We start from the raw sequence: 60,484 nt of genomic DNA, 5'->3' as shown, positions 1-60,484 counted from the left end.
ATGAGAATATTCATCAATCGAGTATGTGACCCAATAGCAGATTAGGAAAATTTGTTGTTGATTAGGATGAGTGCAAAGAATATCTTAAGTTGTAGGGATGAGATGTTGGGTTGTGAACTACTTTGGTAAACTTCGTAAACTGGTAAAGTGACGTAACCATATATAATCCAATTTACATGCATGGTTAGGGAACTTCGGATTCCATTTAATCTTATTAAATTAATCCATGTGATCTAGGCTAATCGACGTGATTGTGTTCATGTAAAACAATTTTAAGAACAAGCGCATACACTTAAATTAAGTTTAGTATTTTAACAATTAGATTTCATATGAAGATGAATTCGTTGTTGAGGCTCCCAAGTGTTAGCTCTCTATTAGTATCCAAATGAATGAATCCTTGGTTGGTGAAGCAAGAGCTTTTAGAGATCTGATTCTTCACTGCTTTATTTGCCTTCGTCTGAAAATCACGATCCCACATATAAAATTACAATTTTGCTCACATCTTTTTCACGTGTTGTCTACCTAATTAAGGAGAGAATTTTCGGTGCACCAGGGAGTAGGGGTGGTTCGGTATGGAATCCCAAATAGAAAATGGAATCCCGAATCCCAAACCGAAAATTTTCAAGGCGAGAATTTGAAGACCAATCCTGAACCAAAATTTCGGTATTCCCAATTTACAGGATTCTCGAAATATTTTTTGTATTCCGGGATGGTTCAGTATTCCCGAATTTCATACAAATTGAAGTACCAATCATTCATACCAAGTCAAATTAACATGCAACCAAAATAAAATAAGTTTAGTAACAAACCCAAAAGGAAAAAGATAAGTTACAAACCTAATATGTTCGAAAACTAGCAATACAATTTTTGGATTTCGTGTTGAAGAGATAGACACATTTGGTTGAGAAGCAGCAGTGCAAGGTGAGCGTGTGGGAGGTTCGTACATGCAGTTGTGGCGATAAAGGGCTATGGTTACTACTTTTAAACTAAATGGCAAAGTTAAAATTATGAAAATCCAAGAGTTGAATGGCAACGTTGAACAAATGGAGTAAAGGGCTATGGTTACTACCTGTAGACCACACCAATTATATTGCTACTAGTGGTTTGCAACAATTCAAATGTCCTCTTTTCAATACTTGAATTCAACATTCAACTTCAACATGCATGCAACCAAAATAAAAAAAGTTAAGTAACAAAACCAAAAGCAAAAAAATAAGTTACAAACTATAGTTCCAAACCAAACGAAAAAAAAAGCTTGAATATAATATATATATATATATATATAATATTTATTTTTGATTTGGTATGGAATTACCGAAACATTAAGAAGACAATACCGATTATCGTACCAAAATTTGAGGATTGGTTTGGTAAACCATCCTAAAAATGTCGGGTGTGGTTTGAGATTGAAAATTTTTTTGATTTGGTTTGGGATTTTCGGGATTTTTTTCCAACCCTACCAAGGAGCATTGAAAATTTAATTTTCTCCTGACCAAAATGGATGAAAAATTGGAAAATTTGATGGCAATAGAGAATTTAACTGATATAAAAGTTCAAGGATTGCTACGTATTACATTTTAGTAATATTCCTTTTTACTTATAAATAACATTTTAAATTTGAATCTTGAAAATGATGAGTTTGCAACTAATATATTCATCACCCCTCAATATAAAATATTTCATTGTATAAAAATATACACAAATTGGCTAAAACAATTGAAGAGAAATTAGAAATCGGCGAATGCCTCTTTTGTCTAGCTCCTCTCACAAAGATAGGACCAAGTGTGTTAGTCGACCATACCTCTATTAGAAAGATAATACAAAATAATAGTATAATAGATAGTAAGTGTAGCAGTAAAAATATATCGGCCGTAAAATACCTAAAAGGGAAAGAAAAAAAAAACAAAAAACTTAAATGGTATCATGGTGGTGGGGCACTACTTCTGACAAAGTCACAATCTCATGCTAGAACAAAGCAAGAAATCAAATGAGAAGGGCATCCAACAGTTCCAACTGTATTTACAGAACTCGAAACTCAAAGGATCAAACCTTTAACAGGTTCAGGCTTGGAGGGATCGTGCTGGGTTGCTGCAGAAGCTTTAGGAGAATCCGATAGAACTTGAGCATAGTCGTCCTCTATTTTTCTATGTTTCTCTTCTTCAACCATTCCAACTTTCTCTTGTGTTTTCTGACCAACCTCTTCAGCTGCTTTTGCAACCTTATTAAAAGCACCTGTAACCCATGCAGCGCTGGTAAACACATACCGGTTCTTCATTATAGCAGATCCAGCGCTACTGACTGTCTGCTCAGCAGCTGCAAAAGCTGATTTGGTTTTCTCTGAGACCTGAAATTTCTGATCCACTTCACGAACTTTGCCACTGACCGCAGAAGTACCAGCACTTATTTTCTCGCTGAGACCAATCTTTTGGTCAAAAGACGCAACTTTTTCTGAAGCCGTTGAGGTCAACTGGTGTTTCTCATCAAAGCCCTTTGCCTTGTTGACTGCATCTTTGCCTAAGAGAAAGCCCTTAGCAAGCATGCCACTAACAACATCCTCTGCCTTGCGGAATGCAGATTCACCCCCACCAGGAGTTTTATTCTCTGTTACCTGCAAAGAACAGAGCAATCCAAAGGTCATTGAAATTGCATGGGTAAAATTTGATGCAGAAGCTCTGTGCAAGACTCTTACATTTGGTGTTATAGCATCAGGTGGCAACTCATAATCTGGAGCCAGAGTTATGGTGACAGACATATCCACTATTGTAGCTCCCTGACATAACAAAAAAGATTTTAAAGAGCAACATACTCAAATTTTGCAAGTTACATCACCAATTAAAATCACACTAATGTTATTGCTCAGCCTGTAGACCATAGTGGCTGTTATTCCCATTTTACTTTCGATTATAGTTACATTAGGGCGTGGTGTCATTGACCAGTTTGAGTCAAGACTATCCCAGCATGCCTGCAATTGAAATCTTTATCACCAGACATTATACAACATTACAATCTCTTCGGACATGCCTAGTAAGTAAAAATCAAGAATGAACTCTAACTCAAGCTGGGAGATAAACATGTACTTGACGGACTTTAATATAAGTACACCTCCAGCATTAAAGCTTCCTTCCATTATCTACTGAACTCTAACATACTAACGCACTACTATCCTATGTTTAAAAACACCAGAAAGCAAGGAAAGAGATGCAATCCTAGGTCGCCTGTTGGCACTTGGCATCATAACTATGAGGAGTACGTATACTCCAATAAAACCTAAAGCACCAACTACTTAAAGCTTAAAAAATGACTTCTATTTTGACCTGTTAGCTCAACAAAGGGCCATATTCCCCCTGTAGAACTGGCCTGTAGTCTGTAGTCAACACCACAACCCACTCTAGTCTCCCCATAAAAATTCTACACTGAATCTTGGGCAGTATTAGAAGTCCTATAGAGCCAAGCAAAAGGGTGAAATAAATCAAGCAGTGCATAGCCCTGTGCAAACCTACTACGGTTCTTTATTCTTTGAGAAAAATATTTCTGAGAGAATCATCCAAAATCCTATCTCGTCCAGCAAGCGACATCCAGATCCTATAATATGAATATGTTACTAATCCAGTACAATTTTTTTTTACTCATCAGCACCAACTACAAATTGGCTACAACAATCCCAAATGCATTTTGTACCTTTTCTGCCCCTATTTTTGCAACAAAACATAACTAATATACATGGCATATAAAGTGAAGTTGCACATTGAATGAGTATTAGGACACTAAATCACAGAGTTTTGGAGGACTACATTTATCTTTTATTATATAAACTCCCAGTAAAAATGGTTATTACAAGATCATGAGAGTAAGAAAATAAATGGACAGAGGTGATACATTATGGTCAAAGAAATTGTATTACCGAAAGGAGAACTGCAGTCTCAGCTCCTTGTACATCCTTGAAGGTAACATATGCAATTTGGGACCGCTCAGTATCACTACATGAGCATTCAATAAGAGAGATTCAGACAAAGATAATGGAAGACTATAAGTCCATTAAACTAAATCAATCAGCAAACCTCATCATTTCGACATAAGCAATATCACCAGAAAAAGAAAAGAACTCCTTTATGTCTCTCTCACTTGCACCCAACGAAAGATTGCTGACCTTGATGGTTGTTACCTGCAAGAGAATGGCCACCATAGATAATACGATTACTGGCAAGATACAAAAAAAAAAATAATAAAATAGCAATACAACATAAACTATTTGGATAGAACCAGATATCAGAAAATATGGCACTCCTTGGAAAAGAAAGTATAGGGTTCCTCCAGCCTAAAATAAGCATCAGATCTATGACAAATTTCTCAAGCAGAGGCGGAACTATATTTACAAGACTGCAACTTAAACATAGCTATAACAAAACTAGCACATCAAGAATCCTGAACCGCTTTTCCTTAATGAGAAGCCGGTTTAATGTAGAAAACAAGCCTACGAATCCAAAAATAAAATTTCGCCTCTCCGCCTCGAAAAGAACCCAAACCCAGCAGATCATTTTGCAAACAAACCAAACAGAGGAGATTATTTTGCAGTTCTTTGCCTGTAAATACTAAACAGTCAAACAAACAGTACATCTGAGAGATATATATACATTTGCAGTTCTTTGCCTGTAAATACCAATCTTTTACAATCAATAGAACATAATCTTCTCCTCATATAAACCTCAAAACAGATCTAATTAGGGTGTCCCAAATCTCTGATTTAGTCAATGAGCACACTTATTCACTAAGCAACCACCCCAAATCCACACAAGAACGACTTAACTCTCTCAAATAAACGCTTCAAGAACCTAGAACTCAATTCAATTTGTAATCTAAACAATAAATTCATACATACATACATAATTACATGCAAGAACAGAGAAAGAAATCGAGAGGGACAGAGAGAGAGCACTGACCGACATGACTAGGCGCTGCTGAAGGAGATCGAGGTGAGATGGTGAAGATCAACGGCGACGGAGGCGGAGGCGGAGGCGGAGGCGGAGGCGGAGGCGGAGGCGGAGGCGGAGACGGACCGGAGAGTTGCCGGAGAAACTGAGAGACTTGTAACTAAGTCTTCTTCGTGTTCAAAGAGAAAGAAATTCGAGCAATTTTTGGGTAAGAGCGAAGGAATGAAGATATTTTTTTCTCAATTTTATGCCGGCGCAAGCCCGAAGGATGGGTTTCGGGGGCACGTGTCTGGAGCCTGGCACGTGGGGTAGCGTCAGTTCATCGTTGTTGACAACTTTGAAACGTGCGAGGGTGTTATTTGCTACTTTATGGACTGGTGGGCCCTTTAAGACATGTTCCTATACGCGGTTTGAAATTTGGATTCCATTCCCATTTTCTTTGTGATCCTCATATTTTATCTATTCATTATACATTGTGCGACCAGAAATCATTTTGAATATTTTTATTTTAAAATTAAACACAAACAGTAATTCACAAAAGTTGATCATACAATATACAATAAATGTATAGCATGTAAGGATTCCTAGGATCCTCATAAAGAGGATCTGAAGAGAATCCTCATCCTGCAATTAGAGTAGGGCGGAAAGAAACGTTAAGGAGGGTCTCTTAAAAGTAGGATTATCCGTGAACTTTCCGTCTCCTTATGTTTTTGTTTATATAAAAAAACATAAGATGACAATAGTACATAAAAAAATTCACTTTTAAAAGAGTTTTCATAGAACCTCTCAAAAAACTCGAAATTGGATGTTTGGTAATTGATACATAAAAAATCCCGATAATTTGGTACGTGGATTGTACGGGCGAAGCCAAGAACATGGTTGTGGTGAGCTATAGGCTATAGCATTAATTAAGAGGGTTTGAGCACTTTTGTTGGACTACTATATAATTTTCTTTGTCCTAACTCATCCAACTAATGAAAAGGTTGAATCCTATGTTTGCTTTTATACGATGTAAAATAATAAAAATATTTTAAATTCTAAAAGACCGATCTTTTTTTTTCACCACAACCACCGCCATCACCATCATTATCACCATTGTTACACCATTACCGCCATCGCCACCACCATCACCACCATTACCACAACCACCTCCATTGCCACCATAACCACAATTGCCACTATCGCCATCATTGCCGCCACCGCCACTACCAAGATAATTGCAACTAATACCACTACCATCATAACCACAATTGCCACTATCGGTGCTACCACTACCCTACCACCATTGTTACATCTCCACCCCAACCAACACATCCCACTATTAGCATCACCACCACACCTCCATCGCAACCACCACCACCATTACTACCATTATTGTCCTCACCTCCACTCCAACTACTATGTCTATTTGTTAGTGTATACAATTATATCACTATTACATTAAATTTTACCAAACGCTTTTACGCTGCTTTTTATACTCACAACACTTTTAAAATTCAGTTGACCAATATCAGCTTTATTTTACAGCTGATTATTCTTAAAGCATAGTAGAAGCAGTTTTTTTTTAAAAAGCACATCAACCCCAAACTAACCCTAAATGGCAGAAGACTGATCACTTTAACCAACACTAAACACTAAAAATTTATAGTATTAAATTAGTGTGACATCCCACATCACCCAGGGGAGTGATCCTTATATGTATATTCTCATCCCTACCTAGGACGAGGCCTTTTGGGAGCTCACTGGCTTCGGGTTCCATGGGAACTCCGAAGTTAAGCGAGTAGCGCTCAAGAGCACTCCCAAGATGGGTGACCCATCGGGAAGTTCTCGTGTGAGTTCTCAGAAACAAAATCGTGAGGGTGTGGTCGGGGCCCAAAGCGGACAATATCGTGCTACGGTGGTGGAGCGGGGCCGGGAAGTGATCCTTATATGTATATTCTCATCTCTACCTAGCACGAGGCCTTTTGGGAGCTCACTGGCTTCGGGTTCCATGGGAACTCCGAAGTTAAGTGAGTAGCGCGCGAGAGCATTCCCAGGATGGGTGACCCATCAGGAAGTTCTCGTGTGAGTTCCCATAAACAAAACCGTGAGGGAATGGTAAGCCCAAAGCGGACAATATCGTGCTACGGTGGTGGAGCGGGCTCGGGAAGTGATCTGCCCCGGGCTGGGATGTGACAATTTGGTATCAGAGCCTAACCCTGGCCGTGGGGGTGGATTGTAACATCCCACATCACCCAGGGGAGTGATCCTTATATGTATATTCTCATCCCTACCTAGCACGAGGCCTTTTGGGAGCTCACTGGTTTCGGGTTCCATGGGAACTCCGAAGTTAAGCGAGTAGTGCGCGAGAGCACTCCCAGGATGGGTGACCCATCGGGAAGTTCTCGTGTGAGTTCCTAGAAACAAAACCGTGAGGGCGTGGTCGGGGCCCAAAGCGGATAATATCGTGCTACGGTGGTAGAGCAGGCCTGGGAAGTGGTTCCCCCCAGGCTGGGATGTGACAATTAGAAACTTCAATTTAATTACCATACACGACTCTTAGTAAAATGTGGCATTTCACCACTCAATGCAGTTAATCATAACTCATGAAAGTTGCTTGTCAATCCCATATAGAATTACAGACCAAACTAGACATTTTTTAAGCCTAAAAAATAGTAGCCTACGTATCATCTAAGAACCTCAATCAAAGTTAAAAAATACCAGCAACATAAGTTCGCTTCAAAATTATCTCCCATTAAAGTTTGCCCAAAAATCCTTTAACTTCTTCAATACGATCTCCCAATGTAAATGTCAAAACTTCTTCCAACTGCTATCAAGTTCAAATTTATCCTGTGTTTCATTGGTCCTAAATATAAGGAGATACAAACGTATAAATAAGTATAAATAAAGATTATATAATATACAAATTTATTCAACCTAAAAACAACACAAACAAATTTAAAAAAAAAAAGATTAAACGTAAAAAATAGAAAGCTAAAATAAATAAAAGAAAATAACTGAATATCAATTGCAACGCCAATCGTCCTTTGCGAGCCTCCGCCACCGATAACTCCCAATATCAATGGCAAATTTATTCTTTAAAAAAAAAATTGTAAATTCTGAGAATTGATTCAGTACTAATTTGGTACTGAGATGGTTTTATAAAAATTTGGTATAAAAAAAAAAAACTGAGTTGAAAAAGGTGTTTGGTAAACACTTTAAAATAGCTTATTTTCACAGTTTTGAGTAAAAAAAAAAAAAAACTGAAAACGTTAAGCAGCAAAAATAAGCTTATTCTCACAGCACAACAGAAGCAGTTTTTTTTTCTTCTTCAAAGCAAAGCAATACCAAATCAACCATCAATCATGCTGTTAACACGGGGTGCTTTTAAATTCATTAAAACTGTTTTTGGGCCCAATAGATGGGCCTGGAGAGAGAGCCCAAAGAAAAATGAGAAGATTAAGACATTGGGCTTATCGCTAGCTTAAGGAATCCGGATGACAAAATTGTTGAAGTATACCGAAAATCAATTGACGTGATAACATATAATTGGTTATTCGTGGCAACCTAATGTCGAGTCACCGACAACGAGGGTAAATAAGAATATTCGTCAATCGAATGTGACCTAATAGCGGATTAGGAAAATTTGTTGTTGACTGTGATGAGTGCAAAGAATATCTTAAGTTGTAGGGACGAGATGTTGGGTTGTGAACTACATTAGTCCATGTGTCCATAAATTGGCAAGGTGACAAATGCATAGATAATCCAATTTAAATGGTTAGCGGAACTTTGGATTCCATTTAAGCTTATTGAATTAATCCATGTGATCTAAGTTAATCGACCTGCTTGTGTTCATGTAAAACAATTTTAAGAACAAGCTCAAAATTTAAATTAAGTTTAGTATTCCAACCTTTAGATTTCATATGAAGATGAATTTGTTGTTGAGGCTCCCAAGTGTCAGCTCTGTATTAAAATCCACATGAATGAATATGCGGCTGGTGAAGCAGGAGGACAAAGAACTGCTAGGTCCTTCTCCTCCAATAAGTCATTTTGACTTTGTCATCAGAGCTTTTAGAACTTGAGGTCCAGGACTTTATCCAAGTTGATCCACCACTCCTTGATTGGAGATTTGATCCTTTGCTACTTCATTTGCCTCTGTCTAGAGGTCTAAAAATCAAGTTCCCATAGATAAAATTATTTTTTTGCTCACACCTTTTTCACCTGTTGTCTACCTGATTAAAGAGGGAATTTCAGTGTGTCAGGGAGCATTGAAAATGTTCTCCTAACCAAGATGGATGAAGGATTGCAAAATTTGATGGCAATATAGAATTTAACAAATATAAAAGTTCAAGGGCATTTTGACTGTCATTAGAGCGTTTAGATCTTGGGGTTTGAGACTTTACCTAAGTTGATCCACCACTCCTTGATTGGAGATTTGATTCTTCGCTACTTCATTTGCCTCCGTCTAGAGGTCTAAAAATCAAGTTCCCATAGATAATTTTTTTTTTCTCACACCTTTTTCACGTGTTGTCTACCTGATTAAGGAGGGAATTTCAGTGTGTCAGGGAGCATTGAAAATGTTCTCCTAATCAAGATGGATGAAAGATTGCAAAATTTGATGGCAATATAGAATTCAACTAATATAAAAGTTCAAGGGTTGCTACTTAATACTACATTCTAGTAATATTCTTTTTTACTTATAAATGCGATTTTTTTTGACAAATGATAATATTTACACTAAGGGGGATACAGAGTGGGCAAGTCTTACAATGAGCTTGCCATACTAATGTGATTTAACTTTGCCTATGACAAGTATTAAACCTAAGACATCCCACTTACAAGTGAAGAAGAATACTACTAGACTGCAGTACTAAGTAGTACTTATAATTTAGCTTTTAGGTTTGAATCTTAAAAATGACGAGTTTGCAACTAATTTATTCATGACCCCTCAACATAAATATATCGTTTGTGTATAAAAATACACAAAATAATTGACTAAAACAATTGAAGAAAAATTGGAGAAAAATCGGTGAATGCCTCATTTGTCTAGCTCCTCGTACAAAGAAGGTAAAAACAAAAATGTTATTCTTACTATCTATTTGTTGGCCGGCCGTACCTCTATGAAAAGATAGTATAAATAATGATATAATAGATAGTAAATGTAACAATACTCAAGTAAAAATCTATCGGTGAAAAACAAAAATAATAAATGGTATCATGGTGGTGGGGCAACAAAAATGTTATTTTTACCATCTATTTGTAACATATCTCTACTAGAGATAGGATCTACATATATTGGTCGGCCATAACTCTATGAAAAAATAGTAAAAATGATAATGTAATAGATAGTAAATGTAGCAGTACTCAAGTGAAAATATATCAGTGAAAAACAAAAATAATAAATGGTATCATGGTGGTGGGGCGCTAATTCTCACTAAGTTACTATCTGGCCTGCACGGCGCGTGAGAGATCAGAAAGCCATCCACTCCCCACGAGCCAAACTGTGTTCTCGTTCGTCATTACTGGTAGAGAGAGAGGAAAATGCTGGAGGCATACAACTGTGGGTCCCTTTCTCTCCCATCTTCTTCTTCAAAACCTGCATCTCTCTCATAAGTCATAACTCCTCTCTCTCTCTCTCTCCCCGGTGCGGCTTGGTGGATTTGCGGAAGAAGCTTTACCCTTTAGCTAAAGCTCAGACCTTCCTCCCTTACCAGGTATCTCTCTCTCTCTCTCTAAAAGCTTGGCATTTTTTGTAATTTTTTCTTCTTTTTCTTAAACTTTTCCTCCAAAGTAGAATATTTACTTTGTGGTAAGCAAAAGGTAGAACATTTTACTCAAAGGGAAATTATCATTTTTACTTTCTGATTCCTTTTCCTATTTTTTTATTGTTTGGTGAGTGAACAATTTTACTTTATTCTTTGAAATCTGAATCAGTCTTTGTTGTATGCTGTGGACTTTTTCCTCATATGCAGTTTGTTTGACTCTGAATTTTTCAAGTATTTGGACCGCCTGGGAGATAAATTGTTTGTCTATGGTTCCTACCTCCTGTTTTTATTAAATTTCTATATTTTGGGTTCTTGATTTTGACTGTGAACTGTGTTTTTGACTCTGGAAAATGTTGAATTTTCGTGTTATTTAATATTGCATTTGGTTCAAATCTTTGATTAGTTGTTGGTTTGGAAGGATGATGGCTGGATTGCGGCCGCACGGAGACTTTTACTGGTTCTGAAGGCGATCTCACATCACCGGAACTTCATACAAGTTGGCATTTCAACTTGGTTTTTGCTGATACTGTTGGCTGATCATCTTTTAATGTTTGTAGCAATATGGTATTATTGTATTAAGTTTGAAGGAAATTGAGGCTCTTTATTCGAAAAAAGAAATGTTTTAGAGTAGAGTTGTATGGTGTTCTTTATATCAAGTTTGTTAGAGTCTTAGAGTGTAGTCGATAAAAGGAATCCGGTACTAGAGAGAAGTCGATGGAGCAAAAGGAGGGAGAAAACTGGAGGGAACTGGTGAGAAAGATGCTTCCACCAGGTTCTTCAATCCCTGAAGATGCTGTTGATCTTGATTACTCCATAGCCATAGAGTATGAGGGCCCTCCTGTCCCTTATGATGTACCTAGGGTCGAACCCCTTGATGTTAATTCACATGGAATCCCAACTGCAGAAACGCTATCTGAATCACAAAGATCGGTTACCAGTACTGGTCCACCAGTTATTGAACCAATTCCTCTGCCAGTGTCTCGTATTGCTGGTGTCACAAGTTCCCCTACTCAAAGTCCAAGGGTATCAGGAAGCTCAGAGTCTGTAGTGTCTGTCTTGCAAAACCATGATTTTTCTTCAGCCTCGCCTTCAGCTTCTCCAGGTTCAGTTCATAATCCTCCAAGTACCCGTCCCAAACAGGTTGTCAATGAAGTAAAGCGAGCTCCCGTTGTCACTTTTAATACTGTAGATAGGTCAGAGAGGAAAGAGGTTGATGCTGAGAAGCCAGCTTTTCCAGCTTATGTTGCGGTTTCTAAGGAGAAGAAGAAAAAAAAGAGTAGGGTTTGTTATCGTTGCCAAAAAGGAAAATGGGAAACTAAGGAATCATGCCTGGTTTGTGATGCTAAGTACTGCAGCAATTGTGTGCTTAGGGCAATGGGTTCCATGCCCGAAGGGCGTAAGTGTGTGACATGCATTGGTCAGCCGATTGATGAATCAAAGCGGTTAAAACTGGGTAAACAGTCAAGGGTATTGTCCAGATTGCTTAGCCCATTGGAAGTCAAGCAGATAATGAAAGCAGAAAAAGAATGTTCTGCTAATCAGCTTCGCCCGGAGCAGCTTATTGTGAATGGATTCCCTCTAAAGCCAGAAGAGATGGCTGAATTACTTGGATGTCCTTTACCTCCGAGGAAGTTGAAGCCCGGTAGATATTGGTATGATAAAGAATCTGGTCTCTGGGGAAAGGTGAGTTCAAACTTAACAATGCTTTAGTCCAATTTCTGATAAAAGAAAATACTGCCATGAATTCCATTGAACAACTCAACTTCTTGATTTGGCAGGAGGGAGAAAGACCTGATAGAATCATAAGTTCAAACCTAAATTTTAACGGGAAACTTAGCTCCAATGCAAGCAATGGAAACACTGAGGTCTACATCAATGGCCGAGAAATTACAAAGCTTGAACTCAGGGTCCTAAAGGTATGTCCCGTGAATTGACAATCGAAAATATCTTATTATTGCTTTTTAAAGTCATAAGGTGTAACTTGTAGCTTGTGGTAAGCCACTAGGTTTTAGTGATGCTTTAGTCTGCACTATGTGAATCTGGATTCTGGTATTCCATTTCAATGAGTGTTCTCTTTCTTTACTCCTTTTTATAATCTGGCCATATTTTCTCTTCTATGTAAGAATTGTTACCATGCATATAGGAGTTGCATCACATGATGAGATTACATTTCTGTGCATCAACGAGATTAAAAACAATAGGAAGTAAAAGGTGATTCAAAACTATAATAAGCAATGAGAGTAAGTGTTCAATGGAAGTTAAAAGGTTTCCTGTACATAATAACTTGATGTAAATTTGTGAAATCAGGGCTACATTTCACACTACATGCATGCGATGCTGAAGTGCACTTTTGGCCTTATTATGTATATGGGTTGTTCACCGGTTTGTTATAATTAGACTATAATTTCAAAACTGATTTTATTATTATAACATGATAAGGGCCCCTAAATACTGTCTGTCTTAAATGCTTTTGTTGCAGTCAATTATTTGCCTGTAGTAATGTACTTCTTTACGCTATCAGGTAGCAAATGTGCAATGCCCACGTGACACCCATTTTTGGGTCTATGATGATGGACGCTATGAGGAAGAAGGTCAGAATAATATCAGAGGAAATATTTGGGAGAAGGTATGCACTGTAAAACTCAGTTGGATTTTCTGAGCCTTTGTTGATTATGGCTGTCTTTATGAAGCATGCTTATTTGCTTTTTGTTAGACAGGCAACAACTCGGTTTCTCTGTTCCCTATTCTCTTTGCCCGTGCTTCACGGTCAACCTAATGGACCAAGAGATGAGCCTAGCAACTATACCACTGTTCCAAATTATTTGGAGCAGAAAAAAGTTCAGAAGCTGCTTCTCCTTGGACTTCAAGGGTCTGGGACCAGCACAATCTTCAAACAGGTGCAGCCTTTTATTTAAGATCTTCGTTTGTACTGTGATTTTCTATGAAGTGTGGTTGTTATGATTGATTGATTCATTTATTTTCTTGAGTTGGTAGAGTGGGAGCCCTGAACGTAAAAGAGAAAAGAGAGCATTGAAAATTTATTTATTCTTAAGAGAATGTTTTTCTTTCTTGGTTTTCTAGTCCTGTATAAGTTATCTGGAGGGTTAAACTTCCTGTCATTCTAGAGAATAGATAAGTGCATATGTTGTTTTATCTAGTCGCAACCATGAACATGTGATGAGCAGAGTTGTCAGTGTCACAAACTAGACAGAAGACGTCACCTTCAAGGTCCAAATCAAGAGGAGAGTTAATTTAGTTGACCTATTTCAGAGCTGAGCATCTTTGTTTTATATGTGTATATTATTTGGTAAACAATGAGATATACAACCATCTAGGATTTATGGAACAAAAGTTTATTGATTGCTTTTAACTGTTGGTTATATAAGGGATCACATTAACTGTTGTGGAAGAGATTGAGAAGGAAAGAGATTGCAATGTGATCATGTTTCTTATTCTCAAATGGGTCCATGTACTTGAACTTTTCTCAGGAACTTTTTTAAATTGGCTTGTTGCTTAACTGCCTTTGAGATAAGAAAAGTAGCACAAAAATTTGGTGTTTGTTCGCTAGACTCGGGAACTTTTCAGAAGAAATTTGTGGCTTTGTTGTCTTTGAAATAAGAAAAATAGAACAAGCAAAATTTTGGTGTTTACTGACTTGACACTGCAAATTTGTGAAGGTAATTGAATTTTGGGGTGGAGTTTCACAGTTTTGCTAACTTATGTGCATTTAGTGAGATACTAGACAGATTTCCTATGATTCATGCGTGTGGCTGGAATAGTTGCAAGTATTAACTTATGTAGTTGTGAACAAAAAAAATAGACAGTATTCCTGTGGTAATGGCACTACTTCTATGATTCAAGTATTTGGTGGGATCCATATAGATTTAATTTGGGGGGGATTAGCTAATTGGTGAGGCAATAGCTTACCAAGACGATGGTCAGTAGCTGGTCCGTGAGGCTAAACTATCTTCTAAGGGTTGATACTATTACATAGGCTTGGGGCTCCCATGCATTACACTCAGATCAAGTGGAAAATGTATGGTACCATGCAAGTGCCAAACACCCTAAACATAAACATACTTGTTTTTTTTCAAACTGAAAAGCTAAGTTGAGATGGCTTTTTTCTTTCTAGATCTCAGATAAACAGGTTGATTTTCTATTGACTACAGCAGATTTTTTATTGTCAGTCGGATTGATGTTCACAGATTAATATTCTAACTGTATCTAGTTTCAAAAATATTCAAGCTTGAATGCATCATCCACCAAAATTCAGATATTCCTGAATATGTTATAACTTATAATTATGAAAGATTGTTCATATGGTTTTTTGTGTTTTATCTAAAGTTTCATCTATTCTGTCCATTTGAAATCTCATTTCCTGGGCTTGGGATCACTGGGATCTACAGAAAACCCTCTTGAGACCACCACCGTCGACCACCACCATCATTCAAACCCTCTTGAGACCAGGAACAAGACTCAAGCCAAGATCGGGGTGTTGGAGATCATTTTGATGTTGAATCGAAGTTCATTTTGTTGACACATTGTATATTTTCCTGAGTGACATTTGCAATGGAATTTTACTCTAAATTCTTATAGATCTTTCAGTACTAGTTTTTGTAGCTTGTATTAATCAGTATTTTCATGTGGTCATTGGGCAGGCCAAGTTCTTGTATGGAAACAAATTTACTTCAGAAGAACTGCAGGATATAAAGCTGATGATCCAGAGTAACATGTACAAATATCTAAGCATTCTGCTTGATGGACGAGAACGCTTTGAAGAAGAGGCTTTGTCTAGGATGGAAGGACATGGTTCTCATGATCAAAACGCTGAAGCAGGTAGTTTTGCAATTACACATACAACATTAAATTTTCAATTTTCACTCAAATTTCTACCATTGCTTCAATCATGATGGACTATTTTATTCCCAATTTGTAGTTGAAAGTCACTCATGCTTTGTCCCCTTCATAGAAATTTCAAGTAGAAAGGTTATAATTGTAATATTTACTGCACTGCAATATAGGGGAAACTTGTATATGCATGAATCAATTGAGCATTTATAATTACTAAGGATTTATAATTACTAATGGGGGAGGAATGGCAAATGTCATATCTACCGTTGGAATTTACTGTTGGAGGGAGTACTCTCAAACTTTTCTGATGAGTGTTGGTGGCTATAGAACTTTCCCATCTATCACGATTCTTTGCAAAAATCACGTGGAGAATTTTTCTCATTGCAATAAATTAATTAGTAAACTCTTGTGGTTGATTCTGGGATTGTGGAGTGAGGTTCGTTATGCTGTCCTTAGAAATTCATTCTCAGTGATGTTCTTTCATCCAGAGGATCAAGTTGTTGGTGGGGATGACCATAGAATCAGATTTGGGGACAATGTTTGATGGGGAGTCATATTTGAGTCTTTAATCCCTAATATATAGAGGATATTCACAAACCGTTTCTGTTGTGATCTCTTCTGCTGCTGCTTTGCTTTCTTGTACATCTGTTTCATGAGGCTTGACCTAAAGCTTTCGAGTTATGAATTGGGAATCGAACCAATGGGGGATGCTTGGTACAATTTAGAATCCGTTATTATACGTTTGCTCTAGGTTTTGTTGTTGAAACTGTTTTTCTTTATCTAATGGCAATGTATTGGGAATATGGGAGTATCCGTATTTATAGAAGCTTTAATATTCTTAGAGTTGATTAACCCTTTGTCTCGTCTCGCGTCCACAATGCTCCTTTAATGTGTAAGGTGTCCCTCCAGTTTAGGGATTTTTTCTTGCAAATCTTACTCAGTCCTTACCGGAAAACTATGGCCTGTTGTCTATCGAGCCTTATTGGATGATTTGGATGCCTGATGCCTGGTATTCCAAAACGCCAGGTTTTTTCTTGGAAGTTGCCCTATGGAAAAATTAGCGCATGTGATCTCTTAAAATGAAGACTAATAGCTCCTTATCGCCACATTGGTGTTCTTTGTGCTGTACTGATGCTGAGTGTAGTCGTATCTTTCTGCATTGTCCTCTCTTGTTTGGGGAATGTTTCATAAAATGTTTGGGGCTGTAGGTGCCTTTGCCTAGAGGTTGTATTCCCTTGATCAGTGAGGATGTTTGGGGGTTTAGTTCGAAAAACAAAGCCAGTACTTTGTGCGTTGTGCAGTTTTAGCAGAAATAGCAGAATATTTGAAGATAAGAGAGGATATGGATTTCTGATGAAGGGAGAAGTTTTTTTGGCACCTTGTGGGCGTTCTGGGCTATTAGCTTGATCTTTCTTGATTGTGGACTTTTTTTATCAGCTTCAAGCTCGTTCTTCTGCTTCTTTTGATGGGCTTCTTGTCCATCTTTATGTACGCCTATTTCCCTTTTAATAGAGTATTTGTTGTATAAAAATGTTTCAATGGGGAACGTCAATTAAAAGAGGAGCACATGGGGAGTAGGGACCGCTCTGAATAAATTTGTAGCTTCTGGGTTGCGGTTTCCAACAAAACCTATATCTATGAGTGGATGAGCAGAGAGTAAACAGAGGAGAATACTATGATGGCACAGGGGGAAAGCATTAAAGTGGTTCTACTTTTTCAACTCATTAGTAATACTTTTATCCCCAGAACACAGAGACACAAAGCCATGTTTGCTTAACCATTCAAGCTGGCCTTACTAATGACTGTTTCCTCTAAAAGAGGATAATCTGTTGCACATGTGATAGAACTGTAAGGTTTCAGTTATGTCATTGACGATTTATGTAGGCTAAATATAATGATTCTAGATAGGATGATGTTGATTAATCCAGTTGCGAAATATAGAATCTTTTCTTTCCTGCATTTTGGACAATTTGGAATGTTAGATCTGATTGAATTTTTTTTCAGGTGGTGAGGTCAACCAAGATGAAACTACTCTATGTGTCTACTCGATTAACCCGAGGTTGAAGCATTTCTCTGACTGGCTTCTAGACATTATTGCTACTGGAGATCTAGATGCATTCTTCCCTGCTGCAACACGCGAGTATGCTCCATTAGTTGAAGAAGTGTGGAAGGATCCTGCTATTCAGGAAACATATAAAAGAAGAGATGAGCTTCATTTCCTCCCTAATGTTGCAGAGTACTTTTTAAGCCAGGTAACATTATATCTAAACTTGTGGAGTAACAAATTTTAGTGATGTAGAATTCCTTTTGCGGCCATGTTTGAGGTATTTAATTTTTATTTGACCATCTTTTTCAAATTTATGTGGAGTAATACAACTTTCTCTTAATGTCTCAATAAATAAAGGGATTATAAATGTATAAGATAAGTTTTGAAGCATTGGATAATGAAACGTCTAATGGTTAAAAAAGTGTGTCAAAGTGTATGGCTTTGTGTGTCTCCTGATCCTGACCCATTATAATACCATCTGCTATGTTTTCTTCGTAGCCTTGACAATTTAGACGAGTGTTAGATTTTTAACCATGTGGTCTTGTTTTTTCAGGCTGTTGAGGTATCTAGCAATGAGTATGAACCTTCAGAACGAGACATACTATATGCAGAAGGGGTCACTCAAGGAAATGGATTGGCTTTCATAGAATTCACTCTTGATGAACGGAGTCCAATGTCTGAAACCTACACGGAAAATCTTGAAGCTCCGCCCCCGCCTCTAACCAAGTAATGCTATTTTCTTCTTGTGTACGTGTGACCATGTATTTAGCTCCTGGGGCTTCTCCTGTTTAAGCAAATAATGCCATTTTGTTAGTGCAGTGATTGTGTTACTTAACATATATATACTCGGATTTTTCTGTCTGCTGCTGATTAATATACAATCTTAGTTTTCTGAACGTTTCGTATTTGATGTCACAGATACCAACTTATAAGAGTGAATGCGAAGGGGATGAATGAAGGGTGCAAGTGGGTGGAAATGTTTGAAGATGTACGTGTGGTAGTTTTTTGCGTCGCTCTGAGTGATTATGATCAGATGTGGGTTTCCCCAGACAATAGTGGCAGTGGAGCGTTACTTCAAAATAAGATGATACAGAGCAAGGAGCTCTTTGAGAATATGGTGAGGCACCCTTGCTTCAAGGATACCCCTTTCGTATTAATACTAAACAAGTACGATCTCTTTGAGGACAAGGTCAATCAGGCGCCATTAAGTTGTTGCGAATGGTTCAATGACTTTAGTCCGGTGAAGCCCCACCACAATAATCAGTCACTGGCCCAGCAAGCTTACTTCTACGTTGCAATGAAATTCAAAGATCTTTATGCTTCCATCACAGGCCGAAAGCTTTTTGTGTGGCAGACTCGGGCAAGGGACCGAGTGACTGTCGATGAGGCATTCAAGTACATAAGGGAGGTTCTGAAGTGGGATGACGAGAAGGAAGAGAACTACTATGGCGGACCAGAGGATTCGTTTTACAGTGACCTGAGCTCCTCACCTTATGCAAGGCAGGAGTGATGTTGCTTAATATCTTTGCATTTGTGTTTGCTTCTTAATTAGAGTGAAAGAGTGAGGGCAAATGGTAATGCTCTTTGTGTTCTTCTCATCGGAATAACTGCGTATTTTTACTCTTCCAAACGTCGTTTTTGTAAAATTATAATGTTATCGATGGGGTCTCGAGTTGATTTGGCATTGAGCATGCTCGCCTTCTCGAGTTAAATATATGGAAATGCTTGCTTAAATTTCTTGTGGGATGTGGAAATATGTCCCTTTTCCACTTGCTTTTTGAGGTTGATTTCTAAGCTAGATATAATTTCAAAGCGAGTAACGTTAGATAGATCAATTTTTCAAACCAAATTTTACAAACCATGTGATGTGTCATAAATAGGAAATAAGTACGTTAACCAATAGTTAATAATTTAATCATCAACAATCACGTCATATGGTTTTCAAAATTTAATCTAAATAGTTGTTCAACACCTAATATTAAATCCCTAATCTTTGTGTCCGGAACTGACAGACTAAAGAATTCGGTGCTTTCAGGAGAGAGAAAGAGATTTGGACCATTCAAGGGTTTGATTTTGTATGAAGTATGCATGGTTGCATGATTTGAAATCAAGTGATCGAAATCTCCTGATCTATTGGCACAAAAAATAGACATCCAATGAGAACCTTAATTACCTAGCATTACCCTTCGAAAGTTGATTTCGATTTGAAACCATATGTGATTAGTGTACAGGGTATCAACCTGTCAGATTAATTTTTAGATGGACATACTTCGTTTGTCTAGATTGACAGGTTATCCACCTCAATTGTCATTCCAACGAGATCTCATCTCACTTTAAATTTCGAGTGATTTGATACTTGCAGAACAAATGGCCTAACCCCACAAATGTTAAAACGCAAACTTGTTCAGCTATTATTTTAGTTGAAAACATATTGTAGTTTAAGTGGTTAAGAGCATAATTTCGCATATTCAAATTTTATTGTTTGAATACATGACTTGAATCTAAGGGTGGTCAATCAAAATAGAAAAATTGACAAGTTGTATCGAAATTACGAAGAAAGAAAAATACTACTAAAAAATACTAAGTTGAAAGTTTGAAATAAAAGAAATTAACTCGAATGACACTTTTCTGAAAACACAAAATTAAAGCAGGAGGGTGAAAAGGATTATTAAAGTATGAGATAAACGACTCTTTTAGTTATTTTATACCTTAAATCTTTCACTACACTAAAATTTATACGAAACCGACTTATTTATTTATTTAACTTTTATAAAAGCACAATGTGGCAAGAATAAAAATGGTACTCATTTCTTGTAAAATATCATACCATACTAGTAAATGTGTCCTCTTGTCCATAGAAAAAGTTTGGGCTATAATATTTTACTCTCCAAGTTCGAAGTGGTTTTCAAGATTTCTATTTTATATATCAATTACATTAAATCTGACGTTTAAAATTTATAAATTTGCACTTTGTGTCTTTGAATGCTTGAATCTCTTTTAAATTGATATAATTTCAATATTTTAAGGTGCAATAATTTTTGAAAAACAACACAAATCTAAAAGGTTAGTTCTATGGGCTGTATGAAATTGAGCCGTAAGTATATGATGAATGGGCAGTGATATAAGACATTATTTGTAACTCATGTAAAGAGGTAGGTTGAATAACCTATTTGGATTTATAACCATCATGACCAGTTTTGTCCATCTCACATTTTGGCAGAACAAGCAAAAGACTGGACTCAAGTTATTGGTTCCAACCTATCCCAACTAGTCCACCAAACATGCCAGGAGTTTAGAATGTTGGCATTTTAACCAAAATAGCCAATGAGATTAACATAACTCCTCACTTTGGGGCGTAAAATTTGCAATAGAAATAGTTCTCGAGTTTGTCCCAATCAATTATTTTGGTCATTTTGTGAAAAATTATGCTAAATAAAAATAAAAATGTCAAAAATACCCTTAATTTAATAAACAATGCATCAAGCTAATTTGACAAAAAAATTGAGGATATTTTTGTTATTTATCCTTATTTAAGGGAAATTTTCTCACGGAATGACTAAAATGATTGATGATGAACAAAATCAGGAACTAATTTTATCAATTTTAAATTTTACAAATCAAAATAAAGAGTTATGTCAATATCAAAAATTATTTTAACTTAAAAACCTAATATATTATTAAACCGGTTGACAATAAAAAAGTTTTAACAGTCCATTTATTGCTTCTCGTCCACAGCTTTATATCTTTAAATTTTGCTGCTGACACCAAAGCAATATAACACTAACATCAAGACAAAGGGAATCCGAAACGGACAAACCCCGTTACGCCATCGCCAAGCAACCTCATTTGATCTGCCTTATCATCTAACCCCACTCACCGTCTCTCTCTCTCTCTGTTTTCAAAGTCTAGAGAGAGAAACAATATAATAGGGTACCAGAAAAGGGAAAGCAACGGCCTTTATGTGGTCGAGCATCTGTGCGTCTGTATCGTCCTAATGTACGCATTGTCAATACTCTAGAGAGGGAAAACACGGAGAAGGGGAGAGAGAGGTTTATTGGACAGATAAAGCCACAAGATCACAAGACCCTTTTGTGAATTGAGTTCTGTAGAAGTGAAAATATGGTGGGTATTTTCTCAAGGTTCTCCAGCAGGGCTGGTCATCGACGTACCCAGAGTGCCATTGTAAGAGCTCTTCGTTTTCTTCTTTTCTTTCTTTTATATTTGAAATGTTTGTGTGTTTGTTTATATTTGCAATCTTAATTTGATTTGGTTATTAGATACTTCAGATTGCCTTGTTTTGACTGGGGTTGACTTTTTCCATTGCTTCTACAAATTTGTGCAAAAATGGAGCTTCAACTGTTGAACTTTTCTGACCCTTTCTTTTGGGTTTGGGTTTGTTTTTTTATTTGTTTTTGAAAATCCCACATGTTAGAATCCGATTTTTGACATTAATTGATTGTTTTTTTTGGAGTTTGTTGGATTTCATGTTTCTGTTATCTATTGAATAGATCATGTAATCGATGATGATCTTTGATGCGGTCGCGGACCTTGCTGATTTTGCTACACGTTGTGATGGCATTTGTGCGTTTGATTTGTGTATTCACAATTTCATGAAGTTTGGTATCTGGTGCAGGATGGGAGGGAAGCATTGGCCCCAAACTCCGAGGGTACAGCTTCAGCACCTGCCCCCACTGCCGCGTCTCATGGGATTGAAGTAGCGGTAGAGTTTAAGCCAGTTGAACATCCGATTGAGCCTTTTGACAATGATAGACCAATTCAATGCCCTTTACCTGAACCGTCAATTCTCAATGTAAGATTAAATCCTGGCTTCTTTTTTCTAAAAGAATGTTGTTTTGTAAGTTTGCAAGTTAGGATGATAGAAATAATTTTCATGGTATGAAATAGAAAGCGAGCACATTGATGTTCTAAGATTCATACAACTGACCCTACTTAGCGGGATAAGGCTTTGTTGTTGTTGTTGTTTTTGGTATGAAGTAGAAACCGATTCTTCACTTGTTTTTTTTTCTCTGTTGACTAACATTATGGTTATGGCTTGGGAAATTTTTATAGTTTCGCTTCAGGATGTCATTGCATGTTGTCTAAGTAGATTTGATCATAATAACTGAAGTTGATTGGATTGGATGGACACGTTGGTTGCTGCCTGAGACTTGAAATTTGGTATCAGTGTTAAACTAAGCATTTGTTTTTGTCCATGAAAACCCCAGAATATTTTCATTTTAGTCTTTTTCACCTTTTGGTTCTTGTGGAATTTAAAATGCTCACCAGATACCTAGGAAACCTGTACTTGTTTGTTCTTTAGTTTAAGTATCCGAGTCCACTATTTGGTATGTCAGATTAAGTGCTTGACTGTACCGTAAGTCTGTAACTAACTCAAGAGCGTGGTTGCTATTGAAGGCTTGTTTGAAAATTTATTTTTGGTAAGCTGGAATGCTAGTGAGTGTTTTCATATTGCAGTTTCGTCACTAGCATCAATCATACTCTAGGTCAAAGAAGTGCCTACAAGAAGAAGAACTTGGTGCCTATTTCTAGAAAAAAAGGATATGGATCACTTTCTCTAACCAATCATAAAGGGAGTTGTGAAGTCGTTGCCAATTTTCTGTGGATGTATCTAGGATTAAGTTGGCTGTATATAAGGATTGAAGTGGTGACCTTTTCCAATATCATTGTATTTTCTTCACAAATTCTTTGCAACCTGACCTGATTTATGCACTATCCGATTGGGGTATGATTTTCACCACTCCCCCACCCCCACCCCAAAAAGAAAAAGGCTAAGGTGGTGTTGCTGTAATTTTGACCAATGTCAATCATTCTAATCATGCGCATAACGTGGAATAGAAATTATCTAGAACGACAGGCCAAATTGTTGTTTAAAAACCAGTGGTCCTGAGGTATAAGTGTAGAGTGAATAAGAAATGGCTTAGATTTGTTCTTTTCTTTGTTTTACTCGAAATTTGTTTCTGTGGATATCGTTATGTATGGAATTCTAATATAGCTTGTCTACTCTTCAGGATGGGAGACTATGGAAGGAGCGAGTATCAGCAACTGTGCCTAGGAGAGGTGACTTGCCTGTGATGAAGGAAGGGGGTTCTCTCGACTCTGAAGAAGCTGTGATGAAACCCAGACAAACACGAAAGAATCGCACGATTTTACCATCGCTTAGTGCCCCCGAACATAACCTCCTAAACCTACTAGAAGAATGTAATGCATCTGGGATTTAAAATCTGGTAAATTGTGTTTCACATGTGTATTGTGTAATTTCAATAATTGGTTTTATAATTATTGCCTGAATATATGTATATCTTTACGTATCATTACAATGTCTACACCTTATATATGTCATTGAGCAACTGTAAGCATCTTCCCAGAACGCCGACTTTTCTATCATTTTCGGCAGCTTTATTAATCGTGAAACTGTTTCTGCGTTCGGAGATGCAGTTATATAAGTAAGATAGTTATACAGTGTCAGGCGCTTGTATGAGGAAGATGAGAATGATCTCTAAATTGGGTTTGGAGTTTGATAAGGTTCTTTAACGAGATCTTAGTTGTTCTAATATGGTGGATGCAGAATGGTCAGTGGACACTAACCATTTCAGGTGCAGTATCGTTGAACAAAATGCTCGTAACCTGTTACTCGTTTTCATTTGGCCAGTTTCTGACGGACTCTGTTTTGCAAACATGGCTGCGGTGTGTCTACCGGCCATGCAAATATTTTCTGCTGCTCATGGTCACGGGTTTTGTAACTTCAACCTTTGTCACTGTATTAATATTTATGGTCTCATCTCCTTCATTTCCCTTGGTTTTAATTCAAAAAACACAAAGAATTTAGAAGGAAAGCATGTCTTGCTTGAGAGGGCAACCGCCTCTGGCACTCCGCCACTGGCAGTCACTGAACTGAGCTTCTTGGTACTGAATTTGCAGCTGCAATATCATTTATGATAATACAAGCGGGGTTGCGTTTGAGTTGCTCTCTCGCTTTGTCGAGGAGAGATTTTATGTTTGATTTGTCGTTTGGTTTTGGTTTGTTGTGTTTCTTTTGAGTCTTGACAGTTCTGGACCCGGTTCGGGAAGCTTAAGTTTTGTGAGCTTGTCTACCTTGTTAGTTAGGTGTGGATCCGCTGTCGACGTTGGACTTGTAAGCTCGGAATTTGATTAGCAGTTTTGTGAGCTTATGATCAGTTTTGTGAGCTTAAGTTTTGACAGTACTGAAATTTGCAGCAGCAGTACCGTTTATAACTAAACCATCAAATTGATGGTTAACTAGGTTTAGACAGGCTAATTAATAATTATGTTCCAATTTTTCAAATTATGACGTCTCCTGTAAGGTTTAATACAAGCGGGGTTGCGTTGGGTTGCTGTTTGGGATTGTGTTCGAGTTGCTCTCTCGCTTTGTGAGGAGAGATTTTATGTTTGATTTGTCGTTTGGTTTTGGTTTGTTATGTTTCTTTTGAGTCTTTATAGTTCTGGATCTGGTTTGGAAAGCTTAGGTTTTGTAAGCTTGGAATTTGATTCCTGATCGTTGATGTTTCTTGCTTTGTTTATTAATGAAATTTCTCACTTTCAAAAAAAAAAAAAAAAAAAAAAGAAAAGCGGGATTCTCTCAATAATAGTTTAGATTTACCCACGTAATTATCTTTAGAGGCTTCTGTTCACTGTTATTTTATGTGAGTTCACATTAAGCATATAGGTAGCAAACCACATAATTGACATAGTTGAGAAGCCGACTTAGCTGCAGTGTGCAGATGAAGGTCTTGAGAGTTCTATATTGTGTCTAATGTACTGAATACACTACGTGGCTATGATTCTTACCAATTACAAGCGAAGCGGAATAGAATATAAAAACAATCTAATTTTCTATTAAACAGTTATTAAAATCGATAGATATACGAGATATATACAGATCCGACAACAAATATATATATATATATATATGCGCGCGCGCGCGCGCGCGTGTGTGTGTAAATAGTTATAAATTTAAAACCTTCATACATATGGGCATACATATTATGCATATTACATGTATGAACTAGCTCGCTAAACAGGGAACTCTCGAGCTTGGAATGGAAGGTGGAGTGTCGGAGAATCAAGGTGTTTACGGGGACTACGAAAGCTTCCGTGATTCATCCATGTCTTCCTTTGCCATGTCTCCTTCTTTGCGGTGCCGTGCAATTTGACGTGATCATTGTGTCCTTCCTGATCAACTTCAAGCTGATGAACAAGTGCTGCTGCTCCTCCTTCCATGGCTGCTGCTGCTGCTGATGGTATTGAGAAGGCAAAAATGATGAGCAACATCAAAAGAGTAAAATTAAAGGGTGTTGCAGCCGATGATGATATTGATGCCATCCTGATCTTCTATATATCAATCAGTTTTGTTTCTCAATGTGATGATCTGCAGAGAAGTGGAGCGTGTCTCAAATATAAAGAGCTAGAAAAAGTGAAACTTTGCTTTGGTTGGAAGTCAAGACCCAATAATATTATAAATCAAGCCTCCTTTTACATTGCATCACATTAAGTCACACGAGTATATTGACATCGTTGAGAGATTTTTTAGTGTATATAAAACACAGCCCGTCACATTAAGTATATTAATACAATTGGTTAGAAATTTGAAAAAAATTGTTTCAACCAATTGTATGTACTGGGCCGTGTTCCGGGAACACTGAAAAACTTATCGTCATCCTGATAACCTTACCAATGATACAATGGTGTGTATAAACTTTTCTCAATTTGACATTATATTATTCGTACGAGACGTTACAATGACGTGTAAGTTGTTCTCCCTATTTACAGTAGTCAATTTAGGTATGGACCAATAATAAGCGATGAGTAGTAATGTGGAATACCTACACTTTATATAATATTAGGTGGGTGGTGCCTAATAATTGTGGGTTTGATTAGCGTTTGGTGGTTAAATGATTCTGTTAGTAGACTTTTAAAGCGCATCACTTTCATTACAAGTTAGCATAATATCCTTTGCTAGAGTCTAAGTGGTTTACCTCTGTCTCTTTCACCCACTTTTTTCTTTCTGTGTATGTACTTTTGAGTGTGGTAGAAAATCAACGATTAGATTGACATTTACAACGGTTAAATTTTGCATAAAACTAGTACCATCGAGTTAGATTTAGTATTATAACTGGACCCTCTTGCACATGAGGATAAATGTTAAATTATTAAAAACAAATTAGTGCAAGAAAAATGTTATTGACATTCCAATATAGATGTCATTCCTACAAGAACATCTCCATCATGCTCTCTCAAAATTTAGCTAAAACTGTCAAAAACAGTATATTAGGAACTCTCCTTTTTTGAGTGATGTTGGAGTGGTAGAGGAGTCAGAATGTGGGGTGGTTGTGATGGGCAAAGGTAAAATTTTCCACACAATTAAGGGAAATGATTTATCACAGAGATTTTCTCATTTTTCAGTTTATTTCTAGCCTTTGGTTGAATAAAACAAAGAAAAATTATATGATAGAAATAAACATGCGTGTGAAGAAGGAGAATAAATATCTGATAAATAACACCAAAGTTCCCCCCCTTCTAAAATTCCACACCTACCATGCTATATAGGCCGTGATCAGATGCAAATTGAGGTCAATATCAATGCGATAGTAGTTTCATGCAAATCTATCTCCTTAAAAATTTGACATTATGTAACTATAAGACACATGATAAGGCATCAACGATACGTAATACCATCACAATAACATTCCTTTAAATCGAGGTTAGGTCTCGCCTTTTTTTTTTTTTATCTGAATGCTGCTACACCCACCTACTTTATAAATTAAACATAAATGACAAATTAACATAGCACTAATAAGGAAATAAGATGTGGGTGAGAAAATAGTATTCTTTTTGGTGTACTTGTACAAATAAGAGTTAACAAGGTCGTCTCTGACATTTTGGGGTCCTGTGTGAAGTTAAAAAAAAGCCCTCCTTATTTAAATAATAATTTATTGGAAAATATATTCATACAAAGTTCAAACTTAATGGAATCGGCATCTCAGTTTTACGAATTGAATAATGTCCAATTGCCATGAATCATGATCACCATGAAAAAATAGAGCATGACTAAAAGATACACATAGAAATACACTTGTATTGTGGAAGAAAGTAAAACACATGTTAATTTTTTATTGCTGAAGAAAAGTGGAGTAAGTCTGGGATTGTTATCAGTCTACTCAAGTCTCTATGAAGTCCTAAGGTCATCTCCAACTGAAGGGTCCAGAGGGCCAGAAACCCGAAAATAGCCTGAAAACCATCTCCAACCGAGGGCTAGGTCAGAGGGCTCGTGGAATTTGAGAGGGCCCCATGGAATTTGAAAGGGCCAAAGGGCTGGCCAGAAAAAACATTAATCATGTCGGTTATAACCGACAAGAATGCTTAAGCTAAAATTCAAATGCAATGGCTAGTTGACGTCAGCTAGCCGTTGCATTTGAATATATATATATATATATATATATATATATATATATTTTTTTTTACAGTTTTATTATTAATTTTTATTTACAAAATTTTTCCTATAACTTCTATTTTTCATAATTTTTTTTTAAATTCTATTTTTTTCTATAACTTTTATTTTACAAAATTTGTTTCATATTTTTTTTAAATTCCATTTTTTCCTATAACTTCTATTTCACAAAATTTATTTCATTTTATTTTAAATTCTATTTTTTTCCTATAACTTCTATTTCACAAAATTTGTTTCATATTTTTTATAAATTATATTTTTTTCCTATAACTTCTATTTCACAAAATTTGTTTCATATTTTTTTATAAATTATATTTTTTTCCTATAACTTCTATTTCACAAAATTTGTTTCATATTTTTTTCCTATAACTTCTTAAGCCAATATACAACATTAAATTAAATTAAGTAACATGAAACAACATTAAACAATATGAAACAACATTAAATAACATTAACCAACATACAAATTATACAACATAAAAAAAACATTTAACAACATGAAACTTAAACAACATTTTTAACAACATAAAACTTAAACGCCTACTCCATGTTTCTTTTGGCCCAAAGATGTGCAACAAGATCTTGTTGTAGATACTTATTTGTGGCACAAGAACGTATCATTCTATAGCGTCTCATGTACTCATTTATAGAGATATTACCAGTTTTTGGATTGAAAAGCAAATTAGGCCCATCATATATTTTTGCACGAGCCCTTCTTAACCTATTTGGATCTTCTTGGTCGTCATCAGACTTTCCATCAATATATCTATCTCGCTCATCCTCCACTATCATATTGTGTAATATGATGCAAGACATCATGATGGAGTCCAAATTTTCTCGACTCTACCCTCTTGCCGGTTCATTGATGATCTTCCATCGTGCTTGTAGAATATCGAAAGCTCTCTTAACATCTTTCCGGTATGCCTCTTGGTGTAAGGTAAACAACTTTTCTGCGTCATTCCTAGGGTTTGGAATTGCTTGGACAAGTGTCGCCCACTTTGGGTAGATGCCATCTGCCAAATAATACCCTATATTGTATTGACGGTTGTTGATGTAGTAGTCAAGTTGAGGTACTTTACCTTCCGTCAAGTTATTGAAGAGGGGTGAACGCCCAAGAATTGTAATGTCATTTTGGGATTCAGGGACTCCAAAGAAAGCATGCCAGATCCATGTGTCATATGAGGCAATCGCCTCTAAAACAACAGTTGGCTTTCTCGACCTTCCGCTAAAGCCTCATTGCCATTTGGTGGGACAGTTCTTCCAATCCCAATGCATGTAGTCTAATGACCCTACCATGCCCAGAAACCCATGGTATTCAGCTTTGCGAAGGAGCCGATTTAGATCTTCTTGATTTGGCTCGCGGAGGTACTCGTCTTTGTAAACCTAAACAATTATGTCACAAAATTGTTCAAGAGTATGAAGGCATGTAAACTCAGACATACCATGAGTTTCATCCATCGAATCAGCTGGGGAGCGATAGGCCATCATTCGGAGTGCAATGGTAACCTTCTGATGAGGTGAGAAATCAAGGCGGCCTACTCTGTCCCGCTTCTGTCGAAAGTATGGATTGGCCTGCTGGACATCACGAAGTAAACACTCGAAGACATGACTCCTCATCCGGAAGCGACATCTTAAATTCTCTTATGTGTACACTGAGTTGGGGATGAAGTAGTTGTTCATCAGATTGACACACATCATCGCTCTGTTTTGTGGTTTGTAAGAGCAATTAGTAACAGAGCCACCCCATTGAGGTTGTTCCTCAGTTGGCTGAAACATCATGGCCGCAGCCATGACTACTGCTCTGTTTTGTTTGTTGCGCCTTACTTGAACTTCTTCATTAGACTCCTCATCTTCTCGTCTCATTTGCGCCCATTTTGCTTCCAATTTGGAATTGGATGAGGACCCCCAGTTGGAATCCGAAGAGGATCCAAAGTTGGAATTCATTGCAAACTTGAATTGAACAAGATTGAATTGAAATAGATTGAATTCAAACTTGTGTGAATTATAGTCCAATATCCACCCTATTTATAGCAAAAAAAAAATTCAAATCCAAAGGTAAGCTAACGTCAGCATGATGTCAGCTACCAACGGCTAGCTGACGTCACTTAGCTGTTGGATTTGAATTTAAGTTGTAGTTTTTAAATAATAAATTATGTTTGGCCCTATGACTCTTGGTTGGAGACAGTTTTTTGTGACAGGGCTAAAACGAGCCCTATAGCTCTTTGGCCCTCGATTGGAGACAGAGGTAAATATGGCCATATACTGTTCATTAAAATATTAATATCTTGGAGGGTCAGAGGGCTAAAACGAGCCATCTGGCCAGCCCTCGGTTGGAGATGGCCTAAGGTGGATGTGGAAATTGTAGCAATCAATGGAGGGACAAAAGCCATGTTGGTTGTCTTGTTGCTAGAATGTCACTCGTGACTGTATGGCAAGTAATACACATGTTTTTTAATTGCTAGAGAAAAATTATAAGCTCCACTTAATCAAGTATTCAAGTGTACTATAGATAAAATCAAAGGATGATGATTTTTTTTCCACTTAATATTTTTTTATTAGAATATTTATACTCATGTAATATACAGGAGGATACAAAATTTTGGGGCCACTTAAAAAGTCAGGATTCTGTACCAATGCACTTTTTGCACGTCCCAAATTCTCTGGGTATTTAACCTATACCCGACCCGGCCCAACTTGGTATTGCCGTCTTCCCCCAAAGTCTCCGTCAACTTTGGTGTTGTTTTCTTTGAGCACAAGCTAAATAAGGTGTTTTTTCCGATTCCTATAAATACGAACCAAACAAGGCCTTGGGTTTCCAACCCTCGCAAACTCTCTCTCTGAACCAGCCATGGCCGCGCTGCAGTACCTGGAGTCGCTGCGCAACGCGCATCCGGAGCTCGCCGAATGGTACAATTCACTTGCAGATCTGTACCAAAGGAAGCTATGGCACCAGCTCACTCTCAAGCTCGAGCAGTTTGTTGCTCTCTCCGTCTTTCAGGTCTGTTTCCCACCTCCAATTTTGGGTTTCCTTGATGCTTGAGTATCGGAATGGGTGACTCTGAGTTCGGCAATTTTGCTGGAAATTTAGGGTTTGTGAAATCGTTAGTTTGGGGCTTCAAGTGGGCTTTGGGATTTGATGCTGAATTAGGGTTTTTAGGGGAAATTAATTGGAAATGGGGTTTTGGATTGGAAAATTAGGGTTTTTCTTTTGTGGAACTAGGTTTTTTTTTGGTGTTTGATATTATTCTATTTAGTTTTGTTCTCACTTGGGTTGTAGATCGTGATTCGTACTGGAGAAGATGCAGAAGTTACTAGGGAAAAGATCTTTGGAAATTTTATGCTTTTGGTTGCATTAAGTGAAACCGTAGTGTAAATCTCTGAAAGCTTTTGCCATTGTTGTAGTTTGACTCTTTTTCGAGTAATTTGAGGAACTAGAGGTCCAAGAACTAGTAATCCATTGATTCTGCTCTTGAGTTTTCTTCTTTGGGAGTAATTAGTTTTTTTTTTTATCCTAGTTTTTTAAATGATTAGATTGGGGCCATAGGCTGGTGCTTTTTTTTTTTTGGGGTTTAATTTCCATTTGAACTCATTCCAATTACAGTTATTTGTCTGCGAGCAAAGTGGGTTTGTAACTGTTCGAAGTAAGCTGTTTCATTAGCATGTAGCTATGTTACATGTTAAGGTTGTGTGCCGTAATGAATTTAATTTGAAATCTGTCTTTATCTTAACTAGGATAATGCTATGTCACAAATATGTGCACCTTGAAATGAAATTAGGTTACACTTCTCAATTACTTGACCAAACATGTCAATACCATTGATAAAAAGTACAAAGACAATTAGCATTGGATTTAACTGGTTCTATGTTTAATCATGTAATTCATTTGCATGAAGAATTTCATTAACTTGGCACATTTTTTCTTGAATCATTGAATTCATGAATTGTTGAATTGTGGTTTGATTGGTGGCATTATGTTGATCTATTAATACTAATTGCTAGTAATATGTATGTGGATTCGTGTACAAGTTGTATTTTTTCTTGAAATGGAAAGCATTCCAGTATGAAGTTTCTGTTTCTTGGATGTGTCCTTTCTTCCCACATCTGACTTTCGTTTCTTATTATTGAATATCAGGCTGGTGATGCTCTGATACAGTTGTACCACAATTTCATCACCGATTTTGAGACTAAAATCAACCTTCTCAAGCTTGCACACTTTGCAGTCATTGTTTCTCGACAGTACCCAGAGAAGGAAGCTGCTATCAGTTACCTAGAAGGGGTGATTGAGAAGCTTCAAGCTACTAGAGAGCAACGCATAGAGGAACCAATCCTTTACATTAAGATGCAAATAGCAATATTCCAACTTGAACAACAAGACCAAAAAGGGTGCAAAAAGCTTCTAGAAGATGGAAAGACTACACTTGACAGTATGACTGATATTGATCCATCTGTGTATGCTAGCTATTATTGGGTGTCATCTCAATATCATAAGTTCCGTCAAGAATTTGCTGAGTTCTACAAAAGTGCCCTTCTTTATCTGGCATACACATCAGTGGAGTCTCTCTCAGAATCATTCAAGCTGGTATGCTTTTATACTCTTATTCATGAACCATTTTCTTTGCAGTTATTCCTAGGTTCTACATCCCATCATTATTTTTGAATGTTATGTTACAAGAAGGCTTGAAATATGTAGTTGCACTTACATACTAGTGACGAATGGTTTGTTAAATTTAAATATCTTCCATTTCTTGTGATTGCATCTCCCTCAACAAATCGTGTCTTCTAAAAGTATTCCTGTCTTCAGGATCCTTTGTACGCATGTACTTATTTAAACTGTTTTGGCTTGCTTTCACCAAATCACTAGTTTTGTATTTACAGCAGCAGGTTAATAGTTTGTGTAAACACAAATTCTGCTTCAAGTGTTATAATTTGTGTATTCCATGCTTGGATTCAAATCTTCCAAGCCATTTGAAAGCAGGCTTTGTCTTATAAACCTTTTACTCCATAAGAATAAAGTGAATTGAAATCTTTTACTTCCTGCATGATCAGTTACCAATATGAGCGTAACCATAATTTTAATAGGGTAGTTTACAGAATACAACTTAACGTGGAGGTGTTGTTGGGTAGACAAATGTGAAATAGGATTAACCTTTTATGTTCTTGAGAGAAATGTAGTATAAATTATATTTATTGTAGCATGGCTGGATGAAAGAGGAGAAATGCATTCAATTCTTTTTCTGTCAGTTAATTGGGCATCTCTGGTTCGCAAGAACTGGAAAGATTTGTAATTACATGTTAGTACCCATCTAGGAGAATCCATTAACTTGGCTAAGTGCACTTGTAGTGTGCAGGCTGCCTTGAACATTGACTCTGGTCAATCCATAGTAATTAAGGGTATCATTTCAGACTTTTTATTTTTTACTGGTTCAGTACGCATTTGAACAGTTGTGATTAGGGCATGAGTGATAGCCTCTGCCAATGGTAATATTTATCTTTCAGATTCCTATGAGTCAAGTGTTCATATGTGGTCACTTTTTAATTTAATTTTTACTTTTGAGTGACTGATTGGTAGTTTATTTTGTTTAATCCATGATAATTTTTAACGGCTTAGTTGTTCTCATCGTATTTAAGGATCTAGCATTTGATTTGTCCCTTTCTGCGCTCCTGGGAGATAACATCTACAACTTTGGAGAGCTGCTTGCGCATCCTATTGTAAGAACATTTGCAGAGTTTCTTATTTGGTTTCATAATATTTTGCTTCTCATGCACGCATGTTACGTAGAAGATTTCCCTTTCAAAATGCACAAGGTGTTTTTGTTACTTTGTGTGAAATATTTTTGCACCAATCTAGGACATTGGATTTGAAATTGATCAGAAACTAAGTCACGTATGCTCAACTAAGCCTGTATGTAGATTCGCAATGCAGTCTTGTTGATACTGCTATTCATCATACACTCTACAGTCACCAGTTATTACCGCATTCATATACCCTTTTTTACTTTGGTTTATTTTCACTTCCCCAGCTGGAGTCCGATAAATTACTTTTGATTTCAACTGCTGTAGACTATCATGAAGTGCTTGTTGTCTCCAACCTAGTTGCCTGGAGCTTTGTATGATATGTACAGGCATTGTTCTTTTTACATGATATCTTTTGCATTGGGTTTGCATAATGGTTTAGTGAACCGTGTGGTTTTAGGATCTGAATTTCCTTCTCCACCCTACCAAGGATGCTTATATAGATACTAATTACGTACCTAAAAAGTTTCTATGTAGTTGGCATGTGTTTCTTCTGAAGTGTGTAGGCTACATTATTCTAAGTTATTTGTGCTGCTCTTTTCTTTTTTAATGGATGACATCTTTTAACAATCTGTGCAGATTAAGTCTCTTCTTGGGACAAAGGTAGAGTGGCTTTACTATATTCTTCAAGCGTTCAACTCTGGTGATTTATTTCGGTATCAAGAGTTATGCCGTGTGCACAATGCTGCTCTGAGAGCACAACCGGCATTAGTTGATAATGAGAAGAAGCTTTTGGAGAAGATTAACATTCTGTGCTTGATGGAAATTATCTTCAGGTTTGTGTGTTCTAGATTGTCCTTTCACTTGTAATCTGTGACAAAGGTATGTTTTTTGAACTACTATTCACAAAGTCGATATGTTCCTTGCAGCCGGCCAGCTGAAGATCGAACTATACCATTGAGTATCATTGCAGAGCGTACCAAACTTTCGGTCGAGGATGTGGAGCATCTTCTTGTGAAGAGCCTTTCTGTAAGTTCCTGTATTCTTAAACCTGATGAACAGTGAATTTATTTGGATTGTCCAAACTAAAGCTTTACCGATAAGGAAGACTGGTTTTATGATGACAGTTCTCAATGCACGCCTTAGTACAAAGTAAAGATTAAGTACTCACTAGTGATATTTTTATAACTCGTACATTCAAAATAGGAAAATAATATTTAAAAAATGAGAAGCTTATGATTACACGAACACGTTTGAGACGTTATATCCTATGTATATGGGATTGGCCATTCAAACCTTATTTGCACTTATGCAGTGGGTTCCACACTTTCAGTTCAATATAACTCACATACGATATATTATATGTTGCATGCAGCATGCAGCATGTGACATGCAAATGAGTATTCTTTTATTTGTAATATTATTTTACGTACAGTTTAGTTTCAGACAATAAATTTAAGGCCTTTATTGCATCTAATGGTTTTGTAGTTGTATAGCTGTCTTGTACAATAGTTGTAACAAGGGGAAGACTTAAGGTAGTAGTTTCTGGCTTAACAGGGAAGTAATTAACCGGAGTTTTTTCTTGTTTTGCGGGGGTGGTGAGGTTATGTTTTTCTTTTGACTTGGGAGTTGGGACTGTTAATTTTATAAATAAAAGGAAACCGAATACGTTATGATTTTGTTATTATTGCGTGTCATATGGTTTATGGTAGTTCCTTTGTTAATCTAATTTGCATTTGGATGTTTTATATCGCAGACAAGCAGGGTGTAAGCTGCTTTTATTCCCTAATTCTGTAGTTAGAAAGTGTTCTTCTCATTCTATTTTCTATTTAATAATTATGAGAGAGATGCTGAATGCAGGTTCATCTGATCGAGGGAATAATCGATCAGGTCGAGGAGACGGTGCATGTGTCCTGGGTGCAGCCAAGAGTTTTGGGGATTCTACAGGTCAAATCATTGCGTGATAGGTTGGACAGTTGGTTGGACAAAGTCCATACTGCTTTGTTATCTATCGAGGCGGAAACACCTGATTTGGTTGCATCGTGAGTCGCCTCTTGCTTTATTTTCTGCCTAGTGTAACAATTCCTGATCCGGGAAAAAAAAAAAAAAAAAAGGGAAAAAAGGGGGGGGGGGGGGGGGGGTGGGGGGGGTGTGGCTTCAAAATGCAAAGGCGGCCTGGAAACACAGATCTTCGGTTGATTGAACACCTTGGGCCTACTTTTTTTTATGCTGCTTTTCTTGTTGGTGATGCTTTTTTTGTTGAATCATTTCCCTGGAAGGAGCAGCCTTGTGTACTGCACTTGGGAGTAATATTCCATTTTATAGTGGCATGCCTAGAGACATGGTGAGTCAATTAAACACGCTGCGTTATAACTTTGTATTCTGAATTTTCTTTCCTTAGATACCTTACATTTATGCATCTTTCGTTAGTTTTAACGATTTTCTCCTTCTCTCTACTAGTACTAGTTCATTTTCCTTCTCAGTAAACGTTTTCATGTTCCGTTACTCGCTGATGGGGACGATGGTTTGAATTTGAAAACCTTCAGTTTTTGCAGTGATTGGTATTTTTAGTGATGCGGTAACAATGACTTACCAAAAACGGGTAAAATTGCTTCAGAGTATTTGTGTGACATGTAGTTTTGGGATTAGGGTTTGTTGCATTTTAGACCCTCACGTTTGCCAACTTTGAACATTTAGAATTCAGCTTTAACAAAATTGCAATCTCAGGTGCCCAATGCTATGCTATGAAAGCGGCGTTGCTCAAGTGTTTTTGCTACCAAGTGCTTTTATTGTAAAATCTTTTTTATTTACAATTCAAGCTTTTTTTTTATTTTTTCCTTTGTAATCAGATTCAAGTGCTTTTAAAATAATGAAGATGCTTTATTTTTACCAAACAATCAACTTTTTGATAAGACAAGTAATCACAAAGAGGGGAGTAAACACACTAGTTAAAGTAGAATATGACTTGACACTAGCACTATCATCCTAGTGCTAGTTCTTGTCACTTGTTGGGTGTCAAGTTTGCCTCAAGTGGATCGTGAGTTCAATAATAAATTATTGTGCATAGCTCATCTTAATTCATGCCCATCACTATTAGCATCATTAGGGATGGAATTTTTTTGTCATCCCACATCGTCTAGGGGAGTGGATCCTGTAAGCCTTATATGTATATTCATATCTTTATCTAACACGAGACTTTTTAGGAGCTCACTGGCATTGGGTTCCATTGGAACTCCGAAGTTAAGCGAGTTCGGGCGAGAGCATTCCCAGGATGGGTGGCCCACTGGAAAGTTTTCGTGTGAGTTCCCAGAAACAAAACCGTGAGAGCGTGGTGGGAGCCCAAAGCGAACAATATCGTGCTACGGTAGAGTCGAGCCTGGGATGTGGTGGGGGTCCTGGTTAGGATGTGACAAATTACCATACCAATGTTGTGCCAAAAAATTTGCACCATTGGTAATGGTACGGTATTTGTACCGTACTATACATTTTGGATACGGTAATGGTATTTAAAACCATTACCAATGGTATACCGTACCATACCACTACTATAAATATTATATCATTTATTTATTCATATATATATATATATGATTAGGTATTATTATCATTATATATGCACTTTATATTTTTTTTCTAGTCATTTATCCAAAACCAAATTCTCACCCTCTAACCTCTACTTTCCCAATAAAAAAAACCTAAGCCTTCTTGCCGTTGCGACATCATATTTTCACTCATCTTGTCATCGACTTCATCTCCATTGCTCTCGTTTCGGCGACTCGCAGTCCATCTCATCTTCTCCTTCATCAAATTGGGTTGTCTTTCCACCTGGTTTCGTCTATCAAGTTAATTTTTACTAAAATTGCACTATCATCCTAGTGCTAGTTCTCGTCACTTGTTGGGTGTTAAGTTTGCTTCAAGTGGATCGTGAGTTCAATAATAAATTATTGTGCATAGCTCATCTATAAAGTAGAATATGACTTGACACTAGCACTATCATCTTAGTTCTAGTTCTCGTCGCTTGTTGCCAAATTACCATACCAAAGTTGTGCCGAAAAATTTGTACCATTGGTAATGGTACAGTATTTGTACCTACCATACATTTTTGGTACGGTAATAGTATTCAAAATCATTACCAATGGTATACCGTACCATACAACTACTATTAATATTATACAATTTATTTATTCATTTATATATATATATATATATATATATATATAATGAGGTATTATTATCATTATATTTTTTTTCTAGTCATTTATCCAAAACCATCATCTCACCCTCTAACCTCTACTTTCCCAATAAAAAAAACCTAAGCCTTCTTGCCGTTGCGACTTCATCTTTTCACTCATCTTGTTATCGACTTCATCTCCATTGCTGCCGTTCCGACGACTCACTCTGTCCGTAGTCCATCTCATATTCTCCTTCATCAAATTGGGTTGTCTTTCCACCTGACTTTGTCTATCAAGTTAATTTTTGTACAATTTTAAATAATGTAGAGATGGAATTTAGGATCTTCGTACTATTTTTTTTAGGGATGCTGGGTTCTTTCATCTATTTACTTTTTTTTTTTCTTAAATGAATATGTATAAAATTCACATAATTAAATAAAAAAAAAGTTTTAGAAACCCAAAGTGAGTGGATCAAAACACATTTGGGCCTTGAATTGAGTTGGAAAAAAACCAAAATTTGGCCCAAAAGAGTGGCAAAAAAAAAAAAAAAAAATGGTAATTACCATTATCATCCCATGCCAACCAAACCACTTTATTTCTATTATGTGAATTCAGCTGCTTTGATTGGTTTGTGAGGGTTTTTTTTTAATTTTTTAATTTTTTTAACAGACGATATTATCTACACTAAGGGGGAGGGGAGGTGAGCTTAGTCTCACAATAGGCTAACAATAATGTGATTCAATCAGTTGTTTATTAAATGTTATTTTCTCTATTCTTAATGTAAATTCAATAGAATGTAGATTGAAATTGAAAGACTGATTTTATTATGTGAATTTAGTTGCTTTGATTGGTTTATGAGGGGTTTTCTTTCTAGCATGATTTAAGATTATTCATTTACTTCAAATATTTGAATTTTCTTTTGTCAATTCACGTATATAAATACATCTAAAACATGTAAATCTCGCGTAATACGCAGTGATTAAAAAAATACATTCTGCACTCGCATAATCATGTGCACGAAGGCTAGAACTTACGAAACCGACCAAAACCGAAAGGAGTCGATCATATATTTTTAAAATTTTTAATATTTGTTTGCTCTCCATATTATAGTTTATTTGGAACTCTTACCATACACGTGTCACAATTATGAGACTTTTTTGTGTTTGATTCTTTTGTGAGATTGTAACTAATAAATCATTTGCTAGCACCAGATTTCATTGGAACTTAGTTTTAACCGACTCGATAAAATTTTGATATTCAAAAACTTAATATTTTGATTGAATTGGAATGTGCGTAATAAATTAACTCTTGAAATGTTGGACATTTTTTATCGACATGTTAGAATAGGCTTAAATCAACAGAATGAAACCGATTAACAATTACATGGTTTGGTAAAGTTTCAACGGTCCATTAAATGCTAGTTGGTTTAGCCATATTTTTATTCAAATCAAATCAAACCGAACTATGCCCACCCTTAGACATAACGTAACCTAAAAACACAAATAAGAAATGGCCCTGCAAGTTACCAAGAAGACATTCCTCTTCCACCAATTGCATTTTTTTACCGAGAAGTATTATTATCAAATAAAAAATCTGGTCTCTTGACATTACCCACTCAGTAATACGGTGGTCTTAGGTTTGAATATCGTGAATGATGAATTCGATACCAAATTAAGTTGCTCATTGTGTGGCTTAGCTGAACTCTATCTCCTTTAGTGTAAAATAGCGATGTACTTAAAAATAAAAAAATAAAAAAAATAAAAAAAGAGAAAAAAAAAGCCCGTTTTGGGATTTGTACGGAAAATTCCCTAAGTTGAAGCTTGGCAAGCAGAAAAACGAGAACCCTTAAATTAGGAGCCTTTTCCTGGGGCAAAGGCGGTTCTTGTCTTCTCTCCACTCAAAAGAAAATAATCAATCGAAGAAGATGAACCAACTGGACGACGACGACGATTGGGACTTAATTTTCACTGAACAAGCAGTACAAGTCGCCCAAGTACAAGAGCGTGCTTACTCTACTCAGCAGCATCACCCGCCGCCGCACCACAACCACACTCCTCCGCATTCTTTCTCGGAACCATCGCAATATCACCATCACCAACAAGAACCGCCGCCCCCGCCTTCTTACTCCAATCCCGTTAGGCCCATTTCCTACTCCCCTCCGCGAGAGCTCACTCAGAGGACCACGACCACCACCAATGCACTTGCAATTTCCCTTTCTCCTTCGCCTCCTTCTTCAGCATTGCCTCCCTCTGCTAGCCGCCCTGAACTTGACAGAGAAAAAGAACTCGAAATCGACCGCTTAAAGGTTAGGGCTTCAATGTTTAAATTGTACATATATGTTCCCTCTCTCTCTCTCTCTCTCTCTCTCTCTCTATATATATATATATATATATATGCTAACGAATTCGGTGTATTAAACTGTAACAAATTGGTCACATTTAACTAAAGATTTGTTTGGTTTCTGACAAAATGCAGGAATAAGTTATGTCAAGAAATCATATTTTTGCCCAAGAACTTTTGATATTTGAAACAAATATTATGAAATATATTTCCTTCTGCTTCTTTGAACTCCGTAGTTTTAGTTTGAATTATATTTTGTCATGACTTTTCGATTACCTTACGTTATGACCTGGGTTCAAGAATTGTATACAGTCAGTTTCTTTGTGATTTTAATCATTTTCCCAATATTATGTTCTCTTTTCAAAGTCCTCTAACTCGAATTTGTTGGATTTTAATTGCAGGAAGAACTGGGACGTGTCTCAAAGCAGCTTTTGCACTTGGTACGTCTGTTTGCCACTGTAATTGAATAATTGTGCGCCGGATAATAACAAGATTAGTGCTTTTGTTTTGTTTTATTTTGTTTATTTGTTCTGTCGTTAGTCCTTGTGTACTTTTTCCGATAATGGAATGCATTCTAGTCTTTCTACATTTCTTTTGTATTGAAGAATTGGAATTACGTGTTCGTGCTTAAGTGAGTTTTTATGGTTTTATAACTGGCAAATGGCAATAACAGAATTCCATATACTTATCATTTTCGTCTACGTGTGTGTGCTCGCATTTGTGTTTTCAGAATGTAAAACATAGAGTGAAGTGCGTATTGTCTTTCTGTGAGTATTCTTAGTTAATGGGAAGCAATGCAAACACAATGCGTGTCTTGTATTCTTGACTTTATTGTACCACAACCTATTTTGTTACATTTGCTTCTGGAAATTTTATGGGGGTACAGTCATAATGAGGTGTTCTGTCTAGCTTTTATTATTTATTCTTTATGCCCTTATACTAGATGTTAAGTTTTACAAGTTCAATTGCGTGCATAAGAAGAGCATTTAGTTTTCTGTTTCTGACACTATCCTGTTTCTCAATCCATGGATTTTTATTTTCAACCAGAATTGCATTTTTGTCTTTGAGATTTATTTGTGGTTAAAGTTCCTGTATCCAACGAATTGTCCTATACTCACAGGAACAAGAATGCTTTGAACTAAGGAAGGAAAAAGACAAACATCGTAAATTTGTAAGTTCAATGACTGAAAAGAAAGAAGCAGCTACTAGGAACTCTGATAGTACAAATTTGTAAGTATAAACTCTTTCCATCACAGGGCATCAACAATATATGCTGTGATTCTAAAATGATGTTTCAGTCTGTTGCACCTTGCATAGTATGCTGATCATGCTAAAAGGGTGCTTGTCCAATGTTTACATTATCTTACTCTCTGTTATCATTATTGCATGTGGGAAAAGGTCCCGTGGCATTAAGGAATCTGGAGATGTCCTAGTCAATCATAAGGATTCTCGACAATTTCAAAATGCATTATGTTTAAGTGGTCAGCCTGGCTCTCGGATTGATATTGGTGAGATAAGTTAGACATCATCTTCGTTTATTTCTTTCTGTTTTCTGTCATCGCTTTTTATTTATGTTCATTTGTGCTAGGTGTGTCAACCTCTAAAGCTACAAGTGTTCAAACTGATGAAACTAGTGCTTCTGCCCGACAAATCCCAAATGATGACCTCTCAAAGAAATTACTATCCATCTGGGGCTCTTCAAATGATTCAAATGAACAAGAGTTAGGAAGAAATGTAATTTCGAATTTGCTTATGGATTGCCAAACAGATTTCCTGTTCCTTTTTGGCTGCATTGGCATTAATAGAATGGACAAGCTGGGAGATGATAGCTCTTCTATTGCAGCTTCGCAGTACCACCTACACATGTCTCATACTCCAGAAGCAGCAAAAGTTTCTCATCTTTATTCTGTCTTGACCAAGGTATTGTTTAATCATGAGATTTCATTTATCTGTTTAAGCAGGATATATCTTGAGATTGTATAACCTCTTCAAGCCTAGAATACAAGGCATATGCCAAATAAGCAACTTAAAACTTATTCTGAAATATAGATGTGCTGATAATGATCTGAAATTTCTCTGAGACATTCCTAACTTAACCTCAAAAAGATCATTTTTTGGTTTGGGAATAAAATAGGGTGGAGGTTGAAGGTTGTTTCTTTTTGGGTTTTTGTATTTGTTTTTAGTTTGGACATGGTGATCCATGATCATGTTTGGCTATTTCAGAAAGAAATTATGGCTAAGGGATAGGGAATTTGTAGACCAAAAAAGGGTATTGGCCTCTTGTATTGTTTAGAGGCTGTTAATCAAATACGTCCCTCGTGTTTTGCTAACTTATGTATGATTACGGATTTGAATTGTCCAATAAGGTAATTAACATGCCAATCTATCTGGCCACAAGTTATTTTATGATAGGTTTTGGTACAAAAAATAAATAAATAAATAAAGCTGTGATAGGTTTTGGTGTTCCGGGACCATTTACATTGTAATGCTTGACTTTAATTATTTCATCTTTGTATGTATGTTGTTGGGCTTGGGTTGATGTACATATATGAGGGTTTACTCACTATGTTTTTGTTTCAAAACCAAGTAAATGGTACAGTTTGTGTATCATTGTTAATTGTATATATTTAAAAGTCAACTTTCTAAGGGACACTATGTCTTATTACACCAAGTTTTCTCATGGTAGAACAGCTTAGGCATTCAGCAGTATCTTTTAAGCAGCCCGGTCTTAGTACGATACTTTATTAAGCTTTGACTTCTTTAATCTTTACTGATACATGGCCCATGGAACTTGAATTAAAGAATACTAGATAAATAAAATTTAGAAAATATATTCATATGATGTTCTGGACATGTTATCCCTTTTTTTATGCTAACCTGGGTATATGAATATTGTATCTGTTGATTGTTCTTATTGCAGGCGAAAAATGGAATGGTAAAGTTGGAGGCCTTGTTTCAACCATTACTCAACCTCTGTAGTCTTGAAAATGTGAGTTGTGAATTGATATTATTTGACTTCTTGCACCGGTTGGTATACCTTAGATGTTCCATTTTGATTTGTATTTTCCACATGGACTTTTGAGTAGACGTTGCTCTAGAGTACTCTACTAGTGATTTTAAAATTTACTCTATGAATTGGGATCACATGTTCTTTTATAAGGACACTAATGCAATTTTTATTTTATTTTATTTTTCTGAGATGTGGGAGGATATAATTTTGTGTTTACTTCCTATAGGAGGCATCTTCTAGAAAACTCATTACACACTTTTGTGTGCAACCTGGCCTGCAGATTAGGATTAGATTGTCTTGGAACTTCAATTCAGTTGGATATGTATAATTGTCTTTTAAATACTGGTGGATACTCTTGTCTTGATCCACCTTTGGATCTTTGGTACTAATATTGACTCACTAATATTAAAAGTCTGTAGTTGAGTGCTGGGAGGTGATAGGTCCATGGTTTTAAAAAATATAGGTGTAGAGAGTTTTGGATGTTTTGGTGTTAGTGACATTGTTGTGACTGGTTTATTTTTAATATGCAGGAGGCTAGTCGATTATAAAGAGAATACTTTAATCTACTTGTTTGTCATTATTTAATGACGTTGCTTAAGTTCAGTATTGTAATTATTTCCTTAATCTCTTTCAGTTTGGTTCTTGTTGCCTTTTTGGTGAATCAGTTCTTTTTTGGCATAGGTTATCATTGTTCAGGCATCTCTTCATATACTGCATGTGTTTTTGAGGCACCTGGTAAGGCTGGAAAGGCATTTTGAGAGAAGGTATATGTCATATGCTGTTTCCTATTCTGTTTCTATATCCGGTTTTATTTTGCAGGAGCTAGGAATACATGTTTTCGCATATGCTTCATTCCTGTTCGATTTGATCTTTCCAGTGCACTCTACTCAGGGTCAATGTTATCGTCGAGGGACTTGGAATGAAATATTCTTATGCTGAAAGTCAAAGCAAGAATGGAGTTTGGAATAATGGCATTGCAACTTGGTTTTCTAATATAGACTGGATTTCTCTCTTTGAGGTGATCCTACAAACTACCATGAAGAATACAAACCAAGGTGTAAGGCTAGAAGCAGTCTCTGTTATGAATATGATTATAATGAGAAGTAATGCCTTTGTGGAGAGAGAAAAGTAAGAATGCAGTGTTCCTTTTTTGTTAAACTTATACTGTTAACTTTTTCTCTTTTTCTGAGTGTAAGTCCCATGAGAGACAGGTTTGGCCAAACACTGGTGTTTGAAATTCTTTCACAGTTGCTTGCAAAGGAAGCTGGTTTTGAGGCCCGAAAACAAGCCGTGCAACTTCTATATATGTTACTGAATTGTAAGTCCACATCACTTTAGTTCATTTTTTATTTTGTTTTCTTTTACTTGTGTTATAATTGCATGAAGCTTAGGTGAACAACTTGTAGTTTAATTTAGTTTTTCTTGTTTTTTGTAAGAAACATTGTTTTATTGGTAGAGAAACAGAGTACTATCACAGTGGAGAAGCTAGCCACCTCATAATGTAATAAAGCATCTGAAAGTAAAAATGGGAACCAAATAACCAAACTCTAATGGTAACATTTGAGGCTTTTGAACTACTGTAGCTTTGCAATCAGCTCGGGTAGAAAAGAATGCTAACTCCTGTTCTCAGAAGAAACCAATGGCCATGTTGCTGACCAAAATCTGACGTTGCCCCATAAGTTATCCATCCCTTCACAATAGCTTTCAAAAAGCCTCTTTTATACTCGAAACCTTTTCTGCTAGTAAATATATTTATTCTCAAACTGTAGAGTGTGTAGTATATGCTTTCAAAACATTTTGCGACCTTGAAACCTTACTTTGTAGGTTTTTTTACGTGTAACTTGTTGCCTTTTCTTTTTAGTGCCTGATTGTTTCGGTTGTGGGAAGCCTGAAAATGTTATCTCATTAGTGCTACCTTAAGCAGCTTACCACTCAGTTGAAATCAGCTTGTTTGAGGACTGCTAGAGTTTGACGTATGCTATCTTGATTCTTATTGAACTTGTTCTTTCATGCCTGACTTAAACCCTGAAAAACTTGTGGTTCCTTACTGATTTGAAGGTCCTAAAATACTGGTCAAGTTCTGTTCTGATTATAAAGAGGGGAAAGCTGCCCTTGCTATGGATGATAACGTAGGCGATGCATCAGGTTACCAAAAATGTAGCATGATCCTTCAAGGATTGGCAGATTGTATAGCTTGCTGTGGGAACAGTTTAGAGGTAGGCATTATCTCTGCTTTTCTCTCCTTTTCAGCTCTACACTTTCCTTGAAGTTTATTATTTGTTTATTGCCCTGCTTGAAGATATATTAATGCGTAGATTGATCTGGTGTTCTATGGAAGAAAATGTATTTATGCATGTTACACAATAGTAGGTGGAGATGGGTAACTCCCATCTCATAAACCTCCAAGCAGAGTTAAGGGTTTATGTTTGATGATATACATTACCAAATATCAACTGCTTTCCTATTATTGTACACTCAGGAACTGAAACTTCGCAGAATTGCTGTTCTTTTATTGGCTTTCCTAGCCTCGTCTGGAACATCTGGCTTCGAAATACTTGTGAGTCACAAGCTCTTTCGAGATGCAAACTTTTTGATGTTGATTTTACAAGTTTTCGCATCGGAGGTAGATACAGAACCAGCAGTTAATACTGATCAAGCACAGATTTTCAAAGAGAGGTAATTGCCGATGCCCTTGGATTTTTATTTCTGATAGATGCAAGTATCACACATTCATTACTGAGCATTAAGTTTCCAAATTCTATTGTTGTGTAATTTTCGTTTACTGCAAGTGCCACTAAATATCTCATAGTAACTTGGTGATACTGGTTCTGGTAATTCAAATTTCACCCCCCTCTTCTGTCCTCCGTTTCTGATTTCTCTTTTTCCTCTCTATAGACATTAAAATGAGTTCACATTAGTTGTTATATTGTTGTCATTGGTAGTATTAACTTGATTTGTCGTTCAGTTGGTGTGTTCAAGAACAAAAAGCATATGGTTCCTAGTTTTCAGATCTTGCAAGGAATGCATGTGATATCTCTGGAATACATTCATGACTGTATATCTGCATGACGAAAATCACCTATCGATCTCTTAATTATTGCTCATATTGTGATAGTAATGTTGTGCAGGACCTTGCTGTTGAGGGAGGCTCTTATACTACTTAACAGGCTGGTTTCAAACCCAGCATATTCTGCCACTGTCTTGGGTTTATTAACAAACAGCAGAGACATGGCCAGCTTGACTGTTGATGTTGCAAACCGATTGTCCCGAAAAGACCAAATATGTGAGAAGTTTGATGGCATGACAAGGCAGATGCGGGAGTCTGAAATTGTAGACCTAGCTCGAGCATTTAAGAAAAGGGTGTTCATATATTTAGGAGATAACATACAGTAAAAAAAAAACATTGCACCCTTTTGGCTCAAATTTTTGTGTATTTCTATGTGTCAGCGTTGTTTTTACGACTGTTTGTATGTTTCAACATTAGACACGCAAGCAGTCGTCATCAGCTGTGCAGTGCAAATTCCGGTGGCAGCGCTCAACCCCCCAGCTGGAAATGTATTTCGACATGCGGGCGCTAGTTATTCAGCTGGAAATTTTTGACAGGTCTCAGTGGATGATACATATGATTCCACATTTACCTTGTAATGATCAAATTCTTGCTCAAAATATAGAGAGAGAGAGAAGCAGCTTCTATTGATTAGCATCTTTTGCTAATGTTCTTATGATATGCATCTTTTCAACAGAGTTTCGTTTAATTATTGGTGACTTAACCGGAAAAGGACTGTAAAACTTCAAACCAAACTGGTGTCTGTTTTACGGCACGCACTGCATAACAGCATAGAAACAGTATGCATCCTTGCGTTCCGGAACTGAACTGCAATGCTGCATGCATTTCGTTTTCTCGTATTAGGAACCAACCAGGCCGAATACAGCGATAGAGAGTGGAAGCCATAGGATCCGGTTACTCGCTTCAAATCGAAAACATTACCGGAAAATGAACTACAAATTTCCCCACCGGTTGTGTTGTCATAAGAACAGCTTGAGCATCTTATACGTCCAACCCTAACCCCCTAAAGCGTTGGACATCGGGTGCGGCAACATACACATTATCTTATAGTTCCCAGGAAGGCATCCGTACAGCGGGTAGATGATGATGTTGTAGCGAGCAGACTTGCAACACATAAAAAAGTCTCCGATAAAATAGTAGAAAGACACTTAGAAGTAGGTATACACATGGTAAATATAACCTTAATTTTACAACAGATGCCCCTGGCATTAAGGACCACTACTATAAACGTAGTCCTAGTTATTCTGTACACGAGTGCCCCTGGCATTACGGATTACCTCAACCCGAAGGTAATCTCTCTGATCCAACTGCATCGCGTTACGTATTCATTTACATGTATTATTTATACAAGTATATACACTGGTACTACAGGCCTCATTTCCCAGTCTCAGCAGCATGAGTAAGTATTACTTCCATGACTTCCAACGAGTTTGAAGCTCATCGCTAAAGGGGTTGCTGGGCAGGGGACAGTACTCCCCATCCGTCATGCTCTCTATGGAGTAGACTTCCCACCCCCCTTCTCTCCAGTATGTTGAATAAAGTTCCGGGATGTGCGAGATTTTGGAATTATCTTTTCCATCCGTGCGAATCGTCTTTATCAAATCCACCGGCATATCAGAAAACTCGAGAACTTTCAACTCTGTCAGATGCTCAATGCCGGAAGGCACATTCTCCAGGAGCTTACACCGTTGAATAGTTAGCTTCTCAAGACAAGCCATTGCACCCTTCTCCACTTCTATGCATCTCAGTTCATCAAGTTTGTCCAGGCATAGAATCTTGAGCTTCCCAAACCCATCAGCTCTGAAGCACAATCTGTCTCCAACGAATGCTTGAATTAATTCAAGTTGAACAAGATTAGGAATGTGTCGGAGATGGATGAGTGGATCATCCTTTAACCTACTCCACTTAAGAGACAATCTGACTAGGCTGGGGAGCATAGGAATCCAATGGGGCAATGCGTCCAAACGTCCTCTCATGTACAGCCGCTGAAGAAACAAAGGAGGAGAAGATAGGTGTTGAAGATCAATGATCTCGTCTTCTTTGACTGAAGCTATAGACAGGGCACAAAGATTCGTTAGCTTTTCGATAGACGAACACAAAGCCTTGCCATCTTCTTTTCTCAATTTTAAGAGGCCTAACCTCCTCAGTTGATTTAGCTTGCCAAGCTCCCTTATTATGGTTCGGCCATCTTGGTTTACCTCTACGAAACAAAGCTTCTGTAGTGCTTGCAGAACCCCGATATTTGGCATGACCTTAAAGCCCTTCTTTGAATGAAAATGTTCGTAAGATTCAAACTCATGTAGATATACCAGAAGATGGCGCAGCCGATGGAGCTTCAATATCTCAACAGGAAGTTCTTTGACTTTGGAATGCTTAAGGTCTAGAGTTTCTAGATTCTTAAGCTTCCCAATAGATCTCGGAACAGTTTCCACCTTTGTTTCCCGCAAGCTTAGATATTTCAAATGATACAAGTCCACCACTTCAACTGGAAATTTCTCCAAAGGTGAGTTTTGAAAGTCTAACACATTTAGCAGCCTGAAGCCGCTTGGGAATAATCTAGGGATGGATGGCTGTTCAGTGACACCGAACATGAACAGGGAACGCAGTTGGGACACTGACCTGTTTGGCTGAACATTTTGTAGTGTATCATGTATCGATAGGCGTCGAACCCTCTCAGACCATTGCAAGCTTTGTTCTTTCAGGATTGTGGTGAAGTTCTGATCTCTTGACTTGGAGATGATGATCTCTCGCAAAAGGTCATGGATTCGACATGTTTTGACCCTTCCATCGGGTGTAGTAGTTGCCACTTGCATTAGGCTTCTATTCAAGAGTTCCTGGAGATAGTCCTCTCCTACCTCTTCCAGTGTTTTCCCCTCCTTTGCTTCTATGAATCCCTCTGCCACCCATAACCGGATCAGTCTCATGCGCTCGATTAGATGGTCCTCAGGAAATATGCTCAGGTACAACAAGCAGGACTTGAGGAAGTACGGCAAATCATTGAAGCTGAGGGAAAGTACTTTTTTTAAATCATTGAGTTTGTCGTTGCCCTCAATTTCAGCCCCAAGACTGTGTGCAACCACATCCCACTCGTCAAGTCTACGTGTATTTTTTGTTGCCAACACACCACCGATTGCGACAATTGCAAGGGGAAGTCCCTCGCATTTTCTTAAGATGTAGTTACAAATTTCCTCCAAATGAGGAGGGCATTTGTTATGTTGAAACGCCTTTCTGCAGAATAGATCCCAAGATTCGGAAGGAGGCAAGGGCTTTAAGTCATAGGCCTTACCTTCAGATAGTACACTTGCAGCGGTAGTGGCTACATCTGATTTTCTCGTAGTGAGCATAATTCGGCTGCCACAATCATTGTTTGGCAGTGCATATTTGATAGCATTCCATTCGCTCAGGTTCCATACATCATCCAAAACAATCAGGTACCTCTGTTTCTGCAGCAACTCCTTAATTGTTGTCTTGAGCTGGTTGTTGGACATGTTCATCACCATCTGTGGAACTTTTCTTCTGATTGCTTTGAAAAGTTGTTGAACCATGTCTCTGAGTAGGTCGCCAAATTTGAATGACCGGTTAACTGTGATCCACGCACGCACTTTGAAATGTTTCTTGACTTCTGGATCATCATAGACTTGCTTGGCCAAGGTGGTTTTCCCCATTCCTCCCATTCCAGCCACCGAAACTACTTCACGGCCAGAGCTTCCCTTAAAAAGCCACCCCACCAGTTGACTTTTGGGCTCGTCAAGGCCAACAAGATCATACTTGTCCAAAAGAAGGGCATCTCCTCGACGATCTTGCCATGTATTTCCTGCACTGTCATCAGCCTTGCTGAACTTGTGAAGAAGTCTCCCGTGAACCTCACCAATCTCTTTGACTCTTGAGTTGATGGCTTGTAAGTTGGAACCAATCCGATAACCAGCTTTGGCATTCTTAATACAGCAACCCAACCTGCGGATAGAGCCATAAATTCCATATCCATGATCATGATCATGATCATGCTCTTGCAGAAGAGCATATTCGTCTAGAACGTCCTCAGCTTCATGAGCAATGTCTCTAACTTGCCTCACCCACACTTTGAGTTCCTCGTCAGTTTCCTGCAGCACGTCTGCAGTCCTGAGAAAGGCCTTCATCCTTTCCAACTCCCATCTCAGATAGACAGCTTCTTCTCTAACCCCTAGGAACAGGTGCACCTCATTTTCGAAAAAGGATGCAAGCTTCTCCAGCACAAAACATACAGAACTCTCTGCCATAAGTATGGATCGTTTTTATTTGTCACTCTGAAATTGCATCGATTTCATAAAGACATTGGCTGCATCCAGTCCAAGTCACTTGGCTAGTTGCATCCATCCAAGTAAGTCCATTGAGAGCTCAATCCTGCAGTTTTATACACAACTATAAGCAACACACTATACATACATACATATACATACATATACATATATATATATATATATATATATAAAATAATGTTAGCATAACTGGTAACTAAGAGACTTCAACAGAATTCAACAAACAAGTGTCCTCTTGCAGACTAGACCTACCAGGACATTGGGAAGTTTCGGTGAAGTTTAATATCAAACAGGTGGTGTGCACTTTCCACCTTTCTGGAACAACCTTTTCTTAGGCTGGGTGAGAAGTGCCCTTCTTGCGATTCTTAAAAGAATTGCAAAAGAAGATGAAACCCGCTTTTAGTTCTCCCGGGAGTGAAAGTTGAAGGGGGAGCACCAAGGGACAAACTTGCTCACTTTTCTTCCTCACAGAAAATGGTTGTGCTAAAGCCGGCTGCTGCTTGTATAGGCCTTCAATAACAAATGAGAATGCCCCAAAAGTGAGACAGCTTTGTAGAAGAGCCTAGGGTGCACCTGCAAATTAAATAAGGTACCCTAAATTAAAGATCCAATAGACTGTACAGAAACTGTTTTATTGATTAGCAAGAAAAAGACTTGCTCGTTATAACAATCCAAAAATGAGAGAGAACAAAAATCGGGAGTTCTAAAGATATTAAGAATTTTAATTTTAATAGCACAGTCAATGAGTTTATTGCCAATTTATACTTATCGAACTCTGTAATACGATGGATACCTGGAAAACTAAGAGCAAGACCAGTGCAACATCCAGCTACTCCAGCATTAATGACTGCAGAGGAAGAAAGAGTGAACACGATATAATGAATGAATGACGTAAAAGTAGTATTTTTGCATTCAAGTTCCCGTACCATCATCCTTTCCTCGCAGCCTCTTCAACATGCAGACAACCAAACTGTGCACTCCGGACAAAACCGCAATGTCTAAAAAGGGGAAAATATAAAAAGCAACCTTAACAACTGAATTCAAAGAAACATTCTGACACTGTAAATAGCATTTCACAAAAAAACTAAACTAATTACACTCGGATTGCAATGCTATCATTTAATAATAGGAATTCCCATACCTTAGCAGAAGATCCTGCATCTGCAAAGGATCCTTTAAAACCTTTTTTCTCGAACAACCCTGCACCTGCAACACATCCAGGCAAGGTAAAACAAAAAATCTCAGTCCGATTGATACGTGTATGTAAAAAAAAAAAACTGGGGCTGAGTTTGCTCATCTAATAATTCATTGCTAAACTAGATATCAAGACAATCTTCAATCTTTAGCAGTTTTTAATATGGACCCAAACTCAATTCAAACAAAGTTTGATCTACATCCCCTCATGCGGCATAGAGAAATGACTGGCATTATCCAAATGGACTAATTACTCCATAAATCTAACAATCACAAACAATCGGATTTCTTTCATAACAACGGTATACTTGTTGATTTGAATTAAACATATAACAAAACAACACTAATATTTCTCATAAAAAATGATCCTTTTTCTTTAAATTAAATAAGACAGCACTTACCTATAGCTTCACAGATTGTATGTAAATAATTCACTAAACACACAACAGGAATCCCTCCCAAGTTTTATTTCTCCTCTCTCAGTTTTCATGCCTCCACCCTTTCATTTCCACCTTCAGCACCATTAGATTCCTTGCACCCGTTCAACAATTCGGATGACCTCGCGGCCAAACTTTGCTTTGCTGCAGGAGAAACACCGTGCTTTCCAACGATCGACTCTAGAACTGCCTCGGAAAGTAGTTTGTTTTCTGTCACCGCGTTCGCAGCTTCAGGTACGGATGCATCTCTAGAGAAGCTAATCTGTGGCGAAAGCGAGAGGGAAAGATGTCAAAAATCCGATGTAAACTACAGAACTAACCATCCAAAAGTAGATTACTAACCGTTAGTGATCCTTTGGGAGATTGCGTGAAAACAATCAAAACTCACAAAGAAAATCAGTCAAATTCCTCTTTTATGTCAGAGGTGGGATTAGTGTGGGAAGTAAATGGAGAAGTGTACTGGAAAATTACCCCAAGGAATAGAAGAGGGTCACGGTTCTTTCAGTAGACAAGGAAGGTCAGAGGAAGAGTGAGAGATGAGAGGAGAGACGACCGCGGAGTGAGAGAGAGAAAGTGGAAATGGAAGGAAATGTCGAGAGGAATTCGAAGCGGACCCTTCGACGATGATCCACGCGTGGGTTGATATTGACAGCCATGCTTTTATTTTATTTTTTTGAGGTCAAGTATTTTTGATTCCGGGGATACACATAAGGATAAGGAAGACAGCATATGTGTGTGTAGGCAAAATGTTCATGTTTATCCAAGCTCAATGGTGAATTTCGGACCCGACGGAACGAGAATTTCGGACAGTCCAAGAGAGAGTGATATGTGCTTTTGTTTTGTGTGAGATGGGTCAGTGGAACTGGTTAATGGAGACCGTTAGATTTAAAATGAGTGGTTCGAATTTCTCGGTTTCTCGGCTCCAAACTTTGAGATTCGAAGATGATCTCCGTTCACATTATACTGTATACCAAATTAACATAAATATATACAGATTCTTTAAGGGGAACGGATTCCACTTTTTGAAAAAAAATAGGGATTAGTTGTGGGGCTCATAAGACATCGAACTTCAAAGATCCGAACCATCCATTTTTGAAGTTGCACCTTATAGATCATTCTTGCAAAGTATTAGTCAAATCTGAAATATTTGAGGTAACTAATTGAGTTCAAAGAAATTGACAAATACTATGTTCAAGAAACATTGAAATTTCATCGTGACAATTAAATGAGCAAGTGGTTTCGAAATGAATTGAATTTTTGCATAGATGATCTACGAGACTTACAAAATAAACGATTCGGATCGTTGAAGTTCAATATGGAATGGGTCTCAAAACTAATCTCTAACTTTAAAAAAAAAAAATGGATGCCTTCTCTTATAAGTCTCTGTATGTGTGTATATATTTAATGCCTTACTTCATAAGCATTGTTGACAAGTAAATTACGAAGCTTGATAGAGAACCAAGTTAATATAAGCATTTATATTAACTTGCTTGCGTGGTTAATTTGCGAAATTAACGTAAATATTTCATCCGAGGCAGTGCATAAGGATAAGGAAGACAACTATGTGTGAATAGGCAAAGCAAAATGTTCATGTTTATCCAATCTCAATCCTGACCTTATACTATGTACCAAACTAACATAATTATATATATATATATATATATATATATATATATATGATGCCTCACATCATTTGACAAGTAAATTAAGAAGATCGATACAGAGAACCAAAATAATATAAGCATTTATATTAACTTGTTTGGCCGGTTATATTACGAAAGTTTAGATTTATCTTGTACCTGTCAGGAAATAAATTAAGAAAGTAATCAACAAGTTAAGGTGGATGCTGGCAACTTATTTGTTGAAATACTTGAACTTTCTTGTTTCACTTTTTCCGCTCTTTTACTCATTTTATAATATTGGTTGATGATCAGAATAGTCTTCCTTTTAGATCACCTTTTAAGCACCAACTCTGCAAAAAAAAAATAGGACAATAAAAAATCCTTTAACCGCTTGATTAACATCATCAATTTTTAGTGTTTAAGTGAGAAACATGGTTTGTCCATTTCGAATTTAGTTAATTTTTTGCATAAATGATCTTTAAAGGGTGATCTCCAAAGTAGACGATTTCGATCATCAAACAATATTGCAGGATAAAAAAGAGAGCCAAGAAAGTAGAACTAAAAGGTTGCTATAATTCCTCATAAATTAATCTTAAAGTAGTCATCCATCCTGATGTTGAAGTTATTATGTATGTCATGGGTGACATCAAATCCTAAATAAGTCATTGACCTTAATTCTAGAAGATGAGCGATCAGCAACACAGGCTTTCTTTCTTCATCTACAAGAATCGAATCTAAAGTCTCTGACTTACAAACGAAGAAGAATATCACTAGACCATACTACTAAACTACCATGTTCGTGTACGCTACCCTGCAACTGGACAAGCTAGGACAACTAGCTTATGAAGGGGTGACACATAATTTTAGAACTCTTCAGCTACTTGATCATTTCGTTTCACTTACGCCCTTCCTTCTACTTGATCATCCTCAAGCTCTCATTCATTTCATCTACTTTTTCAGAAATCTTAGGTCATCACAGAAGGTAAACTGCAGTGTAGTTGTATTTTCTTCCTCATTTTCGCTGTGGGTTTGCCGATCGGAAATGGCTCCTCAACATTACAGAAATTCACTGGAACTGGATGCCATGTTGGGTAGTTTAGAGTGACTTAGCACAATCATTTTCCTATACACAAAGTTTTTTTCCATTCATTTCTGTATATGTACAAATGTTGGTGCCCAAGTACGGCACCTTATTATTCAGTAAGTTACATATATGAGTTGCAAATATTTGCAACAGTAATTCATCTGTACATTGAGTGACTTGCTTGCACATTACGTACAATGACGATTTACAATTGTACATACGACATATATATATACACACATATATACAAATACAAAGTATCATGGATCGGATTTAAACCTTCCATAGAGGACGAAGCTGATCATGGCTTCTCCGGACAGTTCCAGCTACAGATGATGAAGCATTTTCTATCTCCCCGAAGCTCTCTATTGAATACACATCCCAGCCCCCATCTCTCCAATAGGCTGAATAAACATCTGGGATATGTTGAACTTCCTCATAATCTTCGCCTTCTCCATCTGGTCGCAGTTTCAAGATCAATTCATTCGGCATTTCAAAGAATTCAAGTAACTTCAGTTTGGTAAGGTGCTTCACTCCCGAGGGTACCCTCTTCATTGACTTACATCGTTGGATAGTCAGCTTCTCAAGGCATGGCATTGCTCCCTCCTCCACCTTCACGCATTGGAGCTTGTCAAATTTGTCGAGACCCAAGACCTTGAGCTTTTTGAATCCCCTTCCATTGAAGGATAACATGTCACTATCACAAGCATGGAGCAATTCAAGATGAATAAGGTTGGGCAAGTCTTGAAGATGTACGAGTGGATCATCTTTCAACTGACTCCATTTCAAAAACAGTCTGGCCAAACTGTTAAGTGAAGGTATCCAGTTCGGCATTTCTTCCAATCGTCCTATCAGGTATAGGCGTTCGAGGAACTGAGGAGGGGAAGAAATGTGATGGAGATCAATAACCTCACTCTCTCCCGTTGAAGTTACAGAAAGCGCACGCAGCTTGGTTAAACTTTCAATTGATAAGCACAAAGCCAATCCATCTTGTTTTCTCAATTTCATAATTCCAAGCCTCCTCAATTGCTTAAGCTTACCTAACTCCCTCATTGTCATCTCACAACCCTGATAATTTGCCTCAATAAAGCAGAGCTTTTGCAGGGACTGCAATTCTCCTATGTTTGAAAGCGCCGAGAAGCCAAACTTGGAATAGAAGTGTGCATAAGATTCAATCTTAAGACGATAAACCAGGAGATGGCGAAGTTTTTGGAGCTTCAGTATCTCAAGAGGCAATTCAGTGACATTGGTCTTTTTAAGATCCAATGTCTCCAGGTTACTAAGATTCCCTATGCTTCTTGGAATGGATTTAACCTGGGTTTTCCTCAAGCTTAGATACTTTAAATAAAACAGGTCCAGGATTTCTCTCGGAAATGTCTTTAGAGGTGCAGCTTCCAAATCTAAAACCCCAAGCAGCCTAAACCCAGTGGAAAAATACTTTCTCATGGATGACCTAGCAACCGCCCCAAAGAAAAATAAGGAACGAAGTTGAGGAACTGACCTTTTTTCTTGTACAGTTTCCAATGCATTATGTATTGACAGACGACGAACTCTATCAGGCCATATTGTGTTCTGGTCTTTGACTATGGCTGCAAAGTTTTGATCCCTCGACTTCGAAATAATAATCTCCCGCAAAAGACCATGAAGCCGATAAGTTTTGACCCTCCCATCACTTGTGGTGTCTCCCACCAGGATCAAATTTCTGTTCAAGAGCTCCTTGAGGTAGTCCTCAGCTACTTCCTCCAAAGTTCTTCCTTCTCTAGCTTCAACAAATCCTTCCGCTATCCATAAGCGAATCAGTTTCATACGCCGAATCAGATGACCCTCGGGAAAGAGGCTCAAGTATAAGAAGCAAGCCTTGAGATAATAGGGCAAATCATTAAAACTCAGAGAAAGTACTTTCTTTAAATCTTCAAGTTTGTTATTCCCATGAAGTTCAGCTCCAAGACTGCGGCAAATGAAATCCCATTCATCTATCCTGCGCTTGTCTTTTGTAGCCAGTACACCGCTTATTGCCACAATTGCAAGGGGCAAACCCTCACACCTTTTCACGATACATTCACATCTTTCCAGCAAATAAGGAGGACATGGCTTCCCCAGAAATGCCTTCTTAATGAACAGCTTCCGGGACTCGTCAGCAGGCAAGGGCTTCAAGTGATAGACCTTGCTTTTGGATTCCGAGCAAGTGGTGAATACAACATTACGCGTAGTGAGCATGATTCTGCTGCCAAACTTCCCTTTGGGCAGAGCATATTTGACAGTTTCCCATTTGTCAGCGTGCCATACATCATCAAGAACAATCAGGTACCTCCTTTTCTGCAGAAAGTTCTTAATTATTGCTTTCAGTTCATTGCTATTCTTGTCGTGCACACCTTCTGGAACTGGCCTCCTGATTGCATCAAAGAGTTTATGAATGATGTCTTTAAGGAGATCCTCTACCCGAAAAGATTGAGAAACCGTGATCCAAGCACGGGGCTTGAAATGTTTCTTCACTTCATCATCATCGTAGACTTTCTTCACCAAGGTGGTTTTCCCCATACCTCCCATGCCAGTGACTGAAACTACTTCAAGTCCAGAGCCACCCCCGACCAGCATCCTGACAAGTTTCTTTTTACGCTTGTGTATGCCCACAACATCAGTGTTTTCTAAAAGAAGAGCATCCTCTCGTCGGTCATGCCATGTGTCACCTGTTGCAAATTAAGGGTGAAGTTAGGAAATAACGTTGTACTGCAGAACATAGCATTTGAGAATATCAAAGTGTAAAACTATAGCAAGGGTTCCGTATGTTTCATCCCCCTTGGGGTTCAACAGGTCTTACTAGAAATGCTATGAGGAAATGTGGTGAGCGGATAATTTTAAACTGAACATAGGAAATCTGCATATAGAATTAATGAATTGTAGATGAACTAAAATTGAGCCACCTAGAACGATAATGATTTACGGTTGGACTCATCATTTAAGTAAAAAAATTACTGGTGTGGTGTTTATTACCTGGATTGGTAAATATTGAACCTTTCACGGCATTAAGCTTTGGAAGAAGTCTTTTGTAAACTGCAAAAATATCTCGAATTCGGGTGTTGATGCTCTTTAACTCCCAAGCAACCCGGTAATGAGCTTTCAAGTCCTTGACACAACCACAAAGCCTATAGTACGGACAGTACATTTGGACGCTTTGACTGTTATAAGGTTGGAGAATCGCAAATTCATCGAGAAGATCTTCTGCGTCATAAGCAACATTTCGCACTTGCTTAACCCATACTTTGAGCTCCTCGTCACTTTCTTCCATTGCATCGGCATCCCTCAGTAGGGCCCTCATGCGCTCCAATTCCCCTTTGAGGTACACAAGTTCTGCTCGAACCCCTCTGAGCAGTTGAACCCCATTTTCAAAAAACGGTTTGATCTTGTCGAGCACAAAGTTGACCGCACTCTCTGCCATTCTCTCACTAACTTGTTATCCACTCATCATGGTTTTTTCATTGCTTTGCAGTCCTTTAGGTAGTCTGATCGTCGTGCTAAATACGCAAGAAGCCCTCCGCGTTTCCCACTTGGACAAGCAACAACTAAATTTAATGAAAGAAACTGCAACTGACTTTACTGCAAATGCTTCACCACAGGTTCTGATGGATCAAGATGTCTATAAAATTAAACTGACGCAGACGTTTTGAGCGACTTGGTCCACAAGAACCTGTGGTGAAGCATTTGCAGTAAAGTCAGTTGCAAGCATTTTGGCCCCAAGCATTTTGTGTGATTAATATATTACATATTAATTGACGCAGACGTTTTGACCACAAGCATTTGCAGTAAACTGACGCAGACGTTTTGATAGGGCAAAACTGACGCGACTTGGTCCACAAGAAATTTTGGCCGCAAGCATTTTGTGTAATTAATATATTAAATATGAGAGAACACAGATTGTATCATACCCGGACAGATAGGGCAAAACAAATAAAAATATCAGAACCATCAGCGGCACGTCCAGGGAAGGTTGGTGCCAAATTTTCAAGAGAATACGAATGAGCAAGGATCAGGTCAGTGTGAATTCAGAAGAGAGATTTCCATCAGTCTCATAAGTTTAACTGACGAGTAAAAGTCTACTAATCGTCGATAATTACGTCCAAATTCCGAACCAAAGTGGAACGCAAAACTTTTGTGGTGTACTGTGTGCAAGAACAACTGCAGTTTCTTGAATACAGCGGATCAGCTACAGATGCGTCTCGTTTTTTTGTTTTTTGATATTTCGCCAGCACTGTCATGTGTAACCAGCCGAGGAATTCCTGATCAGTAATGAAAAGACCAAAATAATTTAGCGCCCTGAGGGTGGCCGGGAGAGGCGACCGCCTAGGGCCCCCAAGTGAGAGGACCCCAAAATTCGTTTACCTTATGTGTTAGCTTACAGATAAATAACGTAAAGTAGAAAATATTTTAAAGTTCAATTGTTACCGTGTTGGTTAAATGAAATAGAAATTGGTTTATCTCCTTCTCAGCGGTTTGATCCAAGCAAATGCATTTATTTCTCTTTATTTTCTTTGTTTTTTTATCCGTTTTGTCCTTCATTTAAAAAAAAAAAATTATACATAAAATTTTTAACAAAGTAAGCTATTACCTATCTCATACAGTTTACAGGAATACACAACTTGAGATAACCTAAATGTCAAACAATGGATTTATTTTTTTTATTTGAAATTGATCAAATAGTGTACTGCTTTCAATAAAGATTGAGTGACTTAGTTATGCTATCGATCGAAAAAAGATAGGAAGAAAATTTGATTGAGGGATGTTTTGATGTGTTTACTTACATGATGGTGTTAAAATATTCGAAAGGATAAGTTGAAAGACTTTGACGCATGAACACAACAATATTATATTGCATCGCATCTTAAGGGTTCTATGTTTTTTTTGAAAGGTTTTCACAAAACTTAATGAGTCTTTCATGTTTATATTTGATCTGAATGTCGAACTGGTTGCAAGTTGGAAATACATTCTAGGTTGGAGGTCCAAGTAGGAAAATCTAACCTTCAAAGGTGCATGTGTAAATTATAAGTAAAAATATACAGAATTGTTAAGATGGTGGCGGAAACCTTGTGCTTTTACAAATTGATTTTCAAAAACTCTTTTATTTTATCTCTTTAATTTTGGAAGAATTTCTTATTTAATTTTTAATTAAAATCTATTTTTAATATTACTAAAATTCAGAATCATTTTTCTCAAATTCCATTTTCAAGCGATTAATTAGGAATTGATTTTAAATAAATTATTTAAATAATCTTTGTAGAGAACAATCTTTCATGAACATTTATACTACAATTATCTTGTACGTACTCTTATAAGTATTTTGTATAATTTTAACCTTATTTGCGCATGTATTAAAATCTTATCCCTATCCTATTTCAGTCTCAGAAGTTTAACTGACTAGTAAAAGTCTACTAATCGTCGATAATTACTTCAAAATTCCACACCAAAGTGGAAATGCAAAA

At 37.3% G+C, this 60,484-nt stretch overlaps 8 protein-coding genes across 13 annotated transcripts; 4 read left to right on the top strand and 4 right to left on the bottom strand.

Annotated features, from left to right (window-relative positions):
* Positions 1-1,650: 1,650 nt before the first annotated feature.
* LOC137709855 (binding partner of ACD11 1-like) lies at positions 1,651-5,029 on the bottom strand. Its single transcript, XM_068448835.1, has 5 exons — positions 4,938-5,029; positions 4,059-4,162; positions 3,902-3,977; positions 2,690-2,770; positions 1,651-2,608 (listed from the first exon to the last, which is right to left on the bottom strand). The coding sequence occupies exons 1-5, from the start codon at positions 4,941-4,943 to the stop codon at positions 2,036-2,038; spliced, it is 840 nt and encodes a 279-aa protein (XP_068304936.1). The 5' UTR covers positions 4,944-5,029; the 3' UTR covers positions 1,651-2,035.
* Positions 5,030-10,373: 5,344 nt separating this feature from the next.
* LOC137710726 (extra-large guanine nucleotide-binding protein 3-like) lies at positions 10,374-19,282 on the top strand. 3 transcript variants are annotated; one of them, XM_068449834.1, is made up of 9 exons: positions 10,374-10,621; positions 11,091-12,355; positions 12,451-12,588; positions 13,194-13,298; positions 13,390-13,569; positions 15,331-15,508; positions 17,528-17,775; positions 18,124-18,296; positions 18,489-19,282. In XM_068449834.1, exons 2-9 carry the CDS (start codon positions 11,387-11,389, stop codon positions 19,078-19,080), a joined length of 2,583 nt encoding a protein of 860 aa, XP_068305935.1. In that variant the 5' UTR covers positions 10,374-10,621; positions 11,091-11,386; the 3' UTR covers positions 19,081-19,282. The 3 variants fall into 3 exon arrangements, with proteins under 3 accessions (XP_068305935.1, XP_068305936.1, XP_068305937.1); XM_068449835.1 differs by having other exon boundaries at positions 11,076-12,355; XM_068449836.1 differs by lacking the exon at positions 10,374-10,621 and adding an exon at positions 10,824-10,930.
* A 2,255-nt stretch (positions 19,283-21,537) lies between these two features.
* LOC137710727 (uncharacterized) lies at positions 21,538-23,958 on the top strand. The gene is made up of 3 exons (XM_068449837.1): positions 21,538-21,752; positions 22,204-22,380; positions 23,600-23,958. The coding sequence occupies exons 1-3, from the start codon at positions 21,690-21,692 to the stop codon at positions 23,807-23,809; spliced, it is 450 nt and encodes a 149-aa protein (XP_068305938.1). The 5' UTR covers positions 21,538-21,689; the 3' UTR covers positions 23,810-23,958.
* Positions 23,959-30,800: 6,842 nt separating this feature from the next.
* Positions 30,801-36,191, top strand: LOC137710751 (26S proteasome non-ATPase regulatory subunit 13 homolog B-like). Its single transcript, XM_068449872.1, has 6 exons — positions 30,801-31,054; positions 32,189-32,635; positions 33,685-33,765; positions 34,429-34,625; positions 34,719-34,818; positions 35,650-36,191. The coding sequence occupies exons 1-6, from the start codon at positions 30,905-30,907 to the stop codon at positions 35,833-35,835; spliced, it is 1,161 nt and encodes a 386-aa protein (XP_068305973.1). The 5' UTR covers positions 30,801-30,904; the 3' UTR covers positions 35,836-36,191.
* Positions 36,192-39,773: 3,582 nt separating this feature from the next.
* LOC137709814 (protein SENSITIVE TO UV 2) lies at positions 39,774-47,374 on the top strand. 2 transcript variants are annotated; one of them, XM_068448804.1, is made up of 12 exons: positions 39,774-40,266; positions 40,703-40,741; positions 41,422-41,531; positions 41,700-41,809; positions 41,890-42,221; positions 43,222-43,290; positions 43,993-44,075; positions 44,203-44,439; positions 44,523-44,629; positions 45,370-45,527; positions 45,808-45,987; positions 46,440-46,577. In XM_068448804.1, the coding sequence occupies exons 1-11, from the start codon at positions 39,886-39,888 to the stop codon at positions 45,955-45,957; spliced, it is 1,776 nt and encodes a 591-aa protein (XP_068304905.1). In that variant the 5' UTR covers positions 39,774-39,885; the 3' UTR covers positions 45,958-45,987; positions 46,440-46,577. The 2 variants fall into 2 exon arrangements, with proteins under 2 accessions (XP_068304905.1, XP_068304904.1); XM_068448803.1 differs by having other exon boundaries at positions 39,775-40,266; positions 45,791-45,987; positions 46,440-47,374.
* A 138-nt stretch (positions 47,375-47,512) lies between these two features.
* Positions 47,513-52,950, bottom strand: LOC137709813 (disease resistance protein RPM1-like). Of its 3 annotated transcripts, none has more exons than XM_068448800.1 (7): positions 52,647-52,950; positions 52,269-52,566; positions 51,815-51,879; positions 51,600-51,671; positions 51,467-51,520; positions 50,926-51,246; positions 47,513-50,758 (listed from the first exon to the last, which is right to left on the bottom strand). In XM_068448800.1, exon 7 carries the CDS (start codon positions 50,632-50,634, stop codon positions 47,785-47,787), a length of 2,850 nt encoding a protein of 949 aa, XP_068304901.1. In that variant the 5' UTR covers positions 50,635-50,758; positions 50,926-51,246; positions 51,467-51,520; positions 51,600-51,671; positions 51,815-51,879; positions 52,269-52,566; positions 52,647-52,950; the 3' UTR covers positions 47,513-47,784. The 3 variants fall into 3 exon arrangements, with proteins under 3 accessions (XP_068304901.1, XP_068304902.1, XP_068304903.1); XM_068448801.1 differs by having other exon boundaries at positions 52,776-52,950; XM_068448802.1 differs by lacking the exons at positions 50,926-51,246; positions 51,467-51,520; positions 51,600-51,671.
* Positions 51,236-52,960, bottom strand: LOC137711293 (mitochondrial import inner membrane translocase subunit TIM22-3-like). Its single transcript, XM_068450521.1, has 6 exons — positions 52,919-52,960; positions 52,380-52,566; positions 51,815-51,879; positions 51,600-51,732; positions 51,467-51,520; positions 51,236-51,246 (listed from the first exon to the last, which is right to left on the bottom strand). Exons 1-6 carry the CDS (start codon positions 52,958-52,960, stop codon positions 51,236-51,238), a joined length of 492 nt encoding a protein of 163 aa, XP_068306622.1.
* Positions 52,961-54,558: 1,598 nt separating this feature from the next.
* LOC137710838 (disease resistance protein RPM1-like) lies at positions 54,559-58,643 on the bottom strand. Its single transcript, XM_068449975.1, has 2 exons — positions 58,002-58,643; positions 54,559-57,697 (listed from the first exon to the last, which is right to left on the bottom strand). The coding sequence occupies exons 1-2, from the start codon at positions 58,444-58,446 to the stop codon at positions 55,284-55,286; spliced, it is 2,859 nt and encodes a 952-aa protein (XP_068306076.1). The 5' UTR covers positions 58,447-58,643; the 3' UTR covers positions 54,559-55,283.
* Positions 58,644-60,484: the final 1,841 nt, after the last annotated feature.

The sequence above is a fragment of the Pyrus communis genome, chromosome 12, assembly GCF_963583255.1.
Source record: "Pyrus communis chromosome 12, drPyrComm1.1, whole genome shotgun sequence".
Classification (NCBI taxonomy): domain Eukaryota; kingdom Viridiplantae; phylum Streptophyta; class Magnoliopsida; order Rosales; family Rosaceae; genus Pyrus; species Pyrus communis.
The sequence above is the reverse complement of the archived record's forward strand: the minus strand, read 5'-3'. Positions and strand labels throughout refer to the sequence as shown.

Bases quoted from the DNA above. Each gene is read 5' to 3' on its own strand.
- LOC137710751 (XM_068449872.1), top strand. From the start codon at position 30,905: ATGGCCGCGCTGCAGTACCTGGAGTCGCTGCGCAACGCGCATCCGGAG. The intron at 31,055-32,188 runs GTCTGTTTCCCA...ATTGAATATCAG, and splicing joins TTGCTCTCTCCGTCTTTCAG to GCTGGTGATGCTCTGATACA. The intron at 34,819-35,649 runs GTAAGTTCCTGT...TGCTGAATGCAG, and splicing joins TTCTTGTGAAGAGCCTTTCT to GTTCATCTGATCGAGGGAAT.
- LOC137710727 (XM_068449837.1), top strand. From the start codon at position 21,690: ATGGTGGGTATTTTCTCAAGGTTCTCCAGCAGGGCTGGTCATCGACGT. The intron at 21,753-22,203 runs GTAAGAGCTCTT...TATCTGGTGCAG, and splicing joins GACGTACCCAGAGTGCCATT to GATGGGAGGGAAGCATTGGC. The intron at 22,381-23,599 runs GTAAGATTAAAT...TCTACTCTTCAG, and splicing joins CTGAACCGTCAATTCTCAAT to GATGGGAGACTATGGAAGGA.
- LOC137709855 (XM_068448835.1), bottom strand. The intron at 3,978-4,058 runs GTTTGCTGATTG...ATGCTCATGTAG, and splicing joins GCTTATGTCGAAATGATGAG to TGATACTGAGCGGTCCCAAA. The intron at 2,609-2,689 runs GTAAGAGTCTTG...TGTTCTTTGCAG, and splicing joins CTGATGCTATAACACCAAAT to GTAACAGAGAATAAAACTCC.
- LOC137710838 (XM_068449975.1), bottom strand. From the start codon at position 58,446: ATGGCAGAGAGTGCGGTCAACTTTGTGCTCGACAAGATCAAACCGTTT. The intron at 57,698-58,001 runs GTAATAAACACC...AATTTGCAACAG, and splicing joins TTCAATATTTACCAATCCAG to GTGACACATGGCATGACCGA.
- LOC137709814 (XM_068448803.1), top strand. From the start codon at position 39,886: ATGAACCAACTGGACGACGACGACGATTGGGACTTAATTTTCACTGAA. The intron at 42,222-43,221 runs GTATTGTTTAAT...TTCTTATTGCAG, and splicing joins TTTATTCTGTCTTGACCAAG to GCGAAAAATGGAATGGTAAA. The intron at 44,440-44,522 runs GTAAGAATGCAG...CATGAGAGACAG, and splicing joins GCCTTTGTGGAGAGAGAAAA to GTTTGGCCAAACACTGGTGT.
- LOC137711293 (XM_068450521.1), bottom strand. From the start codon at position 52,960: ATGGCTGTCAATATCAACCCACGCGTGGATCATCGTCGAAGG. The intron at 51,880-52,379 runs GTGGAAATGAAA...GATGTGTTGCAG, and splicing joins GGAATCTAATGGTGCTGAAG to GTGCAGGGTTGTTCGAGAAA. The intron at 51,521-51,599 runs GTACGGGAACTT...CTTCCTCTGCAG, and splicing joins GCTGCGAGGAAAGGATGATG to TCATTAATGCTGGAGTAGCT.
- LOC137710726 (XM_068449834.1), top strand. From the start codon at position 11,387: ATGGAGCAAAAGGAGGGAGAAAACTGGAGGGAACTGGTGAGAAAGATG. The intron at 12,589-13,193 runs GTATGTCCCGTG...TTACGCTATCAG, and splicing joins TTGAACTCAGGGTCCTAAAG to GTAGCAAATGTGCAATGCCC. The intron at 13,570-15,330 runs GTGCAGCCTTTT...GTCATTGGGCAG, and splicing joins CCAGCACAATCTTCAAACAG to GCCAAGTTCTTGTATGGAAA.
- LOC137709813 (XM_068448800.1), bottom strand. From the start codon at position 50,634: ATGGCAGAGAGTTCTGTATGTTTTGTGCTGGAGAAGCTTGCATCCTTT.